This window comes from Canis aureus, chromosome 19 (genome assembly GCF_053574225.1).
Source record: "Canis aureus isolate CA01 chromosome 19, VMU_Caureus_v.1.0, whole genome shotgun sequence".
Lineage (NCBI taxonomy): Eukaryota > Metazoa > Chordata > Mammalia > Carnivora > Canidae > Canis > Canis aureus.
In genome coordinates, this window is record NC_135629.1 from 55,589,813 (window position 1) to 55,658,755 (window position 68,943).

Genomic DNA, 68,943 nt, shown 5'->3' on the forward strand with positions numbered 1-68,943 from the left:
ATGTAGGCCACTTAGAAAGTAGTGAGTTGCAGGCCTTGGCACAACTCTGTCTCCACTAAGTGGTCTTCCATTTGCCTTTCAGGTGGATGGGGAGGGCTTCGAGAACACTTTGGATGCTTCATCATTGGACTTCAAAGTACCTCCGGTAAGGAACTGTTGTTTGGTGTTACGTGGTTGGAAATGTGACGAGAGTGGTTGATCTTCTGTAGTGAAAAAGGATATGTATCTGTGTGTAAAAATGATTCGTTGAGTGCTGATTCTGAGCTGAGTGCCTGGGGTAAGAGGTCCATCCAAACAAGTACGGTCCTATTTGCCTTTTAGTGGGAGTGCTGTAATAACCAACAAGAAGGTAACTGGAAGGGGAAAAAAATTCAAGGGAGAAGTTCAGGTCGTTGGGCTGTCAACGCTTCCTCTGGGAGGAAGTTCCCCAGAGGAACCCCTACCCAAATTGAGGTCAGACACATGGGTCAGGAGTTAGCCTGGTGAAGGGGAGTACCTTGGGCCAGGAGGGAGAGGGACTGAATGTAGGCATGCAGGACACAAGGTAGGGGCAGAGAGGCAGGGGTGAGGCTGTAGATGGGGGGGGGGGGGGGGCAGACTATCCACGTCTGTGGGTCAGGGAAGGTATTTGGCCTGTTGTCTTAAGTACAGTGGGAAGTCAGGGGAAGGTTTTGAGAGGAGGAAACTACAGGGTCTTGTTGGCAGGTTCCAGTTACAAATAACAGCTCATTTGGGGAGAAATAGATCTTTCTCAAGTCAAGCATGGATCTAGAAGGCGGTCGCCATCTCTGCAACCTCTCACTGTGGCTATCTTTGCCCTCTCCAGAGGCTGCTAGGTCAGCTCAGACTTGAGGTGGGGTGGCCAGACCCTCAAGAGAGGGAGAGGCCAACAACATGGGCTGGTCCTCACTGAATCATCTCAGAATGGAACATGTTCTAAGTGGAGAAAGTTGTTTGAGACAGGTATTTGTTCACACGTGATTGAAGCTGTATCTACCAGGGATGTGTATTTGCCCAGTTCTTAAGTGCCCTGTGGGTTTTTTCTTTTCTCTTTTACAATAGGATATTGAAGAACCTCTATTGGAGCCAGGTACTGATAAGAGAAACACAACAGTTAATGGTTTGAAAGTTTTCCCACTCTTTTTTTTTTTTTTTCAATCTATATATTCTAAGCTATGTATGGTGGTGTAAATTATTTTAATGGTGGACAATCCAGATCGTACAAGGATCAGAGATTGGAAACCCACTCGTATCACCAGATCTGTGGAAGTGCCGTTCTGGTTTCTGGAGGTCAAATATATTTGGTGAGATGTAGCGATTATTTTCATCTCTCTGACCACGTAGAGTGGCATTTAAGTAATCCCCCCCTGTGATTCTTCCATGTGTTTCTACACATGAAACAGATCTTGTGATATTTTGCCACAGTCGTTTTGATTAACACAGTTAAGGCAGGGTAAAGCGGTTGTCAGGGCACTTATGACCTGAGAAGTGACTGGATACCAGAAGAGGAAACGGAGCTTCTTCAGGAAAACTTGCAACGTGTTCTTCCCCTTACGGACTGCGTTGCCCTCCTGCCGTCAGAAGAGTTTCTGGTTTGCGTTTTGGACCGTTGCGTTAAAAGAAATGCAAGGAAATTGGGAAATTGAGCTGTTCAGTGAATGGCGACCGCGTTCGATTCAGCACCTTGGACATTGGAAAACTAAGCCTGAAGACCCACACTTGAAGACAAACACGAAGAAGACTGTCGAGAAGCAGCCACGTGGTTGTAGGTGTCTGAGTCTGTGGGGGCCTTTTCTCTTCCATGTAGCGTAGCGGCTTACCGTAGCAGTCGGAGCGCAGGTAGTGTAACCACTGTCACTTTGTGTACCCGCGGGTTTTCCAATCTCTGTGTAGCTAGCGGTTCTCTTCGTGTTAGTATGGCAGCCGTGCCAGTTCCGCATTTGTGATTGCTTTATTTCCCTGGTAATTAAACCTTGTGCCATTCTATTCCTGTTAAATCCGTAGAAAATGAGAAAATACTCGACATTTTGGGGGAAACTTGTAAATCTGAGCCAGTAAAAGAAGAAGGTTCCGAGCTGGAGCAGCCCTTGGCACAGGATACAAGTAGCGTGGGGCCAGACAGAAAGCTTGCGGAGGAAGAGGACCTTTTTGGCAGCGCCCATCCGGAGGAGGGTGATTTAGATTTGGCCAGCGAGTCAACAGCACAAGCTCAGTCGAGCAGGGCAGACACCCTGTTAGCGGTAGTGAAAAGGGAGCCCGTGGAGCAGCCAGGCGATGGCGCGCGGACGGACTGTGAGCCTGTAGGGCTAGAGAAGCCAGTTGAGCAGAGTAGTAAAGCCTCAGAGCACACGGAAGCCTCTAGCGAGGAGGCCGCGGAAGCGCCCCAGGAAGCCTCAAGCCCAGACCCCAGAGATAGCAAAGAAGACGTGAAGAAGTTTGCTTTTGAAGCTTGTAATGAAGTCCCTCCGGCTCCTAAAGAGTCCTCAGCCAGTGAGGGCGCTGATCAGAAAATGAGGTTTGTTTTTTCTCAGTTTTAGACCAGACGCTATCTCCTTTTCATTGGTCATTTAATGACACACATAAGCTGTTTTTTCTGCAATTGGCCAGCCAGACTGATGCAATTGTAGTTTACTTCTAAACACTGTTTTATTTCTCGTTGTGTATTTTTAATGGGCGAATCTATTCCTTTTCTTTTTCTCAACCTACTATGGTTGTGTTCTTAAATTGTTAACTGCTATCTTCAGCTAAATCCAATTGACTTTTAAGAATCTGACGTTGTATCTTGGGGGTCAGATTTCCTATAGAAGCTTGCAGAGGTGTCTTAAAATTTTATTTCAGACTAATTTTCTGGTAGGTATTCAGTTTTAGCACATACCATACTTTTAATTTAGTTCTCTTTCGTTTTCTTCCCATGTGAGTAACATTCACTTTTGTCTCTAGCTCTTTTAAGGAAGAAAAAGATATAAAGCCAATCATTAAAGACGAAAAAGGTATGATTTAACTTAATGTGGCAGGGAGCTGCCTACGGATCCCTTATTTGGGGAGGGAGGGGCCCACAGGTACCCACACTGGGGATCCTTGATTTCATTGAGGATTACCGGAAGTAACCACCTAGCGGTATCTTGAGAGACTAGATTGAAATGTTGGTGAGCTTCTGTGGTTTATGTCTCTGTTGTGGTTGTCATTTATGGGATAGTGAAAATCCTAGTGCACTACATCCCATTACGGTCCCATTCTGCCCATTATATTAACGGAACAAGATTGTAGAAACTGCCGTCCCGGTTGAAAATTGGTCATCCAACCTTGATGATTCCTTGGGTGAGGGAACAGTTTCTGCAACACAATTTTTTTGTTTTCCATCCTATAAATGCTTAGACTGGAAGAGGCAAAGTTGGATGTAGTTGGGGTTGAAGGGTGGGCTGCGTGTGTTCCGAGGCAGGGCGCGCTTCCCATGAGGTCTGGGGATAGAGCCTGATCCTCTCCCTTCTGCAGCAGGTCGCACCGGCAGCAATTCCGGCAGGAACCTGTGGGTCAGTGGACTGTCGTCCACCACTCGAGCCACCGATCTGAAGAACCTCTTCAACAAGTATGGGAAGGTATGTACCCCCTGCCGCCAGCATCTGCCTCCCAGCCTCTATGGGGTGATCAATAACAAACTCAGGAATTGGCAGAGTTCTTTCTTCTGTTGTTAATTTCCTTGGTGGTCCTTTCTGTGTGTTTTGGAGGTTTTTTTGGTGGTGGTTTTATTTTTTTATTTGTTATTTTGGTGCTGGTTTTTAAAGGAAAAAACAACCACGAAGGAGAAAAGGCCCACATGGTCTGGTGTAGTGTGCCTTGTTTTCTCCTTGAGAGAGGATAATAAGCAACAGGTAGTTCATTGTGTTACAGAAAACATATGGAAACAGCTGCAGTCTAAACATTCTTATGATTCATTTTAACTTCTCTTAAGGAAACTGCTTGGTCTTTAGCCCATCCAAAACTTAAAGCTGGCCTGCTGAATTTTTATCCTTAATAGTAAGTGAAGAGTTGACCTTAAATATTCCCACATTTTTAAGTATACGGTCCAAGAAGTGGAACAGGATAGTGATTTAAAAATAAATCAACGAATAGGCAGTCCATAGGGGCAGAAAGAAAATAACACAATTCAGAAGCTTTGCAGGGACTTGGATGTTTAAAGCCAATTTTCATTGTCCCGGAATTAGATCTTGAAGCAGTCTGACCTTAAGCTGGGGGGAGTGCCCTGGTCTGCTGGGTGCTGGGGCGAGGGGTTGGGGAGGTGGCGACCCTTGGCAGGGAGTCCAGGCAGAGCTTCGGCAGCATGTCCTGCCTGCCCTAGGCATTTCTTTGCTCAGATCTGTGTCCCCGAGTAGGAGTTGGCAAATGCATTCGTGACTTGAGTGGACGGGACCCAGAAGCAGTATTCACAAAACGAGTCTTCACAGAGAAGGTCTTTGAGGAGGGCTCTGAAGCTCGTAATGCGGTCATCAGTTATTTTGTTGACTGACTTCTGGATTTGGCCACCGGTTACGAAGCAGAGCAGCAGCTGTAAGGGCTCTGTCCTAGATCTTAACAAGCTGCTGGAGAGATCACTTACGTAAATGCAGTGCGTTGCAGTGGATTTACTCAGGAAAGTTACAGCCACCATCAGTGTGTGAGAGGGAGACCAAATCTAGTGAGGGGTCTTGGATTCAGTGCACCTTGCTGAATAAGTGCTGTTTAAGCCGAGGCCTGAGTGATTATAGAGTTGGCCTTGCCACTGATCTCAGCACTGGACCAATGCCGTGGGATTTGGGCCGTGTTGGGGGACAAGTCTGTCATTTGGATGAACTACTCAAAGGCTGCCGTGAAGGTAGAGGGCAAGGCCAGGGACAGGAAGGTGGTTTTGGATTCTCTTCTCAGGGCCATCAGAAGTGATATCCTTGCAAGGATAATTAGTTTGATGGAAAAATTATGTGACCCTGTAATTGGCTCAGCCCCCAGCCCTCTGACCTTGAAGAGAGGGAAGAAGGGGAAGCTTCATCTCTGAGAGGCATGGCATCTGTGTGTCTCAGGAGGGTCTGTCCCCTTGGGCCCTGGATGAGGTGCTATGAATAGATGGGGGGCTTTCCTCTGCAGGGAGACAGCACACCTTCATCTCTACAAGTGGAAACATGGACCCTAGGGTCTGCTGGGAAGGTGGAGATGATGGATACTGTCCCCACCTGAACCTCCTGCCCCTGTCCAGTCATCCCATAGTCGGGGATTCTGAGGTCTGGAGAGAGGAGGGGACTTGCTCACATTGAGCTACTGAATCAGAGGTGGTCAGAGCCAGATCCAAGGCTCTTGTGTCCTGATCAGGGGCTCTGTACTTATGTAGGTGCTGGCTTGTACTTTCAGTTCTCCAGAGTATCCGATGAGTTTACGTTTAATGCGAGCATTTGTTTTTGTTTTTTTGGGTTTTTTTAAAGATTTTATTTATTCATAAGAGAGGAGGCAGAGATATGGGCAAGAGGGAGAAGCAGGTTCCCCACAGGAAGCTCCATGAGGGACTCAATCCTAGGACCCCAGGATCACAACCTGAGGCAAAGGTAGATGCCCAACCACTAAGCCACTCAGGTGTCCCTAACGCAAGCACTGGTATAGTGGGGTTTCAATTTGCCATCTGGCTCCCTGTTTTCTCTCTGTTCTGTTGCTTGGATCCCTTCTCTGTATTTACTGCTTTTTGCATTGAGTACTTTAATGATTTGTCGCCAGAACTAGTATACATAACCAGTGTTGCTGTATCTTGATTTCTTGAAGTGTAAAGTTAGCTCGTTTGAGCTGTTTTCTTGTTTCTTGATGTGGGCCTCAGTCACTGTGAACTTTGCCATTTACTGTTTTTGCTGCATCCGTACGTTTTGCTGGGTTGTATTTCCTTTCCATTTGTGTCAAGATATTCTGTCTTTTGGTTTCTTCCTTGAGCTGTTGGTTGAACTAGAACATTTTTCTTTGGTGACTGTGCTTATTAGGAATTCTGTTACAAGACTCAGCACAGTCTGTCCTTCAGTAAGATTCTCGTTCCCGAGAGGGCATGTGAACCTGCTAACAGTTCCCCACCATCCCTTCCTCCCAGCCTTTGTGGTGGTGCCATCACAGCTTTACTTCTGATTCATAAGCAACACAGTACATTCTTGGCCTATTAATATGTTTGTTTGGCTTATTGGTTGGGTTTTGACGTTTTTGGGTTGGGGGAGGCTTTCTTGTTTTTTTGCTTTGAACTGTTTTGTTTTTTTAAGATTTATTTTTAGAGACAGAGAGGGAGAGGGGCAGAGACACACACACAGGCAGAGGGAGAAGCAGGTTCCATTCAGGGAGCCTGATGTGGGACTCGATCCCAGGTCTCTAGGATCACGCCCTGGGCCAAAGGTGGTGCTAAACCGCTAAGCCACCAGGGCTGCCCTGAACTTTTTTTTTAAAGATTTTATTTATTTATTTATTCATGAGAGATACAGAGAGAGAGAGGCAGAGACACAGGCAGAGAGAGAAACAGGCTCCATGCAAGGAGCCTGATGTGGGACTCAATCCCGGGTCTCCAGGATCATGCCCTGGGCTGAAGGCGGCACTAAACAGTTATTTTTTATTTTTTATTTTTTAAATTTTTTTTAAAGATTTTATTTATTTATAGACAGAGAGAGAGGCAGAAACACAGAGAGGGAAGCAGGCTCCATGCAGGGAACCCGACGTGGGACTCGATCCCGGGTCTCCAGGACCACACCCCGGGCTGCAGGCGGCACCAAACCGCTGCGCCACCAGAGCTGCCCTAAACAGTTATTTTTTAAAGAGTTACATGAATAAGAAGGGCTTTTAGTTATCTCTGTGTTCATCTTTAGGGGCGCTCTTTATTCTCTTGTTGACATCCAGGTTCCCATTGGGTATTGTTTTCCTCCCTCTTTTAACGTTTCCTAGAGTACAGGGTTGCCAAGGATGAATTCCTGCTGCTTCTGTAGGTCTGAAAATTGTCATCCTTTTGCTTTCATTTTGAAAGCTGTTTTTGCTGGGGCAGAATTGGGTGGGGGGAGCAGACAGCAGTGCCACCTCCATGTTGCTGTCTCATGTCGTCTCACTAGTTGGCTGTGGATCTCACTTTGTTCCTTAGGACACAGATGTCTTTCCCGTCTAGCTTACCTGAAGGGTCTCTTTGTCACTGGTTTGGAGCAGTTCGTGCTGCAAGTGTGCTGTGGTTTCATCCACTAAGTTTTTCCTGTGCTTCTTGCTTTTAATGATGCCACGGGTGGTCCTGCAGTCTGCTGTTGCTCTGGTTCTGTTTTGGTTTATTTCGTCTTTCTCCTCTTTCATTTTGGGTAGCTTCTGTTGCTACGTCTCCAAGTTCCCTCATCCTTTTTTTTGTAATATCTGCTGGCTGTCCTATTTCCAAAATTTTGGGTGGGCCATTTTTAAATATTTCCTATGTGTTTACCTAACGTGCTCAGTGGTTTCTCCAATTCCTTAAATGTTTAGGATATAGAGGAAGTAACTTTAATGTCATAGTCCCTTAATCCTATTACTGGAATCTGTTCCTGATCTCTGTTTATTGGTTGGTTTTCTTCACTAGAGTCATTTTCCCATTTCTTGGCCTACCTGGTCATTTTTGATAGAACACCAGACATTGTGCTTTACGTGTTGTATTCTAGTTATTTATGTGTCCCGGTAAACATTCTTGAGCTTTTGCTGGGACACAGTTCAGTTACTTATTCCTCCTTGGGTTTGCTGTTAGGCTTCATTAGGTCTGAGCAGCCTGAGTTCGGGGCTACCTTTGTCTACTCCCCGGGCAGCACCCTTCTGAGGTCTCAGCCTAATGCCCTGTGAATTGCAAGCTCTTTCATCCTGGCTGTCAGGTTCACTCTGGAAAATGAATTCTTTGAGGCGTTGAGCCTGGGGATTGTTTGCTCTGCTCTTACAGGTGGTTTTCTCCCTACTTCACCTGGGTGCTACTTTGGGGGCCCTTTGCAGCACTCTGGAGCTGTTTTTACGCAGCACTTCTTCTCCAGTACTATGATTTCTTGCTGCCTTGATTTCTTTAGATGCTGACTTATGCTCAGCTTGCAGATACCACACCCTGCCCTTACCTCAGGTCCTTCTTTCCCCGACTATGGCCTTGGAACCTCTAGGAAGTAAACTGGGGCAACCATATGGCTCAGTTTACGTGTCGTCGTCCATTCCCCCCAACCCCCCGCCACAAGAGTCACCGTCCCGTCCATCTGTCCTGGTTTACGGTGTCTGAAAGCCCTGGTTGACCATGTTTCCTTTAGTTTGCAAGGTTCTTTTCAGGCAGCAGGAAGGATACATGCTTGGAGCACCAACCTGTCTTGAAGTCGAAGTCTTGTTGGAGAAAATGATCCAAGTGGGAAGGACTTTTAATTAATGAATGAGTTGTGGTTTGAGAAGTTTTAAATGTCTCTAGCTTTCCCAGTTCAGCTGATCTTGTATCAAAACCAATTTCATTTTGATAGTGAGGATGAGTTAGAACCACCTTAATAACTAATTCTGGAGGACCATTTGTGAAGAAGTAAAAACTAGAGAAAAGAATTGTGACAGTTAACCGCTAGTCATTTTTGACAAATTGTATGGTGATGGATATGGGAAAATGAGAGTGTCCTTTCTCATAAAGGTTGTCGGGGCCAAAGTGGTGACCAATGCCCGCAGTCCCGGCGCTCGGTGCTATGGATTTGTTACCATGTCGACATCTGATGAGGCCACAAAGTGCATCAGCCACCTCCACAGAACTGAGCTTCATGGGAGAATGATCTCCGTAGAGAAGGTGAGGTGATTCTTGCCTGTTGTAACCCATCGAGTTCACGTGCAAGAATATCTGGGCCAGGAGCTATTTCTATCTGTGTTGTATTTTAGGCAAAAAATGAACCTGCTGGAAAGAAGTTGTCTGACAGAAAGGAGTGTGAAGTGAAGAAGGAAAAATTATCTAGTGTTGACAGACATCATCCCGTGGAGATCAAAATTGAAAAGTAAAGTGATTATTTAAAACTTTTCTCTTAAGCTTTCCCTTGGCAGGGGGGTGGGGAGGGTCAGGAAGAGTGCAGGTGGCAGCCACAGGGTCACTCAGGAGGCAAACACATGACCTCCTCTCTCCACAGGCAGCCTCACCAGCCTCTCACTTAAGTATCACGTTTGTGCATCTTGCTTCCACTTCCGTGTTCAGGTTTCAGTAAGGGCACCTAGTGACTGTACTCCCAGGAGCCTTAGTGTTTACACCCAAATGACTTAGTGGGTTGGTGAAAGAAAATGACACACGCAAGAGGGAAGAGTAATAATTTTCATTCCTCTCACTGTTCTGGGTCCTTGCACAACCACTCAAACCGTGGAATTGTTTTCTCATCCAGACTGGTGTGTATGCAGTGCTTGCTTTCTATCACAACTTTTTTCTTTTTTTTTTAAGATTTATTTATTTATTTATGATAGACAGAGAGAGAGAGAGAAAGGGGCAGAGACACAGCAGAGGGAGAAGCAGGCTCCATGCCAGGAGCCTGATGCGGAACTCGATCCCAGGACTCCAGGATCGCACCCTGGGCCAAAGGCAGGCGCCAAACCGCTGAGCCACCCAGGGATCCCCTATCACAATATTTTATTTTATTTTATTTTATTTTATTTTATTTTATTTTATTTTATTTTATTTTATTTATCTTATCTTATCTTATATTTTATATTATATTTTATTTATTTATTTTATTAATTAATTAATTTATTTGTTAATTTATTTATTTTTCCCCCTATCATGACTTTTTAAAACTATAGAAACGTTCACAGGAACTTAACATGATCTAATATCAAAAAGAATGAGCTCAAGCATATAGTTTGTGCAGCATCTGACAGTTGGCGAGTATTGAATTTCACTCAGAAACGTAAAGTATCCCAGGTACCTGTGAATTCACTGTGGCACATTGGGGGTACCTTGCATAGAACTTTGGGATCTGTGGGTCTGAGTTACTGTCTGTAAAGGAAGGAACCAGGGACGGGTCTTTTAGAGCAGGTATTTCTCACAATTTTCTCAAAGTTGAGAATGTTCTGGAGAAGGTAGATTTTGGTGATGTTCCTCATGGTGGTGCTGAGCACTCTCAGTGCTGAGTACAGTAAGTGTATCTTGTCAGAACAATTTACTTGCACTTTTAGGGGCACACTCACTCTAGTTGGAGAAAATGATCCAACTAGATCCAAATCACTAGAAAATGATGTAGTGCAAAGATTGAACCCTTTGCTGAGAATCTGTCATAGTGATTCCATTTTGTCCATTTTGCCATTGTTGTTTACGTTAAAATTTGTAGTTGAGTGGATTTGTGGACTTCATTGATATTCCTAAATTAACAACTCCATTTTGGAAGGTTTAATTGCTGGTCTTCATTTCAAACTGGAACCCATAGCCCAGTGAGCAATGGATGTCAGATTAGCCTTTGCATATTTACAAGCAAGACCTCTACTTTAATCAGCGGCTTCTCCAGAGAAGTATTCTATCACCAGTGCTTAAAAATAAACAAAAAACACACCTGTATTTGTCATCAGGTGGTTCCTTTGGTCCCTGGAAGAGTCCTAGGTTGCAGAGGGAACAGACTCCAAAAAGGGAAGTGTCCAACTAAAGAGCACTCAGCCCAGCTAGGAAGTGGCAAGGCCAGGATTCAGTCCGAGCTGGCTGCCCCAGCAGTGGGACACATAACCAGGCGATGAACTTGGGATATTTATTTTATTTTTTTAGGATTTTTTTTTTTTTTTATTCATGAGACATAGAGGGCCAGAGACATAGGCAGAGGGAGAAGCAGGCTCCCTGTGCAGAACCCAATGTGGGACTTGATCCCAGGACCCCGGAATCATGACGTGAGCCTAAAGCAGATGCTCAACCACTAAGCCACCCCCAAATTTGGGATGTTTAAAACCAAACTACTTTCAAATGGTTTGGCTAGGAGGTTGAGCAATTCAAAATGTTTGAACCATATTTTTTCCTTCCAGTAAACACCCTTGTTTAACTTGTCTTTAATTTTAAGAATATCTAGGTTCAGTAGTCCCCCCTAAGTGAAATAGAAACATCTTTCCAAAGAAGCAGCTAGTCTTCCTAGGGTTGTATTGGTGGTGACTTTTATGGAGTTGCCATTTGGAATGCCATTGGAATGTTTATGTATATTGCCATTTGGAAAGGCTCCAGCCTTTATTCCTACTCCTATGTTTGTATTTTAGAAATTATTTTGTAACTTAGTGTTGAGAAGTTCCTTTGTCTAGGAGGTGCCATGAGTACAAAACAAGTAGGGGGGGGTCTCCTTGGGGAGAGAAGGTGCCACCCCAGAGCAGCTGGGAGAGGCACATCAGATGTGATTCATTGTGGCTTTATTTGCAGCCATGTAGTCAATAGAAGTGATCTCTGTCCCTGTTAGAAGGGGCATGAACTGCTGTAGCTGCTGAGGGGAACCAGATCTGTGTGTGTTACCTGCAATAATCTGGAGGTGAGAAGTGTTGGAGGGCAGCATGTCCAGTGCCGTGTCCAGTGCCATCCCAGTCTAAAAAAGCAACAGAAGCCTCACAAAGCATCGGCACAGGCAGTGGAACCCAGTGATTAACAGTAAAGGCCCTTTGGTTGTTGTCACAGGGAAATTTTTTGTTTGAAAAGTTGGTATATACACAATGTTTGGGGTTTTGTATTTTGTTTTTGTATTCTTGTTTTTTTTCTTTTAAGCAAAACCAATATGCTAAAAATAACAATTCTTGATCTTGGTACACATCATTCATTATGGTGCATGTTTATATTTAAAAAATTTTTAAGGGTGCCTGGTGGCAACTCTTGGTTTCAGCTCAGGTCATGATCTCTTAGGGTTGTGAAATCAAGCCCTGCGTTGGGCTCTGCGCTCAGCAAAGTCTGTTAGGGATGCTTTTCTTCTTCCCATTCTCATTCTCTCTCTCTCGCAAGTCTTTTTTTTTTTAAATTTTAAAGTTTTTCTCAGGGCACTTGACTGGCTCTGTCAGTGGAACATTTAACTCTTGATCTCAGGGTTGTGGGTTGGGCCCCACATTGGGTGTAGACAAAAAAAAAAAAAAAAAGTTTTTCTCCAAGTGAATATTTTTTAAAAATTTAAAGGTTTTATTTATCCATTTGAGAGAGAGCAAGAGAACATGAGCATGAGGGAGAAGAAGAAGCAGACTGCGCTGAGTGCAGAGCCCAACATGGGGCTCAATTCCAGGACCCTGAGATCGTGACTTGAGCCAAAGACAAACACTTAACCAACTGAGCCACCCAGGCACCTCAAAGTGAATATTATGTTATTTTTTATTTTTTTAGAATTAGATTTATTTATTTATTCATGATAGAGAGAGAGGCAGAGACACAGGCAGAGGGAGAAGCAGGCTCCATGCAGGGAGCCCAACACGGGACTCGATCCTGGGACTCCAGGATCGCACCCTGGGCCAAAGGCAGGCGCCAAACCGCTGAGCCACCCAAGGATCCCCTGAATATTATTTTAAAGATGACAGCTCTGGGGTGCCTGGGTGGCTCAGTTGGTTAAGCATTTGACTCTCTCTTTTTTTTTTTTTTTTTTTAAGATTTTATTTATTTATTAGAGACACAGAGAGGCAGAGACACAGGCAGAGGGAGAAGCAGGCTCCATGCAGGGAGCCTGACATGGGACTTTCTCGATCCCGGGTCTCCAGAATCACACCCTGGGCTAAAGGTGGCGCCAAACCACTGAGCCACTTGGGCTGCCCAGCATTTGACTCTTAATTTGGCTCAGATCATGATCTCTGGGTTTGTGAGATTGAGCCCCAGGTCATGCTCTGCCTTGGGCATGGAGTCTGCTTAATAAGATTCTCCCTCTCCCTCTGCCCCCCCTCCCCCATCCAACCCCTACCCCCCAAAAGAAAGAAAGATGACACCTCTGTACTGTGGAAGTTGAGAGGGGAAGAGTGAGCTAGGAGAGGTTTCCTTGAACAACCTGAGCTCTGTCTGCATTATAGGGAAGAGAGGGCAGGGAGCGCTGGTAAGGGAACCCAGAGGGGCCTGGCTTTCCCATCCTGGACCCAGGCCTGCGGTGGGCATTTAATAAGTGCCATTTAATTACCTGAGACAAACAACATTAGGGAATATGGGAGACCTGTGTGAGTGGCAGTGATTTAGTTCCCTGCTTAGAATAAAGTTGTCTTCGGTTGAAATGTTACTAACAGCCTCCATGTGAGCTGGAATGGAGCATGGTTTTGGTTCCCCCAGGGTATGCAGAAATTACCAGGTGCGGTGTTGAGGGCGGATGGCCCACTGCTTCGTGTAGCAGGTACCTCACATCCGATTCATGCTGTGTCTCCGTCCTATGTTTATACTGTACTTACTTTGAAAAAATGTTTTCTTCTACATAAACTTAAAAATTCCACACAGTGAAGCACAGAAAATCTGTTTTTCCCAAGCACCCTTAGATGGTAGAGAGTGTGTCTCACGTATGGCCGTGAGCTGGTCTCGCAGAGCAGTGCATCCAGCAGTTTGGAACAATATCCCCGAGCCCACAGCTTTGTGCTGCGTATTTGCAGGTGTAGCAGAGGACTCCGGGGGAGTGAGGCCTGGGTCTCATGAGGGTGTTATTATCACCACGGTTTCCCCATAAGTCTCCCCAACCGCCTGCTGCCCAGCTGGTTGGTTTTGTGTGGAAGTCTGAGTGAGTGTGAACTGCCACCAGAGTCCCAGGAACTCAAGTTTGATGACCGTGTTTCTAAATAGAACCGTGATTAAGAAGGAAGAGAAGATGGAGAAAAAGGAGGAAAAAAAGCCTGAAGACATTAAGAAGGAAGAAAAAGATGAGGATGAGCCGAAACCAGGACCTACAAATCGGTCCAGAGTCACCAAATCCGGTGAGCCAAGCCTACCAGGTGCTCCCAGGGAGGGTAGAGGGCGGGGGTCTGGCTGGGGGGAGGTGTGCTCTGGGCTGGGCTGAGCTGTTAAAGCAGCAGGGCCACGGGCTGAAGTGGCTTGGGGGAGTTTCTGGTGACATCACACGCCTAAGGGTTCCACTCTGTAATTGATGGTCACTAGCGACTCAGGGACTGGGCTTCTTGCTCTTCCTGCATAACTTTGGCAGAACAGCGTCCAGATGTGCGAGGGAGAGGTGTCCTGGTTCTTGTCACGGGTTTGATGCCGTTCTGCAGGTTGTTCTGCACCTTCGGATTTGTATGAGGCTCCACAGAATGTTTTGTGGAAAAAAACAAAACCAGTTCTCCCTGCCCATGTTCCCCCTACCCTTTAAAACAAACAAAACTCAGCCATCTGGAGCATTGGAATTTTGTACAGCGCATTACAAATTAGATCTTAAGTGTTTGGGATAATTTACCGGCGGCCTCATGAGGAACGTGTTTTTAAAATGTTCCTCGAGTATTGCAAATCTCCCCAAATCAGTAATCCTCGCGGTGGTTAGAGTCTGGTTATTGTGTCGTCAAGGAGAAGAATCCACTTGGAAGCCTTTATTGCCGTAGATGAAGGAAGGGAAGCCCAACCATCCGATTCAGAACACAAGGGCCTGAATTCTGCAGAGCTTTCCAGAATGTGAAGGAGGATTAAAAAATGGAAATTGGTTATTCCGGAGCCCCTAGGATTTAGCCTGCGGGTAAAGGCGGCTTGTGGGTGGGATGTCTTTATGTTGCAGAACCCACCTTGACTTAGATTTACATTATGAAATGCGAGGAAATCACAGCCACTTTATTCCAGGTGAGCAAAGACCTGTCAAGGTACTCCAGCTGCTTCATGTTGGTAGTGCTCTCTTCAGGCCACAACAAGGAGAGAGAGAGGAGGTGTGGGGGCTCCAGGGCTTAGCACGTGTCACTCGAGAGAGCATTGAGAGCATGCTGTCGGGAAGCGGGGGTACCCACAGATGTTCACAGATGGCTGTTTTTTTCCTGAAGGAAGCAGAGGAATGGAACGGACGGTCGTAATGGATAAATCGAAAGGAGAGCCTGTCATTAGCGTGAAAACCACAAGCAGGTCAAAAGAGAGAGTAAGTGTTGCTCCTGCAGCCACAAGTCCTGCTGATTCGAGGGCGGGTTAATGACCACTTTGGTTTGTATTATGAAAACAACATTTTGCCTTTAAAAGTTCAATAAGAGTTGTTTGAAGTACTTAGAAGGTGTGTGATTAACTGTCAGATTGTATATACACACACAAAGTTGGGTGCTACAACTTATTTCAAGACGGCACTTAATATTTTTACTTTCCATGATGTGTTGTTGACCCTTTCCTGATTCTTTGTCAGGTTATACCATCTTGTAGAAGGAAACTGGTTCACAGAAAGCCCACTATTGGGTAGGATGGGCAGGACCCAAGCTATCCCAAGTCAGAAGGCAGGTTCTGCTCTTTGGTTAACCTAGTGCTAGTTGATTTGTTCATCTTCTGTTACATTAACCGGAGAGAAAAGCAGGGTCTGCTGCAATATTGACTTTCACGTTGTCAGAGAACAGACTTCTGTTTCTTAAGTGTTACACAGCTGGACAAAGTAGTATCTTCTCATTTTGTTTTTTTCTACTCTGGAAAACACAACCCTCTGCTTACCAGCTGAAGGTACTAGCTAAAATGTACCTGAGGAGAGCTATTCTCTTAGAGTGTACGTAGAACTACTAGCATTCATCCAAGAACACTGTTGTGGAGGACCTAGTTTTCAAATAAACATTTGCGTTTTCTTATACGGTCATTCATAATGGCATTTTTCTTATGGGCTAAGAGGAAACTGTTTAAAAAAATAAAATAAAAGAGAAACCTAAAGAAAAAAACACAATCCATAATCTTACCACCTAAATAATTTTGATGTTAAAAAAATAAATAGTAGTAACATCTGCCTGACTAGAACCTTGAGGTCGTATAGGAGGATGACAGCAGAAGTGGAGCAGCAGCCTCTTTGTTTTCACGTGGACTCCTCACACTTCCTTTCCAAAGGCATTGCACTCACAAACATGGTGTGTACGCCTTATTTCCAAATACTTGCAGATTCGCAGGAAGTTGCCAAAACAGTATGGAGACCTATGTACCCTTCACCCCACTTCCCCCAGTGGTTACATGTTACTAACTGCAGTCCAGTTTCAAAGCCACAACAGTCCCATTGGTCTGTAGGGTGTGCGTACATGGAGTGCTAGGCCTGTCTGTTACTGGTGAAGTCTCATGAGCACCGCCACCATCAGAATCCAGGGCCAGCCTGTCACTTCAGAGATCTGCTTGTTACCCCATCGTTGTCAGATCCACCGCACCGGCCCAGCCCCAGGAAACTGGTCATCTGCTTTCCATCTCTGGAATGTTGTCACAGTGGGAACATAGCACAGGACCTCTGCATGGTGCCCTTGAGAGCCATCCAGGTGCCGTGTGTACGCTGTTTCTGTCATGAAAGCTGTATTTATGCCTGCACTATAGTCCTCTTACCCAGTCCCTTGGTCAGGGACACTCCCTCGTGTCCCATACCCTATTGAGGGTGGAGCAGCATTTGCACACGCTGTGGCAGACTCTGGGTTTCCAGGTGCCAAGGAGCACATGCATTACTCTGACAGATGTTCTCAGAGTGCCTTTCAGAAAGGGCACAGGATATTACAGTTGCTGGGTGTGTCCAGTGCCCAGGGCCTCACTGGCCTCTACCATGCTGCACCCTTGCCTGGGCAGGTAGGGTGGCAGTCCTTCTGCCTTCCAGCTAGTAGTGTGTGTGAACAAACTCAAAACTCTGTCCATCTCATAGGCAAAGAGTGTTGTCATGGTGTTTGGGCTTCTGGACCTTTCTCTGTGATGAGATTGTTCTCTCTGTGCTTCCTTCTTTATTTTGCAAAACAATCTGTTTGTAACTATTGCTTGTTTTTCTATTGAGTTGATCTTCCACCCCCACCACCTACGAGGTGATTAAGAAAATAACCTGAGGACATTTTTAAAATGTCACCCAGGCCCCTGCCCTGGAGACTGATGTGGTGGGTCTTCAGGAGCCCCTGTGTCCCAAGCTGTAGAAGTTCTTGGGAGACTGATCATGGCCGGCTTAGGTGTCCTAGCTCCTGAGAGCCTCAGAAATGAGTCAACGATTAATATTTCGTGCCTTATCCTGGAAACGGAGTGGCTCAGTGGTTGCGTGTTTATACTTTGTAGCTGGTTAGGATGCTCTTTTACAGCAAAGTTTTGGCCTCTTGGATTTGAAGGCCACCTGCCTGAGGCTTAAGTCAGCAGGCGAGAAGTGAGAAGTGCAGTCCATCATCCCTTGTGCACAAGCCCCGTGGCTCTGTGAGGCCTTGTTCTAGATGACACAGCTATCCTTTGCACTAGGATATCTGCCTGTAGGTCTTGTGGGGGTCATCCCTCCTTCCTCTTCCAGGACCTCCTTTATTTGCAATGTGTGAAAGCAGCTCTCTAGAGTGAGCAGCGTCTCTGGGCTGTGGTGGAGCTGACCTGTCCACTGGGCCTTCATGGAAACCGTGTGGGATGGAAGAATTTTAGTCTACCCCAGATACGCCTATCTGACTTTCACCATGCAATGGTTGCGTTTTTCTGATGTTAATAAACCAATTTTGGTAAACAGAGCTCCAAGAGTCAAGATCGCAAATCAGAAAGCAAAGAGAAGAGAGACATCTTGTCATTTGATAAAATCAAAGAGCAGAGAGAGCGTGAGCGCCAGAGGCAGCGGGAACGGGAGATCCGAGAGACGGAGAGGCGGCGGTGAGTGGGGCCCGGCAGGCTGGCAGGTGGGTGGTCTCCTGTGGCGGCGCGGCCTTTCTCCCCAAGCAAGTGTCCTGCCCAGCCCAGGCTTGCTGACTGCCTGTTTCCCAAGGCAAAAGGCGAGGATCCTGAGGGGTCATGGCCAGCCTTGGCATGATATTCATCAGAGCTGGATTCTTTAGAGACCTAAGTTGATACCAAGAATCTGACGCTCAATCCATTGAGGCCCCCCAGGCGCCCTGGTCATGACGTGGTTTCTGCCACTGACCCTTGTAGCAAGCTTACCCACATTTGGCTCTGATGGAAGGGTCCCCAGTATTGAGGTGTTTGTCTTCCCTGCTGAAACCTCCCATAAATAAGATCAAGAATGCAGCCAAGGGATGTGGCACTTGTTATTCACGCGAGTGGCGTCTTCACTCCTGAAATGTCTCACACTTAGTGGCGATTTCAGGTGGCCTTCGTCACACGCCACATCCTTTGCCACGCCTACCTTTTGTTAAGGAGACAGTTTATGGAAGTAAGCCTGTCATTCCTAGTTTCACCTGCCATTTACTGTCTAGAGTGCCCTTGTCATTTTCGTTTATCTACCACTGCAAAACGAAAGCTTTACATCATAGTGTTTGGAGAACTTGGTTGAGCAAAAGTGGGTCTTATGGAAACTTCTCCAGTTATGCTATGTTTGCTTTCTCATGTAGTAGGATTCCAGCATGCCTACTTATGTAGCTTTCAAAAAGCAAAAGCACCATTCGCTGTCTTTTGTTTCCCACTGGCTTATGCTGGCTTTGGAGGCTCTCTGGTCACTGAGGGCAGGTGCAGGGAGTGGCAGATGCGGAGGGGGCATCCCCAGCCCTGCTCAGCTCCTAGTGTGTGATGGCTGGTGATGTGAGCTCCAGCACCCTTGGCTCAGGCCTAGCCTTCTGTGCCCACAACTTCCCAGGTCAGCTGGAAACCGTACTGTGATTAGAAAATATAGGCTTCTTTGGAAGTGGAAGTGGTGTGGAGAAAAAAGGCCCATCACACTACATTATGCCAGCATTCCTCCGGGGTTTTCTCTGTGTTAGTAGTAGCAGTTACCCTTGGCTTCTCTAACTTCTCTCCCCATTAACGTGTGGCTTCACTTTGGTGCCTCTGAGCCAAGTTCTGGCCCCCCAGACCCCAGGCTGTGTCTCCTGGCCCATGCCCCCCCCATCTCCCTGCTTACCCCTGCAGAGTCTGGAGGTGGGGGTTCAGGGGCAAGGCGAGTGCAGCGGCCCCAGCCCCGACCCATTGGGAGGACAGTGCCCAGGTGCCTGGTGCCAGCATGGAGAAGTCAGGGAGGCCTTCCCGTGTTCCCACAGGGAGCGCGAGCAGCGGGAGCGGGAACAGCGCCTGGAGGCCTTCCACGAGCGGAAGGAGAAGGCGCGCCTGCAGCGGGAACGCCTGCAGCTTGAGTGCCAGCGGCAGCGCCTAGAGCGGGAACGCATGGAGCGGGAGCGGCTGGAGCGCGAGCGCATGCGTGTGGAGCGGGAGCGCCGCAAGGAGCAGGAGCGCATCCACCGTGAGCGCGAGGAGCTGCGGCGCCAGCAGGAGCAGCTGCGCTATGAGCAGGAGCGGCGGCCGGTGCTGCGGAGGCCATATGACGACGGGCGGTAAGGACCCAGCCCAAGGTCGCGGAAGTCGTGCCGCTTCAGTTGCCTAATTGCTCTCCCCTGTCCTCCTTCCCTGGGGAGCTGGGGACGTTGACAGGCCGAATCTAATGCCTCCTGTATGGGACTCAACAGTTGCCACCACCTGAAGTTTATGCAGTTTCTCCATCTGGGGGCTCCACAGCCTTGTCCCTGAGTCATGCTGCAGAGAATCTTGTTAGTTGCCACTCATTGAGCAGTTTGTGGCGCTCTTGCTTAGAGGCTGCCCCATTATTCACACTGTGGTTCCTGGTGGAGCATGACCGCCTGCCAGGTACCTGTCATGGGGCCTGCCAAGCCTGTAGTTAGGCCCGTGGGCACCACAGCCGCCAGTTCGCCTGGTAGAGGGAGAGGCACAGAATTGCACTGTAGAAAAGGAAATTGCCTTCCTGTCCACAAAGTAGGTTTATTGGTCTCCAGCCCCTCTGAGCTGTTTAATTGACGGTCACCCATCACCCCACCACCCATGAGCCCAGTATTCTGGTAAAAAATCAGGAAGAAGATAATTGGATGCCATCCTGAGCTGTATGTAGTTCACTATCACCCAATCTAATTCCCTTTGCTTTTGCAAAAAACTCAGAGGGAGGTTCAGGTTACCGTAGAAGACAGGAAGGTGGAAATGTGGCAGCTCGGAATGGCATTCCAGAGGAATCAAATATTTCATTTCACTTGAATCTGGGCTCATGCGGGGATCAAGGTATTAACAGCCTTGTGATACAATTAGCTCCCAGCAGCCCTCCTTTCAGGACTGTCAGATGAGAATACCGGCGTGCCTCTTGGCAGTTTGGGGGATTTTAATTTATCAAATCAAAGCAGTAATGATTGAATGTTTAGAGATTAGCCCTGCAGGACATTTTAAATGATACTGGGTCTGGAGAGAGCTCCCCTCCCCACTTCCACTTCTACTTCCTTTCCTTTTTTTCTCATTTTCTGTCGTAAATGAAATTCACGTCCTTTTGAAAATAAAAAATAGGCGAGATGATGCTTATTGGCCAGAAGGCAAGCGTGTGGCGATGGAGGACAGATACCGCCCAGACTTCCCTCGGCCTGATCACCGCTTCCATGACTTTGACCATCGAGACCGGGGCCAGTACCAGGATCATGTGGCTGACAGGTCAGCACCCATCGTGTCCTGCAGCCGTGGATGAAGCCACCTCAGCCTGATGCAGGGATAGATCTCCCATCTGTTCTCTGACGTCTGATCTACTTGTGAGGCTCCCAGTGTCTGGCTGACCCACTACTGCATGTGGGATTTAGAAGCTCACGGCCTTGATTGACCAGGATGTTGGACTCGGGACATCCTCATCTTGTGGGGCGGGAGGGCCCACAACTCCGTTCAACGCACTGCCCTCTTCACAGATGAGTGGGGGTTTGGGGGTGATTCCTGAGTCTCAGCAGCCCCCTGCTCAGCTCTCTAGGGCCCACACTCTGGGCCTTACAGCTCCCTGGGGCTCTCTTCCAGCCATGCTTCTTCCACCTCATCCCTCCACCAGCACAAGCCTCTTGGGAAGCAGAGGGTTTCGAGAAGGGCATGCCTAGCCTCCTTGTTTATACGGAGAGGAGGCCATTTAGAAAAGAGGTGTGATCCTCTGCAGGCAGAGCGGGCCAGAGTCCATGTCCAGGGGGTTCACTGACCAACATAAGTATCTGTACCAGCACACCAGGGAGAATAGACCGTAGCACTCGGGAAAGTTCCTACTAGGCTTACTGGCTTGGTGTTTTGAAGGTTTGAGATTTTTTTTAGCCAGGCCCTTTTGGGGAAAAAAAAAAAAAAATATATATATATATATATATATATATATATATATATATATTTATTTATTTATTTATTTATTTTAAGATTTTATTTATTCATGAGAGACACAGAGAGAGAAAGGCAGAGATGCAAGCAGAGAGAGAAGCAGGCTCCATGCAGGAAGCCCAATGTGGGACTCGATCCCAGGACTCCAGGATCACGCCCCGGGCTAAAGGCAGATGCTCAACTGCTGAGCCACCCAGGCGTCTCAGTTTTTTATTTTTCATTTTTGTCTTGCCAATGTCTTTTTAAAAGAGGAATATGTATCTGTATAGTTTATTAGAAAGGCAGCCCTCAATTTTCTAGTTTAAGAATTTGCCATCTGGGTTTCTCATCATGCTCCCCTGGGTTGCATATTCCTGAGCCATTTCACTGTTGATTAGCTCTTCTGTAAGGAAGGGAGAGATGGGCTGAGCAGCCACTCATTTAATGAATGGTGGCTAGAGGTGGTTTGATTTGGTATGAGTCATGTGTTGGGTTAAACCAGAGGTTAGGAACCCTCTAAGGCTTCCCTGGCAGACCCTGGATTTTGTCACCAGGCCATAGATCAATTAGGCATTGGCTTCCTGGTGCGGGTCTCTACCTCTGAGATCACTCCAAGGGATTTTAGTTCAGTAAAATCTTTATTCCCACCTTCTTAGGATCCAGCTTCACTCCAACCCTCAGAGAGAAGGCTTTAGATGCAAGCCAGCTTTTTTCCACAGGCCAGTAAATTACAGTTCTTACTGGGTGAAATAGCATAAGTACCCCAATTGTGGAACTCTTGTGTGTGGCCTGTTGTAATGTTGTCTAGTGCCGTCAGCTGCCGTTGGAATGAGATATTTCCCTTTTGCAGGAGGGAAGGTTCAAGGTCAGTGATGGGAGAGCGAGATGGGCAAGTAAGTAAAACCCAGAGCCCAAGCGTGGGGCACACCTACTTCTGTTGGGGTGGGCGGGGGTTTTTGGAAGTGTCCATTCTGCCCAGTGAGTGGAAGTATACATCATTGTTTTCTGATTAGTGAGTCTTTGTGTCTTTCAAATATGTAGAGTGTTTCTGTTTAATTGCATTCAGTAGAAACTGCAGGTATCTCAGCGTTGCCCGCTTCCTTAGATTGTCTTTGAGTCTTGGTACCTTGGTATGTGAATATGCCCCATGATACCCCACTTGGGGGCTTAGCCTGTTAGATGTTTTGCCCATATTGGGGGGGGGGCTCCTTATGTCTCTGGTACTCTGCAGGCACCCTGTGAGGGATGCTCAGAGCAAAGGGGAGTCTCCAGGAGAAAGGTAGGGAGTGGGTATCAGAATCCTGGCCTTTTAAAACAGTGGTGTATTTCTTTTTCTTTTTTTTTTTTTTAAGATTTTATTTATTTGTTCATGAAAGACACACAGAGAGAGGCAGAGACAGAGGCAGAGGGAGAAGCAGGCTTCCTGCAGGGAGTGTGATGTGGGACTCGATCCCAGAACTCCGGGATCATGCCCTGAGCCAAAGGCAGATGTTCAACTGCTGAGCCACCCAGGCGTGGCGTCCCCAGTGGTGTATTTCTTGAGGGAATGTGATAGAATTCTGTCTTGGTAAGAAGATGTGCCGGGTCCTTGAGCACAGGATTGGTTGGCCAGGGGCACAGAATGACTCCCACCTGCAGTACTGCTTCCAGTGTCCCATAAAGAGGCCTGTGCTGCCTCCAGAGAATGATGCTTAAGGGGATCGGCAGGCGCTGACCGCCCCAGGGGGTGTGGGAGGGACCCTCCTATCTGCAGCAAGGAGGAGGTGTCCTGTTCTTCCAGTGAAGACGCTCAGTGACTCCTCTCAGAGGACCCTTCAGAGCTGTCAAGCGCAATAAAGTGAGGGGCTCTTCATGCTCACAGGCCAGAGAGGCCTCCACTGGCACTTGGTGTTGGTGCCAGAGATGGAGCTTTAGGGGTGCTCAAGAGTACTTAAAACAAGAAGGGGATCAGGAAGCAAGGGTCGCTGCTAGGGTTCCTATGGCGTTGTCAGGATTGGAAGAGCGCACCTGGCGAGGTGAGGGCCAGAAGGGGCCTGGGCAGGTCCTCTTGGAGCCACACTCTGGCCAGCTGCAGCAGGTTCACTGCCTGTCCCAGAGTGACGTGGCTAGAGTCGCCCTGTCTCTTGTGCCTTCCAGCACTACTCAGACGACCGCCACGGCCATGGAGGACTGCCAGAGCGCCACAGCCGGGACTCCCGGGACGGCTGGGGGGGCTACGCCTCCGACAAGAGGATGAGTGAGGGCCGGGGGCCGCCTCCTCCACCCAGGTTAGCAACGGGCCCGGCTGTGTGCACCTTGCTCATTTGACTGAAATAGCCCCTGCCTGCTGAAGGAGACTGCCCTGGAGCCTTTCTTACACTTGCCTTGGGGACCTAGAGAAGCTTTATGCATCCTCCCCTTTCCCCCAGTCACCTTTAGGCGTATTTAAGGTGGGTGTGGTGCACATCAGAAGGTTCTACCTCCTAAGTGGGTTTTCAGGTGTGGAGTGAAGAAGCACCACTCAGAGACATGAATGTAAAGCCGCCTTTCCAGAGGGGCCTACTTTGCACTCGGTTCTTGCATACCATTTAGTCCATTTTGCCTTAAATACCTGTGGGAAATGTAACCAGGAGAACACATCTGAGGACAAAAGATAGCCCTGAGCCCTGTCACCGTCCGGCTGGGTGGCTGTCACCCAGGGCCAGGCATTCGTGCATTTGTCCTGGAGGACGTGTGTTGGAGGGCTCTGATGGGCCTCTGGTCCCAGGCCTCGGCGCACTGGTCAGCCTGGCAGCCGGTGTGCTGGCCGTTCCAGACTCAGCCTGGACAGCTTTCCTGGTCCCCACTGGTGGCTACTGGTGCCCATGTGTTGAAACCCGGTTTAGATTTGTGTACCTGGAGTTTCTCTCTAACTTTTACTTTTAAACAACTTTTTCAAGCCATATTCACATGCCATAGAGTTCACCCATTTGAAGTGTACCGTTCAATGGCTTGTAGTGTGTTCAGAGCTATATATTCATCACTGTCATCCATTGTAGGACATTGTTATCACCCCAAAAGAAGCCCCTTTTAGCAGTTGCTCCCCTATCTGCCTCTCCCGACCCCTGGCACCACTGATCCACTCTCTGCCTGTTCTGGGCATTGCACACAAATGAAATCACATTATATGGCCTCTTGTGTCCAGCTACTCAGCATCGTGTTTGCAAGATGCATCCACGTGCTCACGTGTCAGAGCTGCATTCCTTTTTATAGCTCAGTAATGTGCACATGTGGAGAGGCCATGTCTTGTTTCTCCATTCATCAGCTGGTGGACAACAGGGGTTGTTTCCACTTTGGGGCTGTCACAGAGTTGTGCTAAGAATGTTCTTGCGCAGGTTTTCCCGTGAACACGTTTCCCATTCTCTTGTGTGGATAAGTGAGGGTGGACTTGTGGGTCCCCTGGTCGCTGTGCTGTATTGTTTTGCATTCTCACCAGCCACGTGTGAGGATCCCTGTTTGTCCACATCGACATCGCTAAACCGTCTGTCAGTCTGCCATGGGTCAGCCGCGTGCGTCTTGAGAGGGGTCTCCCCACCTGATACATGTGGCTGTGCTGAGCTGCTCCTGTGCTTGCTGGCCTCCTGTGTGTCTTTGGGGGCATATCTGTCTTCATTCTCTCCCTCTTCTCCCAGAAGCCCTCGACCTGGGGCAGGATCAGCCGTGCCACGGCCTCACTGTAGAAACACAACAGGACACTTACGTATCTACTTTTTGTTTTGACGAAGGGGTGGACGTGACTGGACAGAGCATAGTCAGAGGCTAGAGGAGCATCAGGAGCGCGCATGGCCAGGTTCAGTGGACACAGGCACGGCGGGCCGGGAGCACGCGCGGTGGCAAGGTACGGGCCAACTCGCACCCACAAGTTAAAGGAAGGCCGCACATTTCCAAGAGACTCCAGGGGCCACTCCCTCCACAGTCACAGAGGTATCCAGGAACTTCCAAAAAGGGAGTGTGTGCAACCTTTTTCTTCTCTTCTAGGTGGTGAGAGGGGCCTGTCTGGGCCCTCGGGGCCAGGACACCTGGCAAATCGGGGCGGGATGTCGGGGTAAGAAGTTTTGTCTTTGGATAAAATTAATTTGCTCCTGCCCCTCATTTCCTCTTCCCCTTTTTGCATGTTTGATCAACTTGCTGGGTTGAATGTTTTGAAAACGAGCCCCCAAAGTGGCTCTCGGCAGCTTCTGCAAGTTGCACTCCTCAATTACCCGGAATGCAGTCTATGATTATGATTTTTCTCACCTGGAAAAAGCCAAACGGGCTCTAAAGGCTGCAGAGCCATATGCTGCACCACGTAAGGAGGAAAACTTAAAGCACTTCAAGGGGACAAAACATGTGCCTTTGTTCCTAGGCGAGGCGGCTTTGCACAAGGCGGGCATTCCCAGGGTCACATGGTGCCCGGTGGCGGACTGGAAGGTGGAGGACTGGCCGGCCAGGACCGGGGCAGCAGAGTCCCGCACCCACACCCACACCCCCACCCGTACCCCCATTTCACCCGCCGCTACTAAACCCCACTCACTCCGAGTGTCCAGGTAGGAAGATGCACTGTTGAATCTCAGCCAGAGTTACCTTGAACTTGTGGAACCTTTTAAGAAACAAAAGCAAATCCTGCCACCATGTTGTAGCTCAATACAATGTGAATTCACTTTTTTTTTTTTAAATAAACGTGTCCTCTGCCATTTTTAAGATAAGATTTCTGTTAACAAGGCATTCCATTTTCCATTAATAAAAATTTATGGTTCGCATTCGTGTGTGTCGCAGTGATTCCAGAGCAGAGAGCAGTACCCACGCCAGCAGCACCTGGTGCATCTTGGGTAGAGGCTGTAAGCCCATGTGAGCGAGTCCTCCCAACCACCAACCACCCTGCACATTCCCCTTCTTACGAGGATGAGGAAATGAGTGCCTGAGTGCCAGTCATCTGCCCAAGGTCACAGGGCTTGGCAGTAGGTGGCAGAGCTGGGATCCAAATTAGGAATTCTTTATTGGGGGAGGGGAGTGTGCATCGTGGGGGCCTCAGACCAGTTGCTTCACCCCTTTGCTGGTGTGCCTGGGGTGGGGGACGTCCAGTGATGGTGTGCAGGGTTTGGAGGTCTGGCTAAGGGCAGGTGCTGCTTGGTACAGGACGGGTGGTGCCTGACCCACCCGTTTCCCTGGAAATGCAAATTAATACATGTAATTTCCTCTTTTGTGATTATAAATGATTCTAATTTTCTTCATTAAAGACTGCCAGACAAGGCACCCGGCTGGCCCTAAGTGCTGCACTTGAGCCCTCAATTCAGACTCCTCTAGTATGGCACCACAGCAAGGTGCTTCTCCCAGAGAACAGCTGAACTGCCAACAGGGAGCTTGGGTGACCGCAGCCACCTTGGGGCGTCCAAGGATCAAGCATGCCCCCCCCCACCTCCATGAATGGGGTAGGCCTGGGGACAAGCAGGAGGGCCTGTGTCCCACAAGTCCTGGCCCTGATCCGGAGTAGTGAGAGTTAATCCCCCAGTGTCCCCTGCTGGGAACCTGGATTCCCTCCCTCCATAACTAGGACAACCACCCCACAGGCTACCGAACAATTGCCAATTCTCCCGGAGTAGCCTGTGTTCCCGCTGGGGTGTTTAGTTTTAAAAGAGCAATCTGAAAATCCTACCCAGCTTGCCGTGGAAGCTGGAGCATTAAAGGCAGGTCGGCTCTGGCCCTTGGTGTCCTCTTTGAATTGCAGTGAGTAAATACCTCATGAGCTTCCCCCACCACAGGGGCTTTCAGAGTCATTTCCCAATGACAGGTTGACAGGATGCCATCTCCATGTTTCCTCCTGCATGGGGCCTGTCTCTTCTCCGCAAGCCAGAGTCTAGAAATCGGGGTTTGGGTTTAACCATGTTTGGTGATAAAGGCCGTGCTGGGCCTGGGGTGTGGGTGAGACCCGTTTTGAGATCTTGTCACCTAGCTGCAGTGGAAGGATCACCCTCCAGGAGGTGGATTGACGTCCAGGAATGAGACTGAGCTTTGGGCAGCCTGTGGGTGTGAGAACAGCCCCTTCCTGACAGCTGGGCCTGTTTTACTATAGGTACATAAAATCCGTTTGCTGGGGCTGCCGTAATACAGTACTGGGAACAAATTTATGCTCTCAGGGTCCTGGAGGCCAGAAGCCTGGGGCAAGTTTCCTTCCGAGGCTGTAACAATCTGTTCCATATTCTCCCAGCTTTGGGGGATCACTGACAATCTGTGGTGGCATCCCTTGGCTTGTTGACACATCACCTTGGGCTCTGCCTCCGTCACTGAGCCTCCCTGTGTGCCACATTTCCCCTTTCTGTAAGTACACTGGTCATGTGGGTTGGGGCCCACCCGAATGACCTCATTTTAACTTAAACACCTGTGGAAAGGCCTTGTCTCAAATACAGCCACCTCTGAGGTCCTGGGACCAGCACCTCAACATAGGAATCTTGCCAGGATCACGCCCTGGGCTGAAGGTGGCGCTAAACCGGTGAGCCACCTGGGATGCCCTATAACAACCATCTTAATGGTGTATGGTGGTGCAGATAAATAGTGTTGTCCGTCCATACACTGAACACCTGCCATGACATGGACAGACCCTGAGGACACTAGGCTCAGGGAGGGGACCCAGACCCAGAAGGTCACCTCCTGCATGACCCCAGTCCAAGGAGGTCCCCAGAGGAGTCCCACCCACAGAGACAGGAGATGGTCTAGCCAGGGGTGGAGCAGGGGGCAGGGAGTCTGCTTCCTGGGGACAGGGTCTCTGCATGGGGAGATGGAAGGTTCTGGAGACAGATGGTGGGGGTGGGTGCATGGCAGGGTGAGTGTGCTTCATGCCACTGAGCTGTGTAGTTAGAAATGGTTATATTTTACATGTATTTTATCATAATTAAAAATTTGTTTTAGGGATGCCTGGCTCAGTGGTTGAGCATCTACCTTCGGCTCAGGGCATGATCCCGGGGTCCTGGGATCGAGTCCTGCATTGAGCTCCCTGCAGGGAGCCTGCTTCTCCCTCTGCCTGTGTCTCTGCCTCTCTCTGTGTAGCTCATGAATAAATAGATTTAAAAAAATCTTTAAAAATAAATTGTTTTTAAGACTCTGGGTTCTGTAGGATACCATCAGAATGAGAGGCACTGGGTAGAGGCTGGGAGGACAGGCTCGGGAGTTAGACCCTCTCTGCCTCGGCTTCCTTAACCAGCGGAAGGAAACAATATAGTATTTACCACAAAGGGTCTTGGTAAAGATGAAATCAGTCAAATACGTGAAAAACTCAGAACTGTTACTTGCATACAGTAAGTGCTTAATGTTGTCGGGCGCTGGGAGGCCTGCGGGGAAAGGTCCTGGGGCCCTTGTGCTGTACAGGGAAACAGTAAGACATCATGAGGCCTGGAGAATAGGAAGGAAGAAATCCTCAGCTCCAAAAATAAAGAAACTGCAAAATCAGAATTAATACCTTATCAAATGTCTCCACATCGACCAAAATGTGTCAACTTCATCAATTGCTAAATTTTGTACTCATACAGATTTCATTACATTTCAAAACAGTTGCTAGGTTAAATTTTCTCACTTTGCAGGAATTCCCAAGTCTGCATGATGATTGCCAGTCTTAAATTGCGTGTGACTCCTAGTCAAAAAATCTCAAACACAAAGTTATAAAAAGCCCGTTTGATTTAAAAAAAAAAAAAAAAAAAGGAAAAAAATAACAGCCGTAAAAGTTGTCAGCTAGCAGGGACAGGGTGCCTCTTTAAACTGACTTGCCAGGCTGAGGGGCGGGGTCCCCAATGACACTCATGGTGTTCACCCCCCCTGCCTCCCCACCCCGCAGGTAAGACCACCTCTCCCTGGGGCACACTGTCACAGGATGGTGAGCCAGGGTTTGGACTCGGGCTCCCACCTGCCAGGTGGGTTCGCACCTCAGTTCCACCCCTTTCATCAGCTGTGTGTGCTTGGTAAAGTGACTCACCCCCTCTGGAGCCCACTGCTTTCCTGTTTCTCAGAGGGATGTGATACCCTCTTCATCCTGGGAGGATTTGTTGGGGGACCAGGGCAGGTCCACCGTGAGTGCTGGAAGCCTCTTTTGCTCGGTGGGGCGCTGGGTCCTCAGGACAGTGATTTCCTCCTCCCCAGAGTGCTGCGCTCATTCTAGGATCGGAGCGTTTCACACAACACTTGCAGGATAATGGGGTGTGTGCATTTCCTGTGGCTGCCCCCAACAAATCACACAAACTTAAGGCTCAAAACAAACTTACTCTCTCGGTTTGGGCGGCCACAAGTCCTACAATCCAGTGTCCCCAGGGCTGGATCCTTGTGGAGGCTGCAGGGGAGGAATCGAATTCCCTGCCTTTGCAGGTTCCCAGGCTTCCGGCCTCTTGGCCTTGGCCCCTCCCCCACCTGCAGATCCCCGCATCTTTCCCGTCTTTCCCGAGTCCCATCTCTGACCACAGGCGGTAAAGAGCTTCCAATTTTAAGAATTAATGTGAAGGGGATCCCTGGGTGGCTCAGTGGTTTAGCACCTGCCGTCAGCCCAGGGCCTGATCCTGGAGTCCCGAGATTGAGTCCCTCATCAGGCTCCCTGCATGGAGCCTGTGTCTCCCTCTGCCTGTGTCTCTGCCCCTCTCTCTCTCTCTCTCTGTGTCTCTCATGAATAAATAAATAAAATCTTAAAAAAAAGAATTCGCGTGAAGGGAGCACTTGATGGGACGAGCACTGGGTGTTACACTGTATGCTGGCAAATTGAACTCCAATAAAAAAATATACCAAAAAAAAAAAAAAGAATTTGTGTGATCATGGGGCACCTGGGTGGCTCGGTTGGTTAAGCGTCTGCCTTCGGTCCAGGTCATGATCCCAGGATTTTGGGATCGAGCCCCGCATCAGGCTCCCTGCTCGGTGAGGAGTCTGCTTCTTCCTCTCCCTCTGCCTCTCCCTCCTGCTTGTGCTCTCTCTCTCTCAAATGAATGAATTTTTTTTTTTTCCAAATGAATAAAATCTAAAAAAAAAAAAAAAAGGTGCGTGTGACCAGATTGGACCTATCTGGGAATCTAGAATCTTCTTCCCATCCCGGGGTCCAGGAGCTCAATAACATCTGGCAAAGTCCATCTTGCCACGTTAGGGATCATTGTCACGGGCACCAGGGATTGGGATGTGGACACCCATGGATGGGTGGGGGGATTAGTTTGCCTATCACGCTGGGACATGACACAATCTGCTTTGGGGGAGGAGGTCACAGTTGTGAAGACTGGCCAAAGAAGGGGGGCCTACTCATGTCCTGTGGCCATGAAGACATCCCCAAGGCCAGACGTGCTCAGCCCCAGCTTCCCTGCGAACCAGAAAAGTGACGGTTCCTCTGGGCACTAATGAACAGGCTGGACTCCACGGTTACCGTCCACGCTATTCCGTGTGTGTGACCTTTTGAGTTGACCTCCAGGGTAGCTTGCTGTGTCCCTGATGCCATCAGAGACTGAAGCGGCCCCAGCAAAGGTTGAAAGCAGTACCCGGCGGCAGGTGGGGGTGCCCAGATCGCTCTCCGACAGGCAGGAGCGCCCAGGAGCAGCAGGGTGGCCCCGGGGCTGTTGGCTTGTTGCTGCACGACCTCGAACTCACAGCAAACCCACAGCAGGCTCAGCCGCCGTGTCGCCTCCGGCAGCAAATGCCGACACAGCACACACCGCGTCCTACTACACGGAAGGTACTCGGCTCGATGATGTGGGACCCGGTGAATTAAGGGTGGTGGTGTGGCCGGGCCCTGGGGGGACAGTGGCCGCGAGACAGCTGCAGTGTGGGCTCCGTGTCGGTGAGTGTGCTTGTGAAAGGCCCACCAGGGTGAGTGGCTAGCGACCTCGGGGGATTAGCTAGCCCTGGGTGGGGGTGGGGTGGGGGCTGCCCTCCAGGCTGAGGGAGGCTCCCTGATGTCAAAGCATCAACCCTCAAACTGGGGGTGGGGGTGGGAAATCTAATTTGGTGTCTGTCGGGGGTGGGGGTGTGTGTGTGGGGGTGTGGACGGGCGCAAATCCTCGTGTCTTGTGGCGCCTTCAGGAAACACCAGTGGCAGGCAGTCCCTCCTGAGATTGGGAGGGAGCCTGCAAACCCTGTTGGGACGGAAGCAGGAGTAAGGCTGCTGCCCTGGGAAAGGACGGAGGAACCCCTCCAGCCAGAGTCCCCCGGGGCGGAGGCAGGTGCTAGTGAAAATGCAGGCTCCCGGGCCCCCAACTCAGAACTGCTGCCCCTGTGACTCAGGCCTTGCCTCCTGTCACCCCTGGGGTCCTGCCCAGTGACAAGTGCCATGTGATTGGCTTCCGGGGTATCCTCACAGCGGACCCTGCCAGGAGGGCCTCCAGGAGGGTTGGGTGACTCCCTGGAGCCCAAGCCCCGTGAGGAGGTCGGGATCACAGCCCTGCCCCTCGCCAGCCGGATGACCTTTAAGCCAGAGAGTCACCTTGAACCCCCCTGACTTTTCCCCTTGTCAGCTGGGCTGGGTGCTGAGGACACAAGGGGATGCGTTGAAGGTGCTGTGCACACCGCTCATCATACAGTTGGTGCTTAGTCCTTTAGACGACCCGTGTCTACACCGGGGCCGGCCTTGCACCTCCCTGCCAGAAATCCCTCGCCCCTAAGGATTCAGTGTGTCCTTCGGACTTGGGAAGGGAGTGGGCTCCGTCTCCCGTTTCAGTTCCGGCTGTGATCTCTAATGTTCCATGAGCAATTTTTATTTTATTTTATTTTATTTTATTTTTGTTTTTTTTTTGTTTTGTTTTGTTTTTTCCATGAGCAATTTTTAAAACAAGAGGCCCAGGGATGCCTGGGCGGCTCAGTGGTGGAGTGTCTGCCTTCAGCTCAGGGCGTGATCCTGGCTGGGGTCCTGGGATCAAGTCCCTCATCGGGCTCCCTGCAGGGACCTGCTTCTCTCTCTCTGCCTGGGTCTCTGCCTTTCTGTGTCTCTCATGGATAAATAAATAAAACCTTTTTAATAAATAAATGAATAATAAAATAAAATAATAAAATAAATAAAATAAAATAAAATAAAATAAAATAAAATAAAATAAAATAAAAAAATAATAAAACAAGAGGCCCGGTTGTGGCCTCGGGATGCCGCACACTGCAGGGTTAAAGGCGCCTGGTGGCTCCTCGCGGCCCCAAAGTCTTCCCCACCTTGTGCCAACCAGCTGGGAAACTGCCCGGGCGCCCCACATACCCAGCCACAGAAACCTCGCCTTGGGCCCCCACGGGGAGGCTTGTAAAAGGCACTGAAGCTTCCCCCCGCGTGGACGCCGCTGGCCACAGCGGACCAGGTATTTACACACGCGGCTGAAATGAGACCCAGCAGGGCGGATTTCTGCAGCGGCCCAGAAACATGTTCCCTTACCCGCTGTCCCCGGGAAACAGAGCAGGAAGCCGGCCACTTGGCCAGGGGTCGCCAGCAAGGCAGACGAAGATCTGGGCCTAAGAGCACCCCCTGAGCCTTTTCTCCCGTGCTCACGTGTCTAGCACACGCTTCCCAGACACTTGCTGTGTGCCAGGCTCTATGCCAGGGACACAGCCACGACCATGACCGAGACACACCTGCTCTCAGCACCCAACGGATGGCTCCAGGTTGGAGGGATGGGGAGAGGCTGGCTTCCTGGAGGAGGTGAGTGGAAGGGCATCTGGAGAGCGAACAGAATGTGCACCCCCCCCCCCCGCCCCAGGAAGGAAAGGGTGCGGCACCTTGAAGGAACCAAGTGGGTCGAAGTGTGGGAGGCTTGGGGTCAGGCTGGGCTCTGAGGCTTGGGCTGGCCAGGGATAGGCCGTCAGCCTGTAGGCGATGAGGGGCCCAAGGGGGGTTTTCAGCAGGCTTCGAGGGGGACCGTCGGTGTCTTTCCCTAGGCCCTTCCTTGCGTGGGCGCCCAAATCCTCATCCTCTACCCCTGCGGCCAGCGCTTCCGCCTTCAGGGAGCCCGCATCAGCCAGCCCGGGAAAGGGTGAGCCAAGGTGAGCTCAGGCACCCGGCGCGGCAGGGGGGACCCTGTCGGCCTCCTGGCATGAGGTCTCCTCCCCAAGGACCAGAACGTCTAGGCTGTGGGAGCGACGCCCACAACGTCATCGTGCCCCACCCGGACTGAGTCACACCCACAGCCCATGGGGCGCAGGAAATGCGAAGATGCCATCGCGGGACAGGACGCGGGCGGGCGACCCTGCTGATAAGAGGGGTGGGCAGGGCGGGGTCATCGGAGGCACTCAGGAAGAGGTCTCGGGGCTCCAGAGGTAGGGGGAGGGGAGGGGGGGCGGAGGGGAGGGGGGAGGGGGGAAGAAAGAGAGAGACACAGAAGACACAGAGCAGCAGAGAGGGACAGAGACTTACAGAGCGGGGACACGGAGGCTGACACCCAGAGAGCTAGAGACACAGACTCAGAGACGCAGGCACACACGCGGACCCAGAGGGACCCACAGATCCGCACACGTGCCCCACTGAGGGGGCTGCCGAGCCCCCTGCCCCCTGTGCCCGCCGGGTGGCGCCCGAGAGCCGTGCTCTGGGCCCTGGGCCTCGCCTGCCTCACCTGCAGCCCGCAGCCCAGCGAGTCCCTTTCTCTGTGCCTCCGCTTCCTGCCCCCTTTAGTAGGAGGCCCTGGGCCGGGGGTGATGGGACAGACGGGGTGCTGGGGCTGAGGCTGGGGTCCAGGCGGTCCAGAGCCTCCCTACCTCGCCCTACCAGGCCGGGGCCCTGGGTTGCATGTGTGTCTCTCCTGTGTCTGTCTGTCTTGGGGGTGTTTGCATCTGGTCAGGATATATGTGTGTCATTTTTGTTTTAAAGATTTTATTTAGGGATCCCTGGGTGGCGCAGCGGTTTAGCGCCTGCCTTTGGCCCAGGGCGTGATCCTGGAGACCCGGGATCGAATCCCACGTCGGGCTCTCGGTGCATGGAGCCTGCTTCTCCCTCTGCCTGTGTCTCTGCCTCTCTCTCTCTCTCTCTCTCTCTCCCTTTCTCTCTGTGTGACTATCATAAATAAATACAATAAAATAAAAATAAAATAAAATAAATACTTAAAAAATTTAAAAAAAAAATAAAGATTTTATTTACTTATTCCTGAGAGACACACAGAGAGGCAGAGACACGGGCAGAGGTAGAAGCAGGTTCCATGTGGGGAGCCCGATGCAGGACTCGCTCCCAGGACCCCGGGATCATGCTCTGAGCTGAAGGGCCCCCCAGGTGTCTCAGCTATGTGTGTGTCTATGTGTCTGCTTTGACTGGGTGCAGCCAGCAGGTCTCTGCCTGGGTCTTGTTTTGTCTCCAGGGCTGTGTGTGTGTGTGTGTGTGTGTGTGTGTCAGCAGCTACGGTGTCTCTGCGTTTGTCTTGGGGGGGTTGTTCATGTGTGCCCCCGTGTGGGTCTGGGGAGAAGGGGCGACTGTATTGTGTGTCTCCACACCCCCAGAAACAGGCTCTGCTCACTTTCCCTGGCAGCTCTGCTTCGAGTCCCCCGAGGAATTTAAGAAACAAACAGGAAGCGTTTACTGGGGCGCCACTGCAGGACCACAGTAGGGCCCTAGAGGAAACACTTCCCATGGAGACAAGAACCCACGTTCACACACTCACTGAATAAGATTTAGGTTGTAGTAAACCCAAGCACTTAGTATGCGCCAGGCCCTGCCCAGGGCCATGCCGGGGACTCAGTTTCCTCATCTGTGAAATGGGCCTAACATCAGCACCTAAGTCATAGCTTTGCTATTAAGTGATCGAGCTGAGTTTGGTAAAGCTCTTTGCACACTGTCTGGCACAGATGAAGGACGAGCATCAGAAATCGTCTCGATCCTCAGAATTATATGCACATCCATTGAAGCGTGGGTCAGGGGGGAGCCCCTGAGAATCCTCTCCGCACTGCTGGGGAATCGATGGTGGTCTTAAAGACCTAAATAAGTTGGATGCTCAGGTATCTATCTGCACCCAAACTTCCCTTTTGGTCTAATCTGGCTCAGTGGTTCTGTAATTTTAGCTCATAGGAAAATGAGCAGATGAGATGGTGCCGGGTATATAAATCAGATCCAGGCGCTGTTCCTGGCGCCAGGGACCCAGCAGTGAACAAAACACACCAGAATCCCTGCCCTGGGGGATTCTGTTCAAATGGGGAAAAATATCACAAGTGAAGCTGATTTGTTACTCAGCAAAGGTGAGTTATTATAATTGCTTATTATCATCAAAGGCTTTCAATACACCTCACTCACCATGTCGCCTTCTGGAAAGATGGTACTAACTTCTACCGGCAATGGACATGAGTACCCATTGTCTTGCATCCTCAAAAAAATCTAATATTATCAGATATCAGGTATCTTTCTCAACTGTGAAAGTGAGGAAATTCTAGGATGGTTAAACACTTTTAGCATAGGAGCCCCCTTTTTTTTAATTGTAGTTTCCCACCAATGTCTTCTGTGTATCCAAGATAGCATCCATGTTCTTCGCATAGGCTGCTCTATTCTTATTTATTTCTAATGACTCTTTATATATGAAGAATGTCGTTCTTGAACATGGTGACAAATAGCTTTTGTTTTCAATTTTTTTCAATTTTTGTTTTCAATAACTTTTGTGGTTTTTTTAATATTTATTTATTTATTCATGATAGACACAGAGAGAGAGCGAGAGAGGCAGAGACACAGGTAGAGGGAGAAGCAGGCTTCATGTCGGGAGCCCGATGCAGGACTCGATCCCAGGACTCCAGGATCGCACCCTGGGCCAAAGGCAGGTGCAAAACGGCTGAGCCATCCAAGGATCCCCTGTTTTTTTTTAATATATATATTTTATTTATTTATTCATGAGAGAGGCAGAGACACAGGCAGAGGGAGAAGCCAGCTCCCTGCAAGGAGCCCGATGCTCCTTGAGATAGACTTGAGTAACACAGTTTACCAGCAGGGACCACCATGAGCCCTCATTGGCCAGACATCTTTGCAATGAATTCCTTATGGAATTTCATTGGAGGGGGACAGGGGCCCCAGAAGTAGTAGCTATGAAGAGAGCACTGTCACCTGACATAAGGCCTTTCTTGGCTAAGGATCAATGTATCCCTCTTGTGAGGTAGACTCAGCACAGAGGGACTTTTCTAACAAAAAATAGATCTTGCCACTCCCTTGCTTCAAGCCCTCCCAACAGCTCCCCATTGCTCTAAGTAGAAAATCTGAACTCCTTTCCATCCCCATCTCAAAGCTATTCCCATCCCCACACCACATTTTCCTTTTTGCTTACCCCCCAGGTCCAGAGGGACCTGAGTGCTACCCTTAGTTCACTCCTGCCCTGTCCCAGGGGGGTCTGCTCCTGTCTCCTGGTGGGGCTTGGGGGACAGGGTTTCCCTCTCTGAGCCATTCTCATCTGAGAAATGGGATAACAACAGTATCCCACTGCATAGAATTGGGGACAGGGACCCAGTGGGATAACTGTTTGTAAAGCAGGGAGGCAGTGTCCATTTGGTTCCCGCCCCCCCATCTCTCCTGGGGGCGGAGTGGGGGGATCTTGGCAAACAGCAAGCAGCTGCCACCGGTACTCACTTTCTTGGTCATAAAACAGGGCTACAAAAGTTAGTACTGGGGCGCCTGGGTGGCTCAGTGGTTGAGCATCTGCCTTTGGCTCCGCGTGATTCCGGGGTCCTGGGATCGAGACCTGCATTGGGCTCCTTGCAGGGAGCTGGCTTCTCCCTCTGCCTGTGTCTCTGCCTCTCTCATGAACAAATAAATAAAATATGTAAAAAAAACCAACAACCACAAAAGTTAGTACTACCACGGGTCCAGTGAGAGCAAGCACATCCTTCAGGGGTCAAGGCATGAATGGGAGCTGGTGGGGACCGTGGAGAACGTCACACCCACAGAGCGCCCACAACTGCTACATGGATGAAGGCTCCAATGGAGCTCTGACTTCTTTTTTTTAAGATTTTATTTATTTATTTGACAGAGAGAGAGAGAGAGGGAGAGAGAGAGAGCACAAGCAGGGGAGCTGCAGGCAGATGGAGAGGGAGAAGCAGGCCCCCCACGTGGGGCTCGATCCCAGGACCCCGGGATCACGACCTGAGCCCAAGGCAGAGGCTTCACCGACTGAGCCCCCCAGGCGCCCCGGAGCTCCACTTCTTACCTGGAAACACTCACACGCCAATTCTTTTTTCACACGCGGGTCACGCGGCCCAACAAGCCGGATTCAGCCTCTGCGCTGCGGTGCGAGAGACCTCTGATCCGAGGGGATAAAACTAGACAAGAAATCTTTTCCGCAGCACGAGAGCGTCTGTGATTCCAGAGTTTTGCGATGTCAAGGTCAGCGCCAAGCCGAGCGCCCGCCCAGTCTTCCCACGGCCCGCGGCTTCGGTGGGACACAGGCCCCTCGTCGGGTGCCCCCCCCCCACTCTGACCACCCGCCCTTCCCGCTTCCCCGCCCGTTCTCCGAATTCCCTGCGGGGCCTTCTGTCCCAAGAGGGCCAGAAGTGACACGTGCTGTTCTCCGTCCTAAACCCTGGCTCTCCGACTCTAGAACGTTCAGAGGGGGACATGCCCCGAGAGTCCAGAACGCCGGGCATGCCGAGGCGCCCGCAATGTTGGCGATCCCAGGACTCTGAGGCTTCCCCGGTTTCCAGAGCTCAGGGACTCTCCAAGCTTGTCACCACCAGCCTGGGTCTCCATAATTGCCCGCGACAGATAATATAGTGTCTGGAGGCAGAAACCATGATCCCTCTAATCCTGTGGCCCAGGCGGAGGGCGACCGCCCGCGGCCACCTGGCTTTCCTAACCGCTTAATGAGAAAGTCCGAATTAATTGGAAGTGGCACCCAGCACTCACCGGGCTCGGCGTGGCAGGCTCGGCCTCGGTGTGCTGAAGCCCGGCGTCCCCGGGCCTTGCTCGGACCTGTTCCAGACACCAGCGGGTGTGATGCACGAGGCCTGCCTTGGGCTGACGAGGGAGGCGGCAGGGACCTGGATCTGCAGGTAGAACCAGCCCGTGCACCTGCCCTGGAAAGAGTACACCCCAGCCCGCCCTCATTCTGGCACTTCCCCTCCCCGGGCCTTAGTTTCCCAACTCTTTTCCACGCACTCGGCCTCGTACTTTGCTAGGGATGACGTGCAAGAGTCTCAGCACTTGCACCATCATCCACCCTTGGGCGCGTGGAGAGCCTCCCAGGAGGGATACAGCTGGCTTATCGTGTCACTAGCTCTTCTCGGAGAGATTACCCCATTTCACAACCCTGAACCCCGATGCCTGAGACTGCCCTTTCCCCCAGAACGGGGGCCCCGCAGCATGGTGAATTACCCAACTTTTCATCTCAGGCAACCTGCTGGATTTAGTTTTTAAGAAGGATGTTCTACGGTGGTTTGATTTTATATTTAGCTTAGCACGAGTGAGAATAAGCTCCTTTCATGTGTTTAGAAGACATTTGTATTTCCATTTCCCAAAGCCGTATGTGTTTTTGGCTGCTTTTTCTATTGGGTCATTGGTCCTTATTGATTTCTGGAAGCTTTTCACATATTAAGGAAATCAGCTTTTTGTCTGGCATGTCTTGGAAAAAGTTTCCCTAACTTTGTCTATTGACCTTCTAGCATTTGTGTATCTGTGTGTGTGTGTGCAGGAATTTTATACTTGTACCCAGTTAATTACTAATCTCTTAATTAAAGGCTTTAGGGCTTAATGTCATGCTTCAACACTCTGGGATTGTTATTTTGAACTCCCATGTTTTATTCTAGTAGTTTTATAGTTTCTGTCTATTTTTTTATGGGGGAGGAAGCTTCGGTCAGGGGGTGGGGAACCATCTAAAATTTATTTTGCTTTTAGTTACTTTTTTTTTTTTTAAGAGAGAGAGAGGGAGCACCAGCAGGGATGGAGGAAAGAGAGAATCCTAAGCAGGCTGTACGCTCAGCGCAGAGCCTGACTCGGGGCTCATTGTCACCACCCTGACATCATGACCTGAGATGATGACATCAAGGGCCCAATGCTTAACCAACTGAGCCACCCAGGCTCCTGGCTTTTAGTCACTTCTAAAATCCGCATCTGAAATCTGATGATGCCTGGGGTCTGGCTCTGTCATTTTTCATGGCGTATCCTTAGGGAAGTCACTCATCCTCTGTGCCTCAGTTTACTCATTTGGAAAATGGGAGAGAAAAGTGTCAGTGCCTTTTGTTTGCTTTTATCTGCTTTCCTTTGTGGAGTCAAATTGCACTTCTCTGTGACTACTCGGCATCACCAATTAGCGAGTGACTCCACTTTAGGAACATTCTAAGTGCTTCACCTGCAGCAACTTGTCCTCCTAACAATCCCACTGGCAAGAGGGGGACCTCGAGGACTAGGGAGGGTGGTTCCTTCATCAGGGACTGTCAAGGGTCGGGGTCAGGATTGGAGCCACTCTCTCGTCCTGCTCTGGCCTCCCTCCCTCCCTCTGTTCTACCCTCCTGGCCAGTGCTGGAGCAGGAGGAGGAGGAGGAGGAGGAGGAGGAGGAGGAGGACTTCCCAGTGGGCCCAGTGGCTTTTAAGTACAGACTTAGGGTCGTTGAGGTCAAGCAAGAATCCTAGATACACAGAACTGGTCAGTCCTGTTCTGGCAGGTATGACAGTGAGTAGGAACAGGCAGCAATCAGGGAAGGCTTCTTGGGTAAGTGTGACTGGAGAGGCTGGCTGGGCCCAAGAAAGGGTGGGAGAGGACAAGCAAGGAATTGGGTGGAAGGAGATCTCCTGATCACAACCTCCCGTGGCTGCTACTTGTAAGTCTTGATTCCTGCTTTTCCCCATTAGGCACACTCTGAGCTGAGCTGGTGATCGTGGGCAGGTGCCTCCTTGGTGGGAGTGTTGAACTCCTACTCATCTGCCAAACCCAAGCTCCAGTGCCCACCCATCTGGGAAGCCATCCCCACCTACTGGCCTTTCCCAGCCCGGGATCTCCTACTTCTCAAGCCTTGACCACGTAAGGCTGGGAGTGTCCCTGTCCTGCTCTCGGACCTGACCTCCCCAACTAGGACTCCCGTGAGGGCGTGGCCTTAGACTGACATTTCTCTGGTGCACAGCACTGCCCAGCCGGGCGCAGCCACAGAGCGGGTGCTTGCTGAATGTGTCCTGAAGGAAATAAGGAGCAACAAATATAAACTTCAGCCGCTTCCCTCCTCTGCCCATAGCCTTGGAGGGCTCCCACCTCCCTCGGGGTGAAAGCCCGCGTCTCTCTCCCTGCCTCCAACCTGCCTTTGTAACCTCCCGCCCTCCCCTGCTCCCTCTCACGCGGCCACCGGCCTCCAGCAGGCCTGGCGGGGGGCCTGCCCCGGGGCCTTTGCACTGGCCGCGCCCGCTGGCCTGCAGTTCTGTTCCGGGGCTGGGGCTGGGGCTGGCGCACGCACTCGGCGTCCTTCACTCGGTCCAAACGCCACCTCCCGGGAGAGGCCGCCCCTGGGCCTCATCTCGCTCTAAAATAGCGCGCCAGTCTCCTCCCTTCCGCCTCGCCCGCCCGGCCCTTCCCACCAGCCGCTGCACCGCGCGTCCCTATCCCGACCCGTCGCGTCCTTCCCCGGCGCAGGAGGGGAGGCTCCGCCGCGTCCCGCCCTCCGGGGTCCCCGCCCGCCGGCCTGGGGAGCCGGGGAGGGAGGGAGGGCCGGGCCGGGCGCGGAGGCAGGGCCGCGGGGCCATGGAGGGGCTGCGGCGGGGCCTGTCGCGCTGGAAGCGCTACCACATCAAGGTGCACCTGGCGGACGAGGCGCTGCTGCTGCCGCTCACCGTGCGGCCGCGGGACACGCTCAGCGACCTGCGCGCGCAGCTCGTGGGCCAGGGCGTGAGCTCCTGGAAGCGCACCTTCTACTACAACGCGCGGCGGCTGGACGACCACCAGACGGTGCGCGACGTGCGCCTGCAGGACGGCTCGGTGCTGCTGCTCGTCAGCGACCCCAGGTGGGGGCCGCGCGGCCGGGGCGGGGACGGGCTGGCGGGGAGGCGGCAGGGCCCAGGTAGGGTCCCAGGTGGGGAGTGGGGCCCGGCTGGGGTCCCCGGTGGACAACAGGGCAGGCTGGGGTGAAGGCCCCGCTGGGGTCCGGGGCGGGGTCTGGGGTGGGGAGTGGGGCCCCCGCTGGGGTTCGGGGTAAAGAGTGGGGCCCCGGCTGGGAGAAGGCAGGAGGGCCCGCCTGGGATCCAGGGTGGAGAGTGGAACCTGGCCCGGGGTCCAGGGTGTGGTCCGAGGTGGGAATGGGGCCCACTTGGGGCCCGCGGTCCCTGGTGGGAGGCCCTGGGAATGGGGTGACATGGGGGCAGGAGGGTGGACCAGGGCGTCCCCAGGGCCTGAGCTCAGGCTATTCTGGGAAGCAGCTGACAGGAGACAGCCGGGTGCTGAGAGGCCTGGACAGGGGCTCCCCTGCCTGATTCCTTTTCCTTGCTCTGTCCCCCCCCTCTGACCTGCCCAATCCCTTCTACGGTCCCCCTGTCTCGGTGCCTTCCTCTGTCAGGGGTGCGCTTCCGGTCGCTTCCTGTCTCTTCATCTCTGTCCGTGGCGTCCCTGTGGCTTCTCCGTGCACGGACCCCTGTGTCTGAGTCTCTTGGCCTTCCCTTCCCTTCGTCCCTTCTGTCTCCTTCGCCACCTCTTCCATCCTCACAGTCCTGCCCTGATGCTTGTTGCCTGCACTCTGACCTGGTCGTGTGACCTTTCCAGAGAGGCCCCTAGCCCTGGCGGAGGTGACATATGAGGGGACACCTCTCTGCCCCAGGAGGGCTCTGCAGAGAGCTCGTGGGGAGGCCCGGGGAGCTCTGCGAAGTGGTGGAGGCCGGTAGGTGGCCACAGGGACAGTGAGCTGGTGGAGATGGGCAGGGGGCGGTCCCAGAGCCGCAGATGCCACCTTGGAGGTGTAGGGCAGGGGCTGGACCCGAGCCAGGATGCGTAACCCCAGAGCTTCTGGGGGTCACACTCGCTGTGCTCAGCCCTTAAGGTCTGATCTGGCAAGCTTGAGGTGACGTTGAGAGTGGAAGCCTCGGAAACCCGTCCTGGGGGCTGGAGGTGGGGTGGGAGATCTGCCTCCCCAGGCCCTCAGGGATGATTTGGGAGTGGTGGGGTGAGAGTTGTCATTTTTTTTTTTAAGATCTATCTATTTATTTGTTCCTTTGAGAGAGAGAGCAGCAGGGGGCAGAGGGAGGGGGAGAAGCAGGCTCCCCACTGAGCAGAGAGCCTGGCCTGGGCTGGATCCCAGGACCCTGGGATCCCTGACCTGAGACGAAGGCAGATGCTCTTAATATAAGCCACCCAGGTGTCCTTGAGAGTTGTCTTTTTTTTTTTTTTTTTTAAGATTTATTCATTTATTTTAGAAAGAGAGAGAGTACAGCGCGTGTGCACGCGGGGTGGGGTGGTGGGGAGGAGCAGACGGAGAGGGAATGGGAGTCCCAAGTGGACTCCACACTGAACATGGAGCCCGCTGCAGGGCTTAGTCCCAAGATCCCAAGACCATGATCCGAGCTGAAACCAAGAGTCCAATGGTTAACCAACCACTGAGCCACCCGGGTGCCCTGAGAGGTGTCATTTTAAACAGGGTTGTAGGGACAGCTTCACTGACAAGGTGACGGTTCGAGCAAAGTCCTACTGTATGTGAGGCAGGGAACCAAGTGGTTATGTGGGGGAAGAGTGGTCTGGGCAGAGGGCACCGTCTGTGCAAAGGCCCTGGGGCAGGACCAAGCCTGGTGTATTAGAGGCAGTGAGGAAGGGTGTGTGACCGGAGCAGAGTGAGTGAGGGGGAGAGAGGGAGGAGAGGAGGGTGGGCCTTGGGGGCCAAAAGGAGGATTTGGGTTTTTACCCTGAGGCAGCTGGGAGCCCTGGACTGTGGGCAGAAGAAGGCAGGACCGGGCTCAGGAGCTTACAGGCGCTCTCTGGGGGCCACTGTGGGGAGGACAGACTGGGGGTGGGAGGGTTGGGGACAGAAGCCCAGGGACCAGGGCAGAGTCCCCAGTAAGTGATGGCAGGATACTAGGAACTAGGATAGAGCCGCCTCACTGTTCTTCCAACTGTCTAGGCGGGGTTCTGCCTCGGGCCTTTGCACTGGCTGTTCCATCTGTCTGGAAATGCTTTCCACCCATCTCCCTCCCTCCCTCCCTCCCTCCCTCAGCTCTTTTTTTTTTTCTGGGCCTTTGCTCCGATACTATCTCAGGGCAATCTCCCAGGACTACCGGACTACCCCCAGCTTAAAATTGCATCCTGCCAATGTGCCCCACCCCCACCCCTGCTTTATCTTTCTTCCAAGCACTTCTCAGGCCACTTCTCAGGCCCAGCACTTCTCAGGAACCTGCTTCCTGATGTTTTATTACATTTTTCACCCCATCTCCTCCCGTAGACCCCATAGACCGTAGGCTCTTCGAGGGCGTTTCTGAGGGCATTCCCTGCTGTCACTCCTGGGTTCCCAGGTCAGCGCGGGGCACATAGCGTGTCCTCAGTAAACTCGGGTTCAGTGGATGGTTCGTGGAGGTGTGGGCGGGAGGGTGTCAGGGCTGGAGGTGAGGCACTGGCCCGACCCTGAGCCCATCAGGGCTTTGAGCGCCAAGGGGAGGGTTGTGTTTGGCCTGTAACCTGTGTCTTTGTGTCCCGGTCCTTCAGGTAGTTGGAGGAGGTGGAGCCATGACCCAGGGGACTGGGGGTGCTGGCTGAGGAGCAGGCTGGGGTTGGGGGCACCTCTGGAGGTGCCTCCTGGGACCCCTGCCTTCACTCTGGGTAAGTCTCTAGCACTTCTTTTTTTTGGTAAGATTTTTTTTTTTAATTTTTAAGTAATCTCTACATGCAGCATGGGCCTCGAACTCACAACCCTGAGATCCAGAGTCGAGTGCTCTACCGACTGAGCCAGCCAGGGCCCCCTAAGTCTCTAGGACTCTTTTTTTTTTTTTTTTTTTTAAAGATTTATCAATTCATTCATGAGAGACACAGAGAGAGGCAGAGACAGGCAGAGGGAGAAGCAGGCTCCCTGGAGAGAGCCCGATAAGGGATTCGATTCCAGGACCCCGGGGTCATGCCCTGAGCCAAAGGCAACCGCTCAACTGTTGAGACCCCCGGGCGTCCCTAAATCTCTGGGACTTCTAATGCAGAAGGGACCTTACAGATGATAGAGACCACAGAGAGTGGAAACTGAGGCCCAGAGAGAGAAGAGACTCACCTCTGTTGACTCTCACCCCACTCCACTCCTCCGGGATTCCTGCCCCTTGAGTTAGGACACGGGCCTTACCTTCTGAGTTACCTTCAGACTAACGTGTGTGGCCCCAACAGGAATGACATTGCCCTGACTCGCCCTGCAACTTTGGGCAGCGCAACGCTCCCCCCGCCCCGCCCCGTTACCCTCTTTGCACCCCTGGGAAGGGAAGTGGGCTTTGCTTGGCCGCTTTGGTTGCCTTGCACTCTTTGCCTGCTGTCCCTGAGGCCGTGGCCACGTGGCTCCAATCGGCCAACCCAAGCTCGTGCCTCGCTGTCCCCCTGGAGGCCCCAGGGCCCCGGGACGCAGGAGCCGGCCCCTCCACGGCCCGGTTGACCGCGTTTTATTCCCTCCCTGCTGCCCTCGCAAGTGCCGGGCTCCGGGGCGTCCAGTGAAGTACCGGCCTGAGAGCCTGACCAGCGGCTGCCTCCGATCCAACCTGCCGCTGACCCGGGGGGGCGGGGAGCCTCTGTGACCCCGAAGCCCTGGCTCCCCGCCTCGGGGCCTGGAGCGCCCAGTCTGCAGTGGGAACCAGCGTGCCATCGCGGAGGGCTCCCCAGCGCAGCCAGAGGGTATGACACGGAGGAGACGAGCTCGGCGCCACCATCCCACACCTGTGCCCAGGAGGTGTCCCCCTCCCCGGCCTGAAGCACCTTTCACACTCCTCTGTGCCACTCCGACTCACCTGGGATTCAGCCTCCTCCAGGAAGTCTTCTGGGACTCCCTCCTCACCAGCCAGTGAGCGCTTTGTCCTCTTTGGGGCTCACAAGCCCCCTCTACTGTGAACAGCCTTGGCTGGCAGGGGTTGTGGGGGTGCAGCCAATTACTGCTGAGATCTCCAATGACTGCAGTGGGGACACGGACCCCAGCCCTCCCCTGGCTCTGCAGCGTCACACGGTGCATGCCCCCAGCCCCAGACACCTCCCCACGGTGGGCCTGTGCCCACTCCGTTGGCGGTGTCCTCATCCCCTGAACCCCGCTGCTTTGTCCACTGCATGGGGTCTCCTGGTTGGGTGTGAAGGGCTCTGGGTAAGTGGGCGGGGCCAGGGGAGCTGTGTCCCTAAGGCCATGAGGCACTGGCGGTGACTGGTGATTGTACGGTGTGTTGTGGGGACTCTGGGGACAAGACCCACCAGGTAGAGCTCTGGGCCCCCGTGAGCCCCCTGCCTGGCGCCACCTGTGGTCAGGCCCTCTGCACAGGGCCACCCCGGGGCAGCAGGGGGGTGGTTGGGGGAGGCGCGGGTGTGTGGGCTCCCCAAAGGGCCACGTCCACGGTCCAGGTGCTGGGTGGCTCAAGGCAGGGGCCTCAGGGGGCCTGTGAAGAAATAATGTTTTAATTAAGAATAGTGGTGGCCGCAGGGCCCCGAGCGTGGACGGGTGGGTGACAGATTGACTACACGCCCCGGGGACCTTGGGGTGCCAGAGGTGCAGTGTGGGGGACCCAGGCTCCGCCTGTCCCTCCGACTGCCTGGTGGGCAGTCCAAGACCAGGTACCAGAGACCCCAGTGCCCCGTTCCTTGGGGCTCCCCCTAGAGCAGGGCCTCCAACTCCCTCTTTTGTAGCAGGTAAACTGAGGCCTCAGCTGCTTGCAGGGCATGCAAAGGGGAAAGGAGCCCCGACCCCTCCTCCTGCCTGGTTTGGGTCTCTTGATGGTCACCCCGCTCCATTCCTCTGTCCCTACCAAGGCCAGACCCTGGGCCGCCTCCTGCCCCTCTGCAGGCTTGGGCTTGAGTGATAACTGCCCCGTGGTGGCTGGGATTCTGGCCCATTTTACAGATGGGGTGTCCAAGGTCAGCCTTCCCTGGGCTGCTGCCCCAACAGCCCCTGAACTGAGGGGTCTCAGCCCACGCGGGGGTCCCCGATAGAGGAAGGGGAGGGGTTCCTGCTTCCTGACTGAGGGTGGGGGCAGGGGATGGGGGGCAGGGGAAGCCTTTCAGGCCATTTTGACATTTAACAAACAATATGCAAATCACATGCAAATCACCACCCATTTCTTAAGCCACGACAGCCCAGGCGTGTTCTGAAATAATAATGTTGGACCTGTCGGTCGCTGTCTGCCTCGGCCTGGAGGAGGAGGGCACAGCCTCTCCTTCCCCCTCCTCCCTTCCATTTCCCTCCCCCTCCTTCCCTTTATTCCTTTCACTGCTTTTCTTCCTTCCCTGGTTCCCAGGAGGCCTCCTAGTCCCGAGGCGAATGCAAAAAGCCGCAAAAAGTGACAAAAGTAGCTCGCACACGCAGTGCTCCCATTTTCCGGATGAGATACAGGGAGGCGCAGGTCTGGCCTGAGGTCTCAGAGCCACAGGTAGAAAGTGGTGTCCCCACCAGGGGAGCAAAGTGGACAGAGCCTGTGACCCAAAAAGGAGAGAGGACAGTGGCCAGAGCAGTCGGGACTTTGATTTGGGGGCTGGGGCTCCGGGCCTGGCAGGGCTTGTCAGAGCCCCCGGGAAACCATCCTGGAGTTTTTTAGCCTCAAGTAGCAGGCTGCCCCGAGCTTGGATCTGGAGAGATCTGACCGTGCGGGACTGGGCTCCCCCCATCCTCCTTTCTGGTGCTTCTCCCATCAGCATGCTCTTTGACTTCTGGCCACCGCCAGTTCGCATGCCCTACCTTCTCTGTTTGGCAAACTCCTATTCATCCTGCAAAGCCCAGCTGCAATGCCCCCCTTCTTTGTGCAGTCATTTCTGATCCTCCAAGAGGAGGCTCTGCTTCCCTCTGGTTTTCGGCTACCCGAGATCTCTCCATGGTCCAGCCTCGGGTGCTTGAGGGCCGCAGCATCCCTGCCCACTGAGCTGGTTATGACACCCCTCCGGACCTTGGCATATGCACTTCTCTACCCACAATGCCCTTCCCGGTCTTTTCCACATGGCACACTCCTAGATCTTCAAGGCCCCAGCACTAGCGACCCCCTCCCTGTGGGCTCTGCGGTCCTGGGGCTTCCCGTCCCGCTGGCTCGGGCCTGACGCAGGGAACTGGGAAGGGTGTAGGTCCTGCCAGCCTGGTGAGTCTTGCCTGGGACCCCCGGGTCACGTCACCACCCGGTTGGGACCAGGTATAGAAGGGCCATCTTTGAGTGCATATGAATAAAAGATGAAGTGTCTCACCACGAAATCAGTTCAAGCTCCCTAACTTGGGCCTTGGGTCCTCGCCCTGCCCAGGGGAGCGCGACTTTGGGCCTCCCCTCGCTCCCTCCCACCCACCCTCCAGGACTTTGTGCAAGCTCTGAGCTCCTGCAGCGATACCTTGTCTCTGGACTCAGGTTCTGGCTGACCCCAACCGGACCCTCCCCTCCCTGGGCCCTGAACAAAGGGGCAGCCCGCCCCCACCCACACCCCCACCCACACCCGGCCTCTCTCTCACTGGGGCTCCTGGCTCCACCCCGGGAGCAAGTCTGGGCTGCAAGGAGTTTCGAGTGAGACTTGGCAGCCACCAGCTCTCGCTGGGGCCCAAGGCGTCCTGGGGAGAGGCCGCCTCCTGCCTCCCGCCTCCGCCTCACCGCCCACCTGGCCTGAGCTCCCGGAGTCCTGGGGGTGGGGGTGGCTCCTGGGTGGCCAGGTGATGTCGTTGGGGAATACAGGTGAGGTTCTGTGGGGTCTGGAGCCAACGGCCCAGGCCAAGAAAGAGTTCTTGAGACATCTTCAGTGCAAAATGGTGTTGTGGGTTGTTTTTTTAAAGATTTTATTTATTTATTCATGAGAGACCCAGAGAGAGGCAGAGAGACAGGCAGAGGGAGAAGCAGGCTCCCTGTGGGGAGCCTGATGGGAGACTCGATCCTAGGACCCCGGGGTCACGGCCTGAGCCACCTAGGTGCCCCCGAAATGATGGCTTTATTGAAGCACAGGGACACGACAATGGTGGGCACAAGGAGCACTGCTGCGCCGGGGTCGGGGTGGGGGGCAGCTGATTATGTACTTTGGGGGCCGGGGGGAGGTTCCCAAAGGGTCCTCATAGGCTAAAGACACAGGCTACCACAGGCCTTGCTACTGTCAAACCAAGGTGGCTCTTCCAACCAGCGAGGCTTTGACACCAAGACAGGTGGGAGCTTCCCGGATGGCAGCCTGGGGGGCTCAGGGGTTTAGCGCCGCCTTCAGCCCAGGGCGTGATCCTGAGACCCGGGATCGAGTCCCGCATGGGGCTCCCTGCATGGAGCCTGCTTCTCCCTCTGCCTGTGTCTCTGCCTCTCTCTGTGTGTCTCTCATGAATAAATAAGTAAAATCTTAAAAAAAATAAAAATAAAAAGGAGCTTCCCGGAGGAACATTCCACCCTGCCCACCTGGACTACCTGTCAGTGGGCACGTTACACGAACATCTTATCCACATTTCCTTCTGCCCCTGTTTCCACGTCAGCAAGTAAATCTAGGTGGTTCCCAGAGGAGGCATCCGAGGCTCAGCCAGAAACCGCCAGTGCCTAGAGCCCCTCAGAGTCACTCCTCTTCTGCCCCCACCCCCCCTCCGTGACTCCAAGCAGGGTCTCGGCATCCTCGGACTCTGCTCCTTTGATCACTGGGCACACTGCCCTCTGTGTGCCTGGCGCCCGGGTGCTGGCTGCTGGAGATACCCACACGGACCCTGCCTCCAGCTGCCACAGACAGTGGGGCGGGTTGTTGACTGCACCAAAGCACCCAGCTGAGGGGAAACGTTTTGTAACTCACACAAAGACTCCTATTCAGGTAGTGGTGGCCCTGACACGGCGCACACACACACAGACACACACAAACACACACACACTCTCTCTCTCTCTGTCTCTCCAACTCTGCGTCTCACTCAGTTCGCTGCTTTTCCTCTCTGTCTCTTGGTCTCTGCCTCCCTCCAGTATCTCTCTCTCTCTTTTTTTTTTTTTTTTTTTTAATGATAGTCGCACAGAGAGAGAGAGAGAGAGAGAGAGAGAGGCAGAGACACAGGCAGAGGGAGAAGCAGGCTCCATGCACCGGGAATCTGACATGGGATTCGATCCCGGGTCTCCAGGACCGCACCCTGGGCCAAAGGCAGGCACTAAACCGCTGCGCCACCCAGGGATCCCATCCCTCCAGTATCTCTGTCTGGGTCTCTCTGGTTGTCTCCAGCTGTGTCTCTCTGTCTCTGTTTCTCTCCATATCTCTGGCCATGTATCTCTTTCTGTCTCTCTCTCTCTCCTTCCACATCCCTGTATATCTCTCTCTCCTGTCCCCTATCAAAGAGGGACCCTCTTTCATGCCCAGAGCATGACCTCTGGGGCTTTATCAAGAGCTACAGGAAGGATGAATAACAATTGTTGGCCAAACACTTGCAACCTGCAGGGCGCTGGGGACAGCGTGGTGACCAGGACACCCACCTGCTGACCCTCAGGAGGCTGGAGGCTCCGCAGAGGACATGAGAGCTATGGGGTGGGAGGCTGCCCCCCTCCGGGCTAGGCCCACGGTCCTCCTCCGCTGCACCCCCTTGGGGGATCCTTGACCTCCTGTGCACCTCCGTTTTCCCAGCTGTCCAAGGATGCAGGGGTGTCGGGTGGCTGGGCCAGGAGCTGCTCGCCTGGTGTGGACTATCTGTTGGCAGAGCAACCCTGACTCATCCCTGCACTTTCAAATGGGTTTGAAAGAAGCCTCCAAGGGAAAAAAAGGGGGGGTTGTAAGAAGAAACAGAACAAAAGAATCGCAGAGCCTGCCATCTGACTCACCTGAGGTGGAAGCAGCCTTACTGCTGTCCACCAGAACATTAGGGAAACGCGTCTGTCTCTTCCCCTGATGGCTCCTGGTATCCGCTGAAGGCTGCTGGCCTCCCCATGAGGGCTCCAGGCCTGGCTCTGAGGGCTCCTGACTTGGCACTGACCTCACACGAGCACTCTGAGCTCCAGACCCATGCAACCTTTTGCTGGGTCCCTCATGGGAGAAACTCTTCCTAGCCGCTGGGCCTTTGCATGTGCTGTCTCTCCGTATACAGCACCATGTTCCGTCCTCGCTTTTCGTCTTCTGATTTGCGTGTTCGATGGCACGTCCTTGAGGAGGCCCTAAACAAGTCATGTCCCCCAGTTTTGTATTCTCACACCATCCCGTTCTCTTCCTTTGTGGCATTAATTATTTATATTCTTATTTATTCAATGTGTATTTTTCCCACCAGCCTGTGGGCACTGAAGGCTGGGATGGCCACTGCTGAATCCCGCAGCATTTAATAACCCAGTGCAAGGGAGTGGGGAACCAGGAACACCCTCCCTTCCTGGACTCGGGGGGGGGGGGCTACCCTAGTTGCTCTATCACCACTGTGTTCAGCTCCAGGTGGCCAAGGGGCACGGAGGTTTGGGATTAGGATTCCGCGCACTCCGGCTCCTGCCACTGTGATAAATGGGGAAAATTCAGAATTAATTATTGACCGCCCCGCTGAGCTGGCCCGATAGAGTGTCCTCGCTGCCATGTCTGCTCAACACTTCTCAAGAGTTCCCAAGAGGTTGAGAGGCAGCTGGCTTGGGGGACAGGCCCAGAAGGCACTGGAGCCAGGGGGACTCTAGTTTCTGGGCTCTCTTGGGCAGCTCAATTTCCTTCTCTGAGCCTCCGTGTTCTCATTTGGGAACAGGAAAAAAAATCCTCGTCTGTTGGATGAATTCGTTGCAGAAATCACCTTAGATTAAACGAGCGTGACGCATAAATGCGTCAATACAATAAATGCTGCACAATCTGCGAGTTCCCTCTGGAGGCCTAATTCCTCCCCCCTCACCCCCTGCCCACCCTGGCCAAATCAAATGAGGCAGACTCCTCACCCACGGGTGGCTCTGTGTCCCTTAGCGGGTGAGCGATAGTAGATGGCAAACATAGGTCTGAGTCCTAAGAGCTGATCCAAGCCAGCAACAACCACAAAGGAGCAAGTGCCCGAACTACTACTTCCTTTAGATTCATGATCCTCAGACCCCATCGCAGGGGCATAGCGTCCCCTCGTGGGCAGTGAGTGATAACTTAAGTACCTAGCGTTGTCTGGCGGAAAGGTTACGGAAGCCACATGTGTAATTTTAAAACTTCCTGGTAGCTGCAAGAAAAAAAAAATAAAATAAAAAGAAACAGGTGAAATTAATTGTAATATGTTCTATTTATTTATTTTAATTTTTATTTTTTTAAAGATTTTATTTATTTATTCATGAGAGACACAGAGAGAGAGAGAGCCAGGGACACAGGCAGAGGGAGAAGCAGGCCCCATGCAGGGAGCCCGATGCAGGACTCGATCCCAGGACCCTGGCATCACACCCTGAGCTGAAGGCAGACACAACCACTGAGCCACCCAGGCACCCCCCCAAAAATCACTTTATCATGCAACCAATATAAAAAACTGCTAAGGAGCTATCTTAACATTCTCTTTTTAATACCAAGGTTGTTTTTTTTTTTAAGGATTTTATTTATTTATTTGAGAGAGACACAGCAAGAGAGCACAAGTAGGGGGAACATCAGAGGCAGAGGGAGAAGCAGGGTCCCCGCTGAGCAGGGAGGCCGCTGCGGGTCTCGATTCTTGGACCCCAAGATCCTGACCTGAGCTGGTGGCTGATGAGCCACCCACCCGGGTGCCCTATCCTACCTCGTCTTCAGACCCCGATGTGTTTTATACTTGCAGAGCAGGTCCGCGTGAACTAGGCACATTTCCGGTGCCAGAGGCTCGCATGTTGGACAGCACAGCATCAGGTACGGGGTCCAGCCCCGCTGGGCCTGCGCAGCCCCCTCCCTGGCACCCCCATCTCCCACCCCTCGTCTCCCGTCCCCGCAGCCACCAGAGGGCGGCCGTGAGCACGCCAGTGGGTCCCCTCCCTCCTTGGCCTTTGATCCCACTGCCCTTGGGCACAGGTCCTGCGGGAGCCCTGGGGGCCGCAGGGAGGGTTTGGGCTTTCACCCCAAGGGAGGTGGGGCCCTGGAAGGCCATCAAGGGTTCAAATCCTGCCTCTGCCTTCTCTCAGCCAAGCGACCTGAGGTCAATGACTTGCCCTTCTGGGCCTGTTCCCCATCTATAAAATCAGTCCTAAGTGTAATATTAGTTGAATACCACATTTTAAAAATACAGTGAATGCACCTGAGTGGCTCAGTGGGTTAAGCGTCTGCCTTCAGCTCAGGTCATGATCTTGGGGTCCTGAGATCCAGCCCAGTCCCCCACACCATGACGATGCGTCTCCCTCCATCTCTCCCCCATCCCCTCCCCCACCCCTGCTCAAGCTCATTCTCTCTCTCAAATAAATAAATGACATCTTTAAAAAAAATACAATAAAAAAAAATACAATAAATGCAAAAACATCCACAGTGAACAAAGTATCAAAGTGTGAAGTATGGACAGACCCTGACCCTGCTCCACCCTGCCTCACCCGCCTCACCCTATTCCGGGCCCTGCAGCACCTGGGAGGCCATTCCTCCGCACAGCCTCCCCTCCCAGCAGTAAAAGCTTCTGATTAGACCTTAATTCTCCATGATTAAGCCCAGGGATCTGGGGGCCCAGCAGCACCGCAGGAGGGAGGGCCTGGCAGGGGCAGGCCAGGCTGGGCCTCCCTGGGGGCTGAGGGAAGACCGGGAGGGAGGCCGCTGAGTGGCTGGAGCAGAAGCCGGAACTTAATGAGCCCCTCAGGATTAATTATGGGCCCAGGAGCGGGCTGAGGAATCTATTAGCCGAGCTGTTCCGACTCCAGGCTCCCCTCCTCCGCTTCATCACTTTTTCTCTACAACTCCTCCCCGTCCTTGCCCAACAAAATATATTTATTTTAAAAATGCACCTTCGTGTCCTACCATGAAAACCCAGATGTAAGTTTTTTTGAGCGATGTAGATGGTATATATTTGGGAGGATACACATTGAAATGAATGTCTAACTGTTGAAAAATGATCTGCGTGGTCCTGTTTGGAACCATAGTAACAGCAGCCACCCTGTGAGTACTTGAGTATGTGCTGAGTGTTTACACACTTCTCTTCACTCATCTCTTCCCCACAGTAGCTCTGGGGGTGCAAGCTATCATTACCCTCACTTTGCAGGTGCTTATCTGACTCTAGGGTCTGTGTTCTTGAGCCCCACCGTGGACATCAGGGTGGGTTCTGACTTGAGAGCTCATCCTGCAAAGCCTGGGCAGGCTGCTCTCTTCCAGGGGAGCCACTTTGGGCTCCAGATGAGACCAGAATTTGTGATTTTTTTTTTTTGAATTTTGATTTTAATTTTTTTTTTTTAACTTTCTGCCTCCGAGCATTTGCCTCGGCCATCTGCTGCACCCGGAATGCCTCTCTTTCCCGCGCGTGAATCCTCCTTGGTCTTCAAAACTCAGGGTAGGTGTCTGCAGGAGGCTTTGGGAGCCCCACACTGAGGCTTCACCCACTCCACCGTGGGCACCCGGTCTTCTCCCGCCCAGCCTTACCACTCGGGGTGCAAGCGTGCCTCTGGTTCTGGCTCCCCCAGCCTGGGATCCCCTCCAGGGCTGGGTCTCCAGAGGGGGTAGGCTATCAGTAATGGGGGCGGAGGGGGGGGGCCCTTGGGAGTCCCTGGGGAGCTAGAGGAGACTTGTGAAGGAAACATCCTTCTGCTCTAAAATCTCTGCAAATTGATGGCGGATTTTTTTTTTTTTTTTTAAGATTTCATTTATTCATTTGAGAGAGAGCACGAGTTGGGGGGAGGGAAAGGGAGAAGCAGATTCCCCGCTGAGCAGGGAGCCCTATGGGGCTGGATCCCAGGACCCCAGGATCATGACCTGAGCCAAAGGCAGACGCTTAACCCACTGAGCCCCCGGGGCGCCCCTTGATAGCTGATCCTATATCAGTTTTTCTCAGGGAGGGTAGTTGTCCTCATACCCAGACCGGCTGCAGACAAGGCTGGTGGAGCAGAGGGTCTTCCTGTCTTACACGGAGGAGACGGGATGGGAGAGAACCCGCGACCTGTCTGAGTCACATATGGGGGGGGGGGGGACGGGCACAGAGCCCAGGCTCAACCCGGTCGGGTGTGTCATGACACGCCTGCCTCCCTGGTCGGCTGCCCCTCCCCATGGTGTAGATGGGGACACTGAGGCACTGATGGGGAAATTGGCCTCGCTGAGGTCACAGGGCTGGTCCTGGGGGTGGAGCTGGGGACAGTCCCGCCGTTGGAGGGGGTGGTGGATCTGGAAGGGTGAGGTTCCCTGCAGGGCCGGCAGGGGTGGGACAGGGCCGGGGGGGCGGGGGGGGGGCAGGGTGGGCGTGTCCACCGGGGAGACCTAGGCCCCCTCCCCACCCCTGTCCTGCTGCCTCGCCACCTCCCTTCTGCATGTTGCTTGTCACCAGGCTGGTGGGGAGATGTCACCAATTCCTGGGGTCAAGGGAACTAATTTCGCTGGTGCAGGGGGAGGCAAGGTGACCCCCGAGGGAGGGCCCGCCAATCCCCTGGGCTTGCTCTGGCGGCCAGGGGTCCACAGCGCAGGTGGGGAGGCTTAGGTCCTCCCTCTCTCTCACCCCCCGCCCCTCGATCTCACAGCACCCCACCCGGGCACCTCTCCTCGCCGCCACCCCCAGCGCTGTCCTGGGGAGCTTCGCAGGCTCAGGAAGGGGTGAGCGGCTACCCGAAGTCATGATGGTGGAAAACTCAGGCGTGTCAGCTGCCACCAGAGCCAGGGGTTCCCAGGAAGGTGCCACGCGGTCGGCAGCTTTGCTGACCCGGCCCTGCCCGCTTTGCCCCTTCAGCTGGGTCTGCTGAGCCTCCCCCTTCTCCAAGCCCAAGGGCCAAGGCTGCTCCCCAGGACACACACACACACACACACACACACACACACGTAGACACACGCATGCACCAGCCGCAGACATGCAGATTCCATGCATGCCCCGCGTGCTGTTCCCCCGCTACCACCCCCCCCCACCCCACACATCAGCCCCCCCTCGGTCTGCTGCCTGGGTCCAATTATAGTGTCAGAGAGCTGCTGCCACCCCTAGACGGCAGCGGCTTCATGTTTAATTCATCTCAGGGCTAATTATAGCCAGGCTGGGGGAGGGGCGTGGGAACCTTGGCCTCCCCTCCCCCGCCTTTCCTGCTGCCTGGGGTCAGTGAGGGTTGGGGCTTTGTGTCCCCCTCCTCACCCCCAGCCCTAGGCTGGGGAGCCAGCCCTTGGCACCTCCTCCCAGGACACACCCTTGGAGGCAGCGCTAATGGCACAAGCCCCACTCGGGGCTGCCAGGCAGGATGGTGGGAAAGAGGCCAACCGGTTGCCAGCCAGGAGGCTCCCCCCTCCCTCCCATGGAGCGGGGTCGATCAAGATACCTGGTTCTTCGGCCACCTTCCGGGCGGCCCACCAGGGCCTGAGGTCCCACGCGGAGGGCTGGTGTCAACAAGGGTGCGTGATCGTGATCACAGGACGCTCCGGACTGTCTGTAGCGTTTGGCTCCCTGGAGACATTCGCCACCCTCCTGGCCGCTATCCTTGGGTGCTTACCAGGGACCAGGCACAGTTCTGAGCGACCCTCCTGATTATCACCGGGCCAGGACTAGGGCAAGACAGAACTTGAGCAGGTGCCAACTAGCCCGGTCAGCAAGATAAATACTATTTTAAGTCATATTTTCAAAAATTCAAACCGATGCAAAAAAAAAAAAAAAAAACAGATCCATGCAGAAGGAAATATCCACTGGTAAGGGCGGGCAGACAGGTGCTCCCCGGAACCCCCTGCACTGGTAGGACTCGAATGGAAGTTCCAATGGTCCAACAGCCCCTGGGAGGTGGAACTGTGACAAGCCCATTTTACAGATGGGGAAACAGGCGAGGAGGAGCCAGGCGCATGTTGTCGCCCAGTGTGACCCCCGCGTGCCCTCCGCACCTCTTGGCCCTGGTGGGGCTTTGTTCTTCCCTCCCCAGCTCCCATGCCTCCTGCGTGGCTCCCAGCTTGTCCACCTGCCTGAGCGCCAGGCCTGACAGAGCCGTGGGTAGCAGCTGCCGGCGGGCGCCCCCGTGTCACCCACCCAGGGCCCCCCACCATAGCTCTCAGGGATCAGCGACCCAATTCGCGCTGCTCCTGGCGGGGCATCGATGTCCCCGTTGGTCCCCTTGTGGGAGAGCAGCGTCTCACCTCGGGGATCCTGTAATGCAAGGTGGGGGGGTAATAAACCTCAGAGGCCACCATCCTGTGATGCCTTCCAGGGCGGATACACACAAACCCTCCAGATCCCAATTTCAATATATACACGGTGGGGTGGGCTGGGGTGGGGTTAGTGCTCGGAATCCGTAGCCAGCTGCTCTGGGTTCAAATCCTCGCTCTACCGCCTGCGAGCCGGGGACTTTGGGCAGACCGGCTAGCCTCTCTGCAGCCAAGACGGCCTGCGTCAGACGCCCCTGGATTAAAGGACTACCAGCAACGCATGCAAAGGCATACAGTAGGTGCTCAGCGAGTGGCTGGGATCACTGGGGCCGGCCCGGTTCCAGAGGCGAGAGGCCGAGGCTGCACGCAGGGGAGGAGGGGCGGGCGGCCCGGCGGTGGCAGCGTTTCCATGGCAGCCTGGCGGGAGCCGGCCGGAGCGATTAGGCGTCCCGAGGAGCTGCTGCTAAAAATAGCGCGCGCCGCACCGGGCTCATTAGCTGCCGGGCTTTTGGCTGCCAGGTACCCCCTCCCCGCGCCCCTCCCCGCTCGCGCGCGGGCGCAGCGAGGCCGCAGGGGACGCGCGGGGACGCACGGCCGGTCCCGGCCCCCCACCCCCGCCCCAAGTCCTTCCCGGGCTCCCCATTGCCCTGGGCTCCCAGGACCTGCCCGACTTCTTCGGTGCGCACCCGCCGCACCCCCCGCCGCGGCTCGGCCCGTGCCGTTCCCTCCGCGTGGGGCCCGGGCCTCGTCCCCGTCGCCTTGCCCGTGTCTGCTTGCGCATCCCCCACCCCCCGCCCCGGGAAGCCCGACGCCCAGCCCAGCTCGGGGACGCCAGCCCGTGAGCTCTCGGAGGGAGGGGAGAGTGCGCTTTGGGAGAAGGACGGGCGCTCAGCCATCCTTCCGAGTTTGTGGAGTGAAGCAGGGGACGACCTGACCCCGCGCCGCGCCGGGATTTCCCGGGGGGGGGCGCCCCCCGTCCAGCAGCTTCCTCTGCAGAGCAGGACCTCGCTGTGTGCCGCGGCCGGGGCGCTCGCCCTCTCTGGTCCCCTCCCCACGCCTGTCGGAATCTGCAGACACGCAGGGCGCGCAGCTTGAAAGGGCCTGGCTGGGCCCTCGCGGAGCTGCCAAAATTTGGAAGGGAGATGGAGGGAGAGACGAAGGTAAAGAGGCTGTAGGAGAGACCGCGCTCATGAAAACATCCGAGACTCGAACCAAGTCTTTTGGGGGAAGCAGTGGGCGCCCCCCACCTCCCGCCCGCCCTGGCAGGATTTCTCCGGGAGAGCCTGGAGGGACGCTTTCCCCGCGGCCACATGGGGGCGCGTGTGGCACCGTCCAGCTTGGTTGCAGCAGGCTGGGAAATGCAGGGCAGAGGCTCCGGAGGGCACCTCCGGAGGGGGTGTTGGCCTCCCAGGCTTGTTAGCAGGAGAGGGGGCCAGTCTGGGCCTCGCAAAGTGGGCAGTGGCCGTGCTCAAAACTTGGTCATTTGAGATCTACGTTGCCGTGAGTCTAGGACCGTGTCCGTGAATCCGGAAGACGATGGCTTACAGGAAAGAGAAGTTCCATGGCTCCTGTCCTCACTGTCCCGGCATCATCCCCAGGCTGCAGGGGTGGCCTCACAGTCACCAGGGACCAGACTTCTGTCCCCCGTGGCTCCACCTCCTCTGCTGAACTTCCATCTGCGGCCCATCCTGGCTGCTCCAGCGCCTGCCATCACGACCACCTCCCAGATGAGGGGCGGGGAGGGAGGGAGAAGGGGGGAAAGGAGGGTCTGTCCTTATGTTCTGAGGTTACAACCTGGAGGTTACATGGATGATTTATGCGCACACCCTGTTGTCCGCTGTGTAGCCACATGGTCACACTGAGCCGCGAGGGGGGCTGGTTCTGTTTGTACAGGAGAAAGCGGAGAGTGAATATCAAGGGCCAGCCCACAGCCTCTGCCACTCACTGGGCCGGGAAGGAGGAGTGGACATTGGTCACTGCCTCGGGGATCCTAGCAGGGTGGTGCCCCTTCCCCTCTATCTCTGCACAAGGAGGCCTGCATGACCCAGTCCTGCTCCCTCTCTGCTCTCCCCTCCTCCCTCTCTCCCCCTTGCTCACCCTGCTCCAGCCGCGTGAGCCTCCATGCTGTTCCTCTGGCACGCCCGACTCAGTCCTGCCCCAGGGCCTTTGCACAGCCTGTTCCCCCACCCCCTGCCTGGGATGCTCTTCCTCCACACCTCTCCATGGCTCCCCGCTTCTCCTCCTTCAGATCTCTGCTCAAATGTCCCCTTCTCAGAGGCCTTCCATGAATTTCCTGTTTAAAATTCCAACACCCCCCCCACCCAACTGCTTGGCCCTTCCTGAAGCCCTCCCTGCCCTCACGGTCTTCCTAGCACTTTGTAGCCCCTAAAGCCCTGGAGATCCGTTTGCTCATTGTCTGCCTCCTCACTAGGCCGGGAGCTCGGGAGCTTGACCAGGGCAGAGGTTTCTGCTGTGTCGTTCACTCAGTGGCGTTCCCAGGGGCTAGGACAGCACCCGGCCCTCGCTGGGGCTCAGGGAATATCCCGAATCAGTACGCTGAGGGAACAAAGCAGGCGCACCCAGTCCCCTTTCAGAGACCTGGCACCTGACGTCCTGGTGGAAAGGTGCTCCACCCAAGGGCACATGCTGGTGGGTGGCAAGATCGGGGTGTGTCACCTGCCCACCCCTCCACCTTTGTCCCCTACCCCGAGAGTCACGTATCAACTTTGGTTTCTGCGTGTGTCTCCTGGAGCACCTTTCTGTTGCCTGCAGCCAAGAGCCTGGGATGACGGAAGAGGCACCATCATGCCGGGCACGGTGCCTGGTTCCACTGGCCGCCAGGTCGCATTTAGTTGCCACCCAAGTATGAAAACCTTTGCAAACTGAAAACCACACCCGAGGGGGACGCCTGGGTGGCTCCATGGTTGCATGTCTGCCTTCGGCTCAGGGAGTGATCCCGGGGTCCTGGGATCGAGTCCTACAACGGGCTCCCCGCAGGGAGCCTGCTTCTCCCTCTGCCTGTGTCTCTGCCTCTCTTTGTGGGTCTCTCATGAATAAATAAATTAAATATTAAAAAAAAAAAAAGAAAACCACACCCGAAGGGCTCCTAGCCCCAGTTTTGGGGGCACGGAATGATGAAGCCTAGTGTGGGGAAGGAATGAATGGTCTTGGTAACACCCAGGACCAACAGTTCCATCCTTGCTTCCCCCCCGTTCTTAGATGAGGCTCCCTGCCACCCCGGACAGTGCAAAGCTAACGGTCTTGGGTTCGAATCCTGCCTTGAGGGTCAGTGGGGGGCCCATGGGCATCTTCCTCTCCCTCTCCACGCCTCCGTGTTCTATAGAGATTTGGGAGCCTAAGCGCTGTCCTGGGCATATGGCACAGAACGCCCCACTGTGCACAGAGCCTGGCATACAGAAGGCGCTCCCGCGAGGCAGCAAGGTGAGGACACCCGCTGGCTCCCCGAGGCTGCACCCCCCCTCCAGACCCTCCCCACATTCCCCGCCTCGCTCCATATTCCCCTGGCCGTCCCGTGCCCGGTTTCTGTTTAGTTTAATAATCTCCCGAAAGTTTAATTGTTGTTTTATTCATCCGTGACCTTTTTCTCTCATCTGGAGACGTATTATTGCTAATCTACAAATTTCAAGAACCAGATTTATTTGCAAAACCAATTACCTGCCTATGCAAATGACCTCTTTCGGCACCCGCCTCCCAGGCCAGCTGGCTGGTGGGGGGAGAGGGGGGAGCCGCTGCCCGCCCCCTTAGAGCCGCTGCTCAAACACTTGGATGCAAACTTATCTATAATTCCTCCGAGCGGGGCAGCCCTCTCGGCCCAGGAGTTAATTAGAATCGCAGTAATCAAGGGAGGCCCTGACCCCACATCTCTCAGCTCTGACCTCCTGGAGGGGCCTCTTGGAGTGGCCGGAGCCTCTGATTGCCTTCCTACCTGGCCCTTCGGATGGGAACGATGCCTGTTCACTCGTTCGTTCGTTCAATCATCCATTCACTAATTCAAAATCACTCGTGAGTGTGTACTGTGTTCCAGGTTGTGTACTGGAGGCCAACGTGGGGAACTAAGAGGCCAGCCAGAAAGAAGGAAGCTTCCATCTTTGTGAAGATGACCGTCGGAGAGAAAGCAAACAAGGCAAATAAGGCAAAAGTAGAGCCTGGCCCACGGTTTGGCAAAAAAGTGCTGATTTTTGAAACTCCCAACTTGGTCCTGCCTCAGGGCCTTTGCATTTGCTGTTTCCCCCAGCCTGGAGTGCTTTCCCCAACGTCTTGGCCGAGCTGATGCCTCTTTGCACTGTCTCAGCTCATGTGTCACCTCCTCAGGGAAGCCTTCCCTGATTACCCCAGCTACCAGGCATCTTCACCAAGCCATTGTGTTCCCGTTTCCCTGCCTTATAATTCATCCTGCTTCCTGAAATTAGAGTAGGCGTTGGTGTGTTATTCTCGGTCTCCTGCTCCTTAAATATCAGCTCCTCGAGGAGAGAGGAGCTGTGATTGTTTTGTTTACGGCTGTATCCTCAGCACCTGGGCACTCAAGAATTCTTTGTTGGATGGATGGACGGATGGATGGGTGGATGGATAAATGGTGCAGGGGCCAGGAGGCCATGCTAGTCACCGTGCAGGGGACACGATAGCTTCTTGCTGTGGTCACCTTGCCCTTGGTGCTTCCCCACTGCCTCTGGAACGGATGAAATGTTCCCATTTCACAGCTAGCACGTGGAGGCTGTGGATCAACAGCTGAGGGGGGTCTCCCTCCGTGGTCCTCGGGGCCCCAGCAGGTGTCCAACAGGAGGAAGGGACAGAGGGGTCACTGGTCAGAGCCCAGGCTGGAGGCAGGGCCTTAGTTCTCAGTCTGATGGTCTCGGTGGGGGGAAGGGATGGTTGGCCAGGCCCAGGTCTCCTCCCCCCTGGCTTCCCTCCCATGTCTCTGGCCCCCTCGTGTCCTGTGTCTCCCTGTCCCTTCCTTGGACCGATTCCTGCCCATCCCCCTGGAGACTCCAGCGGGACCCAGTCTGGGCGCAGCAACTTCCCCTCAAACCCACTCCTTGTCCAGGGCCCTCGCCTCCCGTCCACGGCCCGCTTCATGAGCCCTGCCCACGAGCCGAGGGGCATCTGTCTCTTCTTTGCATGTGCTGTTCCCTCTGCTGGTGACACAGTTCCCCTTTGGAGGAACCAGCCCTGGAGTCCTGCCCGACCTAACGATGCCCCCTCCCCGTGTCAGGTACCCCGAGCACATCTCACAATTGAGATGGCACAATTTCAACGATGGCGCCGTTTGTCCAATTGTTGGCTTAACCGTTATCTTCCCCACACTAGCTGCTAAGCTCCAGGGGAGCGGGGGCCTCAGCTGTCCCAGCAGCTCGAGAGCCCAGCACAGAAAGGGGCACTCAGCAGGGGCTTAATAAGTGTTTGTTGAATGTTTGACCAGGGTGGGTGGGAGGGAGGATGGGGGGACGAGAAGGAGCAGGATGGTGGGGGGCTGGGTGGAAGACGGATGGATGGAAGGGGAGGGGAGGAGGGGGAGATGGGTGGTGGGCTGAAGGGTGGCCGGGTGGGTGGAGGATGAGGGAACCGGTGGAGGGGTGACAGGTAACGGAGCCTCTGGTTGCTGAGCTGGGCTGCCCCTGGCAATGGGCTCCGGCCAAGCCCCCATCCCCAGCCCCGCCAGCCCACCACTCTGAGGCTCTGAGGGCTCCGCAGGCCGTGCGTGGGGTGGGCAGAGACGGTGCTGCGGCCCTCTGGCTCCTTCCGCAGGGCTCAGACGTCTCACGTGGAGCCGGGGGAGCCAGGCCCGCCTTTGAGATTTATTTCACAGCCCCCCCCACGCCCCACGCCTGTAGCTAAGCGCATCCTCCTGTCGCCTGGCGGCTCTTAGCCTGAAAGCAATCCCCCCCCACCCCCCTGGGCCCAGTCCACCCGCCTTTACCCTCTCACTTGATTCAATCCTGGGCCGCCCGCGGATTCAATTATTCTGCTGCTGGGGTGGCCGGCAATTTTCTTCTGGGGCTGGGAGGCTGCTTTGGTATCTGTGTGACTTTGAACAGCACAGCGACCCAGAGACAGAAACACAGAGACAAAAAGACGAAAGAAGAGAGACAAATGGAGAGACAGACAGAAGCACAGAGAGAGGGAGAAGGGCGGCTCACCTCACTCTGAAGGCCTCGGGCTTTCAACTGGTTCAAAACGGGGGCCACTGTGCAACGATTCCAGAATTTCCCTCATGACCTGGTTTCACTCCCCTGTCCTTCAACACACACAGAGACACACACACACGCTCTTCAGGACACAAAAATCAAGACAGTCTTTGTTGAGGACACTGTTAATGGCCAGAACAGCTCTGAGATGGAACCGGAGCTTGTTGAAAGGTAGTGAGCTCCTCATCCGGAGCGGAATCCAAGCAGAGGCTGTGCACTACAAGTTCCTTTCGGATTCCAAGTGTGTTCAGGGTGCCCACTTCTTCTGCATCGAGGCCTTTAGTTTTTTCTGAGCACCTGTTAAGTACTGAGGCCTGGGATGGAGGGAGTGAGGGGGCAGAGAGGGGACAGGGACATGGCAGGTCGTTCCGGGCCTAGTGGGGCCACGGGGTTGAGCTTCTCCCCCAGGGAGGTGAGAGCCCTGGAGGACTGTGGGCAGAGGGAAGGGACCTGAGTCGGGTTCCCCCCTCGGTGGCTGCCAGGGAGCATCTTGGCCCCCCTCTGGCTTTGGCTGCGTGACCTTGGGCTTGTCCCCGCCCTGCCCTGGCTCCGGGGGCGGGGCAGGGCCCTCTGTGCGCACCCCCTCGTCCCCACCATCAGAGCCTCCTCGGGGGACCGTCGGTGACTCCGGTGCCCCGCATCTCGGGTGATTATCTGTGCGCCAGCCCTCCCGGGAGCTTGCACACAATAATGAAATCACCGAATCTCGTGATCGGAGACTTAAGGGGGGGCGTCCTCGGCAGCCGTCGCCTGTCCCCGGAGAGACGTTCCCAAGGCTCCCGCAAGGAGAGAAGACACTTCCTCCTCATTCTGCCTCCCCTGCCAGGAGCTTGAGCAAAATCAGCCGCTCCCTGGAGACGGATCTTGTGGGACTTTCTTATTCATTCGGGCTGTGTCGTCGGAGTCTCTCCGGTCCTGGCCACGCGCCCTCCTTGCCGCGCGGCTCCGGGCGGCTCCCCTCCTGTCTGGGTCTCGGTTTCTCCAACCTGGTTCCTGGCCGCGGCTTCTAAGCTTCCTGCGAGGGGCTGCATAAGGTGGGGTCACTCCCCAAGAGGCACAACCTTTCCCTGTGCCCCCCACCCCCCGTTTTTAAATTGTGGTCGGATACCTATAATGTAAAATCCACCATCTGAATGATTTTTGAGTGTCCGGCCCAGTGGCATTAAGTGTCACCCCATCCAGCCACAGAATTTTTTTTTTTTTTTTTTAGAATTTTTTTTTTGATCATCCCAAACAGAAACTATATCCATGACTTTTGCTTTGTTGCAAAACTGAGTATCTTGGCAATGCTGAGGTTCTCCATTGTTTTATGGGGTCGCACAGGACGCGGCGCAATGGGTGGATCATCCTTCGAGTTCTTTTTTTTTTATTTTAAAGATTGTATATATTTATTCATGAGAGACACACACACACAGAGGCAGAGACAGAAGACAGGGAGAAGCGGGTTCCCAGAGGAGACCCCAACGCAGGACTCGATCCCAGGACCCCAGGATCACGCCCTGAACCCAAGGGAGAGGCTCAACCACTGAGCCACCCAGGCATTCCCATCCTTCAAGTTCTAATCTTCCCTCATTCCTCCCGGGTTTTCTTTCTTTCTTTCTTTTTTTCCTCCCGGGTTTTCTAAGCTTCCTACACTCTGCAGTTTATGCTCGTGATCACTAAGCGGTGGTGGGGCCGAGAGCTTGTTTTCTGGGGTGACATCAAGCATCCTTAGCTGCAGGTAGGGCGGCACCCGCCAATGAGACTGGATGTGCGGGGGCAGGTCCCGGCAGCTCTGTTCGGGGCTACACCGTGAAGGAGGTCGGCAGGGGTGGGGGGCTCAGGGATGGGCCTGGGCAGTGGGCAGGAGACATCCTCTCTTTACCAAGCGTTGCTGGCCAGTGACAAGCGCAAGGTCACGGCTGAGTCTGCAACGCACCTGCCGGTGCCTCGGCCTGAGGCCTCCTGATGTCTGTCTGCTGTTCTCAGCGGGGCTTTTTCCTTTGCCTTAAGAGGGCCTCCGGTTGTCGGAAAGGAAAGGCCAGCAGATCCTCAGCGAGCCTCCCTAGCAAGGGGCCGGGAATAGGATGGCAGGGAGGGGGTGCTGTTCTGAGGGCCCCCGCCGGTCCCCCTCCAGCCTGCAAGGCTGGAGGAACATCCCCTGGCTCTGAAGCCCTCCCGAGAAGGTGGATAGAAAAGGAGGTTAATGGGATGCCTGGTGAGGTGGAACTCAACAGTTTTTAATCAGGAGAGGCTGGCAGCCACCCTTCGTTGGTCGAGGGGAGGCAGCTAAAGTCTGTGAAGCAGAACTTCTTTCTTTTGGGGACAGCCAGCGGAACGATTCCTCCTACTTTTATTCATATTTAAGTGCGAGCGCATCATCGTGGTGTGGCGAGCGGTGGTGACGGTGCCGTAGCAGATCGCATCTGTCAAGCCTGCCCCGAATCCAACCGCCGGAAGCACGGGGTGCTGGTTTTTGCTCACAGGGCTGCAGATGAGCTGGGCGATCCTGCTCGTCTCAATCGGCCGCAGACCCGCCTCTAAGGTCCACTTGGGGCGGAGAAGGCAGCTCGGCGGGGCTTGGCGGGGCTCTCTTGTTCGGGGGGGGGGGGGGACAGCTGGCCGTTGGCTGGGACAACTGGATTTCCTTCCATGAGCATCTTCTGTGAAGGGCAAGGATGACCTTCTGGCAGACTAGCCTGGGGCTGCTCGCACAGGAGGGTGACCAGAGATACGCAAGGCCTCTTGAACTTGGAAGCAGATTCTGTGCCTGTGGAACCTGGTGACGACTGGGGCCTCCGCTGACACTTGGGTTGCAGGCTTTTGAGAAATCCTGAAGCAGAGAAGCAGCTAAGAGACTGTGAGATGATAGGCAGGTGTTGCTGTAAGCTGCTAGGTCTGTGCGCATTTGTTACGCAGCACTAACTAGCTGACACACCTCTCCCCAGACTCCTGGATGTGCAGAGCTCCTTCCCAGGTCCTCTCTGACGGGTTGAGGTGGCCCTGATGGAGATCTAAGGGCAGGAAAGGGCATTCGGTGGTGTCCCGGTGGGAACCCACTCCTAAGGAAAGAGGGAGGGGGCTGGATTCTAACACAGGGCTCAGTGGGGATGGAAGAGCTACCTCACTCACTTTGCCTGTCTTGCTGTCTAGCTTGGTGATGGGGACCTGAACTCATTTGTGAGCAGAAACCAGGTGAGTGTCACCTTGAAGCCCCGCTGGGGTCTGCGCAAGGATCGGACTTAGGACAAGATCCTTGTCCCTGAAAGGAAGCAGAACTGCACAGAGCGGTTGTTCAACATCGCTGCCTTGGGGCGGCCACAGAAGCAACAGAAGGAATGGCCCATCCACCCCACCACCCCGCCCTCTCTCCGTCAGATGTTTGAGGAAGCATGACTGAGCCGTGGACGCAGAAGGGTCTCGGGGGTCCTGGACAACTTGAGGGAAACGTCAAGAGGCAGCCAGTGGGAACCCGTGAGATTTGTGGGAAGAATGATGGAGGACGGACTGTATCTTGACCATCTTCGCTTTAGCCTGTCCCGCATCCTTTCTTCTTTCGGGACGGCACCTTGGACTTTCCTTGGTGGGGGGGGACTTCCCGTGTCTTGCTTTTGGTTCACGAGGTTCAGGCAGGCTTGGCTTCAGCCTGGGCACCAGGCCAGGAAGCTATGGCCCAGGGAGCAGCCACACTCATATCCTCTTGAGCTCACCTTTGTGTGCAAAGCCATTTATTTATGTATTTGTTTGTTTGTTTGTTTATTTATTTATTTATTTATTTATTTATTTATTTTTGTGCCTCAAGACACTTATTTATTGGGGACACAACTCTGCGACAGGGTTTTTTATTTTTATTTTATTTTTAACTTTTTTTTCGGAAGGCAAAATTTTTCTTCTTTCTTTTTTTCCAGAAAGCAGAATTAATGCAGGACTCAACCTTTACACACAGGACTTGGTGAGTAAATATGCAGCCGCCTGGCCCTACAGCTGGGCTAACCCTGAGGTGCATCCTCCTCCGCAGTATCCTAGAGCCCCCTCCCCTCTGCTGCCACCCGCTCATCCGCGCCCCTGTGTTGGCCAATTTCCTTCCCGGGCTCACTTTTCTCTTTTCTCTCCTCCTTGATGCCTCCTGGGATCAACCAATACACTATCTTCCCTGCCCCACCCCCCAGATCCTTGCCTTGGGGTCCCTTTTTGGGGAAGCCCAGTAAAGTTAACGCAGGGCTGGCCCATCAGAGGATGCTGAACCTCTCTGGCTTCAGTGATTGGCTCAGGGTCACCCATCATGACCCAAACTGGCCCCAATCAGAGTGAGCTTCTGAACATTTGCTGGGTTAAGGGGGGGGAGGGGGAAGTTCTGCTATGGGGGAGGGGTGGGGAAGACACTTGTTTTCCTCCGAGTTGCTGGGCTGATGGGTCGGTCCCTAGTCTTCCTAGCACCTATCTGATCACCAAGAGGGAAACACTTCCCTGAGAATGGAGCGAATAGAAAGGAAAATATGGTCTGGCGTGATTCGAGCACCTGGATCAAACCATGCCTGCCGCTCTACAGTTTGTTATAAAAGCCGTCTTCTTGCTTAAGAAGAATCTGAATCGATTATTTTTTTTTTCTTTGTCACTTGCAGACCAAACAGTCCCGGCTATGGAAGATCTGGAGCTGGTACAGCTGTTCTCCTGGGCACCATATGAGTTTGCTGGGGCTGCCATCACAAAGTACTAGGGACCGGGCAACTTCCACACCAGATATTTATTTTCTCACAATTCTGGAGGCTAGAAGTTTGAACCAAAGTCTTGGCAGGATTGTTTTTTCTTTTTTTTTTTTTTTTTCGGAGGCCTCTCTCTTTGCCTTGTAGATGGCTGTCCTCTCCGTGTCCTCGCGTGATCCTCCCTCTGTCTCTGTCCTAATCTCCTCTTCTTCTAAGGACACCAGTCCTATTGAATCAGGGTCCCCCCTAATGACCTCCTTTAACTCAATTAGCTCTTTAAAGACCTATTTCCAAATACAGTCACATTCTGAGGTCCTGGGGGTTAGTTAGGGCTCCCACGTGTGAATTCAGGAGTGGGGGGAACAAGTCAGCCCATCACGGGCAACAGGCGGGTGATCTCTATCATGGAATGAACAGAACCCGTCTCTCTGAACAACTGTCTTGACTGGTCCCAGAGGTGGAAGGTCCAGGGACTGTTGGGGTGATGGGCAGGGGGCGGGGGGCGGGGGGAGTCGCTAAGCCTCAGAGCACCAAATGCTTCTCTTATTCCTCCAGCCCAAGTGCCTCATTGGGTCACAGCCCAGCCCCAGGCACCCCAGAATTTTTCAAGGCTCCTCATTACCTACAGCAGAGCCCTGACTCTCTCCACCTGGTGTTCAGGTCTTTTGGTGGTTTATTCCCCCTCTCCTCTTGATGCCCTAACACCCTTGTGTAGCGTCCAGCCCCCATGCTTTTTGTGCAAGTCCGTCACCCACCAGGTCTTTTGCCTCCCCCTCAGTTCCTCCAAATTCTCCCAGTATTTTAAGCCCCAGGTCAAATGTTACCTCTTCCAGGAAGCCTTCCTGGGCTACCCTTGAAATCTCGTAGGGCCTAATAGAAGATTTATCCACTGCCGATATCTGGAGGGCTTGGCATAGTTAACATAACCCTCCCGTCAGCCCTACAGTGCAGATTCCTTTTTCCCAAACCCATTTTGCAGATGAGGAAATGGAGGTGTAGCAAGATTAATCCCTGACCTGGTATTACAGGAGAGGCTGAGCGGAGGACCTGGCGCGCGAACCCCACGATCTGTGCTCCTATCCCCTACTCTCTGGTTGGTGAGTGTCTCCGTGATGGATGGGCTGACCTTCCTTGCCTGGGTGGCCCTGGCACGATGCCTCTTCCAGGGTGCAGGAAGCTGGGCAGACACGGGGAGAGGGAGGGATGAAGGGCGCCAGGGCGGAGGAAGGAGGGTGGCGGGCAGCAAGAGGCTAGGGCGAGATTGATCATCTGCAGAGCTCTGGGTCCGTGTGGCCACGTGGCCGGTGGCTTTTGTGGAGATACGTCGCGTTGCAGACTCAGCACTTGGCTGGCTTCCTGTCACTGCCGCTGCCCCAGCCTCTGCCAGGAAAAGGGCCTAGTGGGGCCTGGTGCTGCGGGGTAACCCAGGCCGGGTCCTCTGGAGCCTCTGTCGGGCAGCGTGGCTTTCTCCTCCGCGGCGGGGAGGGCGGTGATCTGTGGCCCGATGGACTTGGGTTCAAGTTCTGGCTCTGCCGCCTCCTGGGTGCCTTTGGAGTGCCCTTTGACCTCCCTGTGCTCCTCCATGCTCTACTTTGTCACACCTTTCTCGGGGCGGGGGGGCTGTGTCAGCTCATGCGGGCGTCCTGGAGGCCGGTGCCGACGTCATAAGTGGCCAGCGAGTGAGACCCAGAGTAATAGTAATGATGGTGGCAAGGGGGGCACAGGCTTTGCCATCACGCTTGCATGGGTTCGCCTTCCAGCTTTGGGAATTCCAGACTGCGGGCAAGTTATTCTGTGTCTGTGGGCCTCAATGTTCTGATCTGGGCAATGGGTACAGTGGGGGTGTTTCCCTTTTCGGAGGCCCG

The 68,943-nt window shown here is 53.6% G+C and overlaps 2 protein-coding genes and 1 long non-coding RNA gene across 10 annotated transcripts in view; all 3 read left to right on the plus strand.

The window, feature by feature from the left end:
- Positions 1-25,848, plus strand: part of SAFB2 (scaffold attachment factor B2) — a 32,968-nt gene extending 7,120 nt beyond the window's left edge. For 2 of the 7 annotated variants that reach the window (XM_077860353.1, XM_077860355.1), the window contains exons 5-22: positions 83-145; positions 1,063-1,090; positions 2,005-2,515; positions 2,941-2,990; positions 3,493-3,596; positions 8,627-8,776; positions 8,866-8,978; positions 13,706-13,836; positions 14,881-14,972; positions 17,511-17,647; positions 18,985-19,275; positions 20,285-20,425; positions 21,748-21,810; positions 21,942-21,984; positions 23,228-23,358; positions 24,835-24,947; positions 25,088-25,154; positions 25,455-25,848. In XM_077860353.1, the coding sequence (XP_077716479.1) occupies positions 83-145; positions 1,063-1,090; positions 2,005-2,515; positions 2,941-2,990; positions 3,493-3,596; positions 8,627-8,776; positions 8,866-8,978; positions 13,706-13,836; positions 14,881-14,972; positions 17,511-17,647; positions 18,985-19,275; positions 20,285-20,425; positions 21,748-21,810; positions 21,942-21,984; positions 23,228-23,358; positions 24,835-24,947; positions 25,088-25,154; positions 25,455-25,611 (2,385 nt within the window). In that variant the 3' untranslated portion in view covers positions 25,612-25,848. Of the gene's footprint in view, positions 1-82; positions 146-1,062; positions 1,091-2,004; positions 2,516-2,940; positions 2,991-3,492; positions 3,597-8,626; positions 8,777-8,865; positions 8,979-13,705; positions 13,837-14,880; positions 14,973-17,510; positions 17,648-18,984; positions 19,276-20,284; positions 20,426-21,747; positions 21,811-21,941; positions 21,985-23,227; positions 23,359-24,834; positions 24,948-25,087; positions 25,155-25,454 lie in introns of those variants that run through there. The other 5 variants (XM_077860349.1, XM_077860350.1, XM_077860351.1 and 2 more) reach the window with 5 other exon arrangements.
- A 6,420-nt stretch (positions 25,849-32,268) lies between these two features.
- Positions 32,269-38,718, plus strand: LOC144289386 (uncharacterized). Its single transcript, XR_013357279.1, has 2 exons — positions 32,269-32,708; positions 36,988-38,718. It is a non-coding gene; the product is annotated as an uncharacterized LOC144289386 (long non-coding RNA).
- Positions 38,719-40,377: 1,659 nt separating this feature from the next.
- TINCR (TINCR ubiquitin domain containing) lies at positions 40,378-60,608 on the plus strand. Of its 2 annotated transcripts, none has more exons than XM_077860344.1 (3): positions 40,378-40,937; positions 43,612-43,725; positions 60,239-60,608. In XM_077860344.1, exons 1-2 carry the CDS (start codon positions 40,678-40,680, stop codon positions 43,613-43,615), a joined length of 264 nt encoding a protein of 87 aa, XP_077716470.1. In that variant the 5' UTR covers positions 40,378-40,677; the 3' UTR covers positions 43,616-43,725; positions 60,239-60,608. The 2 variants fall into 2 exon arrangements, with proteins under 2 accessions (XP_077716470.1, XP_077716469.1); XM_077860343.1 differs by lacking the exon at positions 60,239-60,608 and adding an exon at positions 44,565-47,302 and having other exon boundaries at positions 40,384-40,937.
- Positions 60,609-68,943: the final 8,335 nt, after the last annotated feature.

What these genes read in the sequence shown, in the direction of transcription:
- TINCR (XM_077860344.1), top strand. Translation starts at nt 40,678, where the DNA reads ATGGAGGGGCTGCGGCGGGGCCTGTCGCGCTGGAAGCGCTACCACATC.